Genomic DNA, 72,089 nt, shown 5'->3' with positions numbered 1-72,089 from the left:
TATGCAGAACATATCATACAGAAAACAGGATTGGACTGAGATAAAAGAGGTGTGAAAATTTGAAGGAGAAAGATCAATAATTTAAGATATGCAGACAATACCATACTACTAGCAGAAACCAGTAATGATTTGAAACGAATGCTGATGAAAGTTAAAGAGGAAAGCACAAAAGCAGGACTACAGCTGAATGTTAAAAAGACTAAAGAAATGACAACAGAAGATTTATGTAACTTTAAAGTTGACCACGATGACATTGAACTTGTCAAGGTTTATCAATACCTCGTCACAGTTATTAACCAAAATGGAGACAATAGAGAAGGCGGCTAGGACTGGCGATGGTAGTCATGAGAGAACTAGAAAAGGTCCTCAAATGCAAAGATGTATCACTGAACACCAAAGTCAGGATCATTCAGGCCATAGTATTCCCGATTTCTATGTATGGATGGGAAAGTTGGACAGTGAAAAAAGTGGATAAGAGAAAAATCAACTCATTTGAAATGTGGTGTTGGATGAGAGCTTTGTGCATACCATGGACTGCAAAAAAGACAAATAATAGGTTGTTAGAACAAATTAAACCAGAACTGTCACTTGAAGCTAAAATGATGAAACTGAGGTTATCATACTTTGGACACATCATGAGAAGACCTGATTCACTAGAGAAGACAATAATGCTGGGAAAAACAGCAGGGAGTAGAAAAAGAGGAAGGCCAAGCAAGAGAAGGATTGATTCCATAAAGGAAGCCATAGACCTGAACCTACAAGATCTGAACAGGGTGGTTCACGACAGATGCTCTTGGAGGTCACAGATTCATAGGGTCGCCATAAGTCGTAATCGACTTGGAGGCACATAACAACAAGAAGAGCATGGGATATAGTGGCTAACTCATCTCTGACTACAAGGGATGGAGCTGGTGAACCAGACTGGGCTGGAAACAGGCACTCCTAGTCATCATGGTTTCCTGAGCTTCCAGTGACAGTGTTGGATCCAGGAGTACCCCCAAGCTACTAACCTGCTCCTTCCCATCCAAAACAGGCCATCTCCTTACCTCCCAGACTCAAGAACTCAAAAGACATAATACCTCTCCCTTTTCAGGATGCAGCTTCTGTTTATTGGCCCACATCTGGTCTATCACTGCCTCCAAGCACGTCCAGCACCTCAACTGCCTCTCCCATTTCAGATGAAACTGAGAGGTAGAGCTGGGGGTCATCTACGTATTGCTGGCACCTCACTCCAGATCTCCTGATGACAGCTCCCAGTGGCTTCATATAGATGTTAAATAGCATGGAGACAAGATGGAAGCCTGTGGAACACCACAGGACAGTTCCCATGGTGCCGTACAATGATCCCCCATAACTACTTTCTAGAAACAGACTGTAGAGCCCACATTCATCTGCAAAGTGAAGCCAAAGAGCAACTCCTTCCCTACACACCCTCCTAGTGGGTGTTAAAATCAGCATTGTGGGCTCTCTTGGTACTTCCATTGCCCCTTGGCCCTCAGCAAACAGGCCAACTGCACTGCCTCTCTGGGAGGGGGGTGCTGAGCACCTAGCAAGACCCATAACACATAGATCTCAATAGGACAAGCAGGAGGCACAATTTCCTCTGCTCATTCCCAACCAATGATTGCCTTCAAATCCCAGAATTGTGGCATCAATGCGATGCTTTAGTTGACAGCTAAAGTAAAATGGGGTCCGAGGAAACCATGAATATCCAGCCTTCAGGCAGAGATGCTAAGTGCCCACCTATTCCACAAACTATTTTTAGCCCTTTGTGGCTTTCTTGGCCTTAAATGAAGTTGACGTGATGACTGCCTGATGGGGAAAGATTCCAGGGCTTGAATTTCAGGTGTATATTAGCCAATCATCCTCACCTTGTCCCGGGACCCTGACAGTGGAGGCTGCTGCGCCTGCTGTTGCTGCTGCTGCCACCGATTCCCTCTTGTGTGGATGATGGATTAATAAAAGGTGGCAGCATGTCACAAGCAATGTCTGCAGTGTGGGAACCACCACAAAAAGAGTGCAAAAAAAGGCCCCTGTAAGTGAGGAGAGCCAGTCTGGAGAGGAAGGCAAGCAGCTGCAGTAGACAGCAGTCCAACTCTTTCAGATATTTGCTGCCTAAATCATTTAGGGCTTTAAACACTAATGTGATCACCTTGAATTGAGCCTGGAAATGAACTAGCTACCAGAGCAGCAGTTTTATGAGCTCTAAATGGAACTCCAGGCAGTAATCTTAACTGCTGCATTTTGGACCAGCTGAAGTTTCCAAATTGTCTTCAAGGGCAGTCCAACATAAACTATGTTGCAATAGTCGGTGTTGGAGGTCACTGGCCCCATAGAGCCAAGAGGGAAGGGCAAAGCTGTCAACTTTGGTTCCTCCCAGTTTCTCATTGTTTCCAGTCTCAGTTTCAGTTCCCCTCATTTTCACATCAGTCTGCCAGTTTTTTTATAAAGTCTTCACGAAAAATTCATTAGCATTTTAATGCAATTTATTTTCTAGACATTTTTATATACAATTTTGCATACTACACACATTTTTACAAAGCATATCTTCCCGAACATAATGCATTTTGTGTGCTATTTTCACTAATATATGGATTTTTATGTACACTTCACCTTAGTATGGGCATTTTTGCACATATTGACTGGAAAACTGCATTGCATGTGGGAATGTCAAAGGATGGCTGCATTTCGGTTCATGTGTTGTTTCAGAAAGTGTGGATTAGATTTCCCTTTGAATGTGGACTGGATTGAATTTCTCCCCCATCCCATGTAACCAATGGGGCTGTCCGTTCCCCTCCCTCAATCTGATCTGTGGCTCAATCCAGCACTTTGGATCGGCCCAAATCCAACCTGGGACAATCTGTTCCTGGTCTGATCAGGATCTGGGCTTCAAATTGTTTAGGCGGACATCCCTAACGTTTTATTAGGGTTTCAAAGACTAATGAAGCATGCAGTCAGGAGGAAAAAGGAGACCCCGTGCTCACTCTTGTTGGGTACTGCTTCACCAGGGCATTCCCTGAAGGATGGCACTGGCACAGAATCATAGAATCATAGAGTTGGAAGGGACCTATAAGGACATCAAGTCCAGCTCAGTGCAGGAACCCAACTTAAAGCATCCCTGACAGGTGGCTGTCCAGCTGCCTCTTGAAGGCCTCCATTGTTGGAGAGCCCACCACCTCCTGAGCTTCCATAGTTGTACCGCTCAAAGCAGAACCTGCAGAGGCTGCCCTGCCTCTCTTTGCACACACACACCCATCCTACGAACATCGGAATGTATCAAGGGCCTGCTGGATCAGTCCAGTGGCCCATCTAGTCCAGCATCCTGTTCTCACAGTGGCCAACCAGATGCCTCCTGGGAGAAGTCCACAAGGGGGACCTGAGCGCAAGAGCATTTTCCCCACTTGCGGCTTTCAGCATCTGATTTTCAGAAGCATAATGACTATGGTGGAAGAACATAGCCATTGTGGCTAGTAGCCATTGATAGCCTTTCCCTCTATGAATTTATCTAATCCTCTTTTACAGCCACCCAAGTTGGTGGCCATCAGTGTCTCCTGTGGTAGCAAATTCTACAGTTTAGCTATGCGTTGCATGAAGAAAGACTTTCTTTTGCCTGTTCTGAATCTTCCAACATTCAGCTCCATTGAATGTCCAGGAGTTCTGGAATTAGGAGAGAGGGAGAAACTTCAGCCCATTATTCCGTGTCCTGCACTCTGGGGTGATTGAGGAGATTTTATTCACTTCTATCATTGGTGATCACTCGTGGCTGAGTAAGATTGTCTTCCAAGATGAGGTCTTTGCTTGGAAGACGCCTGTGCGTGAATTTGTTTTATGTGGGGAGATTGGAGCACGACGATCAACACACAATCTTGACAGAAAAAGGCTTTGATCCAATGGCATGGATACCACGACGATTGGAAGTCCTTTATCTGCTGCAGCCTTCACCCTCCTTCACAGCCGTTGTAACATACACATTGTTATCCTCTGCCTGTTCTGCCGTTGAGGACTTTCTTGGATCGTTCTTTGTCTGGTTCCTCTCCCTTGACCTTACTGCCATGGGTGACCCTGCTGGGAGTACATGACTCCTGATGGCATCGCTCACTGGGTTCATTGGAACATGTAAGCCCACTCACCACTACAAGGTGACCTCTGACTTGCCTTTTCTCTAAGCAAAAAAGCCCTAAATGTTGCAACCTTTCCTCATAAGGTAATTGCTCCATCCCTTTGATCATCCTGGTTGCCCTTTACAGAACCTTTGCGAACTCTACAATATCCTTTTTTAGATGAGGCAACCAGAACTGTAGACTGTATTCCAAATGTGGCCACACTATAGATTTGTACAATATTACGATATCGGCAGTTTTATTTTTGACATCTTTCCTAATGATCCCTAGCATGGATTTTGCCTTTTTCACAACTGCCACACACTGTGTTGATATCTTCTTTGAGCTATCCACTACAATCCCAAAGTCTCATTCCTGGTCAGTCACTGCCAGTTCAGACCCCATAAGTGTACATGTGAAATTAAGTGGGGGGTTTGCTCCAATATGCATCACTTTACACTTGTTTACATTGAATTGCATTTGCTATTTTACCACTCGTTACTCAGGTTGGAGAGGTCCTTTTGGAGCTCTTTGCAATCCTTTTTGTTTTAGCAGCCCTGAACAATTTAGTATCATCAGCAAACTGGGCCAACTCGCTGCTCACTCTTAACTCTAGGTGGCCTGACCACTCCACCTTTTGCCAAGCCTGGATTGCTCTGGGTGGGACGACCCAACCCATGACATTCCCGGGCTGTCTCAGTGTAATTTGGTCAAATCTGGTGTACAGCTCTAATAGCTATTATACATTCAAGGACTTCTCTTTTTGCATGACTGCTGTAATGCACTGTATGGAGGGCTGCCCTTGAAGATGGTCTGGAGGCTGTACCGAGTGCAGAATGCAGCTGCTAGGTTGGTAAGTGGGGTGGCTCAATGGGACCATGTGTCACAGTCCTAAAACTGCTGCACTGGCTGCCAGTGAGGCCTAATTCAATATGTTAATGTTCCCGTATAAAGCTTTAAATGGCTTGGGACCCAAGTATCTACAAGAGTGCCTTCTCCAGTATCAACTATCTTGTATCCAACAATCAGCAGGCAAGGCCTTATTGATGGAGCTCCCACTGAGGACTTCCTGGTTGGTGCTGACCCATAACAGGGCCTTTTCAGTGGTGGCCCCCCATTTGTGGAATGCCTTTCCCAGTGAGGTGTGTCTATCTCAATCACTATTAACTTTCAGGAGCAATTTGAAAACATTCCTGTTTACCCAGGCATTTGATAACCTGAAGATCCCTGATGAAAGAATTTTTTTTTAATATTAACTGTGTTTTAGAATGTTTTAAATTGTCTTTAGAATGCTTTTTTTAAAAATGGTTTTGTTGATATGTTTGCTGCCCTGGACTCCTTTGGGATACAAATTTAATAAATCATCATCATCCCTTTATGAAGTGTTCTAAATCAGAGGCTATCATGACATACTGAGTGCCATAAATTCATGTGTTGTGTGAAGGTAGATTTTGTTTTATCCATCCTGAATCTATCCCTTCTCCAATTCCATTCTGGGAGCTTCACCTGTGCACACAGAATTGGAGTGCTTCAGATGCCGCTGGTCATGAATATGCCATGGGTTGTGGTTGTTTTTCACACGGCTGAATGAGACGACAGAACATCTGGGATCCTGTTGTGAGGCTGTTTCCCAACGCATGACTTTAATTGCGACTAATGCTCTCAAATTGTTGTTTCCACATGGGCTCTGATGAATAAAGATTTAGCAGGCCCGGTGTCACTGGCAAAGATAGCACCTTGTTGGCACTTGAGCATTGTGAAGGGCAGGGCAGACTGCCAGCCTGGAGTGTAGGAAACAGCTTCTTCCCACTTGCAAAATGCAGCCCAGCTGTTTGGGAAAAAAGATGCACTCCTCCTTTCTTTAGGGGCTGTGTCAGGCTGAGGGTCTGGAAACAAAAACACAGGAGATGAGCCAACCGCAGTTCAGCCCTTTTGAAAGTTCCATCCCTTTCAGCAGTAAGGATGGGCATACTGAGCTGTCACCCACCGAGATCAATGGAATGCAGGAACCTGGGTCAGTCACTTTCCAAGGTCTCAGCAGAGAGAGGCCCCCCCATCACCTGCAACCTGCATCCTTGTAACTGGAGGTGCCAGGTGTTGAATCTGCAACTTTCTGCATGCAAAGCATGTGAGCTACGTTTCCTGCCCTTAATTTTGGTGGCCCTAAGTTGTGCTAGCCAGACAGCTATGATGTCCCCCCATGGTTGGGGCAGGATGCCTCTGAATATCAGTTGCTGGGGATCACAAGTAGGAAGAGCTCTGTTGTGCTCATGTCCTGCATGTGGGCTTCCCAGAAGCATCTGGCTGGCCACTGGGAGACCAAGATGCTGGGCTAGAGGGGGCCCTTGGCCTGATTCAGCATGCCTCTTCTTCTTCATTAGATTTATATCCCGCCCTTCCTCCCAATAGGAGCCCAGAGCACCAAACAAAAGTGATAAAAACAGACTTTAAAATAAAATACATCCCTAAAAATATTAAAACAAAAGATGTTTAAAAACATTTTTTTAAAAAAAAGCTTTAAAAACATCTTAAAAAGCAATTCCAACACAGACGCCGACTGGGATAAGTCTCAAAAGGCTTGTTGAAAGAGGAACGTCTTCAGTAGGTGCCAAAAAGATAACAGAGATGGCTCCTGTCTAATATTTAAAGGGAGGGAATTCCACAGGGTAGGTGCCGCCACACTAAAGGTCCACTTCCTATGTTGTGTGGAACGGACCTCCTGATAAGATGGTATCTGCAGGAGGCCCTCACCTGCAGAGCACAGTGTTCACTCACTATGCATGAATGTGATCTTATTGTGTACCAATCTTATGTTAAGTTGAGGGGCTGGCAAACCCCTCCAGTTATCAGAGAATCCTGAAGCAAAACTTGCTTGAGACTAAGGTACAGCTGGCTTTAGTCCTGTTAGATGGCTGAGAATTTTCCCTGAAAAACACTTAGGAAAGTTTGTTAACATAGTTAATATTTCTAGTGTTTCCTGTTTTCTATATGGAGCCAGTATGACGTAGTGGTTAGAGCATTGGACTGGGACCTGTACAACCAGGGTTCAAATCCCCACTCGGCTATGAAGCTCATGGGGTGACCTTGGGCCAGTCACTGTCTGTCAGCCTAACCTACCTCACAGGGTTGTTGTGAGAATAAAATTGGGAGGGAGAGAACCATGTTTGGATGCGACCTTGAGCTTCTTGGAGGAATGGTGGGATATAAACATAATAAATAAATATTGGCTAGACTTTTTATTTTTGCTTCTGTTAAACTTCTGTTGTCACTCCCTTTCTCTCATTGAACAAGGAGTGAACAAACTATGGGTTGCAGAATCCAGAGTTAAGGAGATGATGAACTGATTGTTAACAAAGCACATTATGGAGGTGATTCCAAATCTCTTGGAGGCCAATTTATAAAAACAAATCAGGAAGCTGGAAGCACAACACTTGGCTATATAAATCATTTGCCTCATTTTGCTTCAATTGCTTTTTTAAAGCCGTGATACATGTGACAAATTGACCTAGGGAAGAGCTAATTCACTCCTCTCGTCAAAGGCCTTAAACCTGAGTGCCGAGTGTTCGAAACGTCCTCCAGTTAGCATTAATAAACTCCAAAGCTGAAGTACCTGGGAAGATCAATCCACTTTTTTTGCTAGTTCTGAAGCCGGTTTATGAGTCAGTAAATAGCAAGACCTTCTCTCTTAAGCCTGCCAAGTAGCCCCAGGCTCAAAATCTCCAAAGGAGTTTGTATCCACAGGTAATCTTTGAAAAGCAAACAGTGGTACAGAGCATGCAAAGAGGATTTACACAACACAAAGTCCTCTGTGCTCGGGCAGAGAAGGGAGGTGAATTAATGAGCAGGCACTGCCAAAGTCGAACAGACATTCAGACTGGAGTAGAAGGAGCAGATCTCTAGCTCTTCAGGGCTTTGGACATGCAAGCTCTGCATTAGAGGGTTGACAAAGGAGATGCCTCATGTGCAATTCCATAAGAAGCTCTGCTGGATCACACCAGGGTGGTCTAGCATTCTGCTTAACAAAGCAGCCAGCTAGGTGCCTCCAGCAAACCCACAATGGTGGTGATTGTCAGAGGCAATATGGATGCCCCTGAATACAAGTTGCTGGAAATTGCTCTTAGGTCCAGCTTGTGGGCTTCCCATAAGCATCTGGTTGGCCACTGTGACAACATGAAGCTGGATTAGATGGACCTTCCCCCCAAGCAATGAATTGTCTCAGAAATGATCCCCAATATTTCCCCTTAGATCAGAGTCAGTGCGAATTCAACCCTCCAGAGGACCTCTTGTTTGTCTGTTTATTTATTTATTTATTTATTGCACTTGTATACCGCCCTTTAGCCGAAGCTCTCTGGGTGGTTTACAGCAATCAAAAACATTAAAACAAATATACAATTTAAAACACATATTTTAAAAACAATTTAAAACACAATTTTAAAATTTAAAACAATATAAAAACAATTTAAAACACATGCTGAAATGCCTGGGAGAAGAGGAAAGTCTTGACCTGGCGCTGAAAAGATAACAGTGTTGTGAATCAGCAACTGATTAAGCACCAGGAAACAGACAGTAGAAATAACTGGACAGTTCTCCCAATGGACAGATGTAGAAAGTGGAGTCCTCCAAGGATTGGGATTGGGACCTGCACATTTTAAAATTTGTTCATAAACAATCTAGAGTTGGGGTGAGCAGTAAGGTGGCTAAGTTTGCTGATGATACTAAATTGTTCAAGGTTGTTAAAACTGGGTGAAGGGGCGGTAAAATGGCAAATGCAGTTCAATGTGAGCAAGTGTAACGCAATGCATGTTGGGGCAAAAAATCTTAATTTCATATATACGCTCATCGGGTCTGAACTGGCAGCGACTGACCAGAAACGAGACCTTGGTGTCATCATGGATAGCTCAATGAAGGTATCAACCCAGGGTGTGGCAGCGGTAAAAAAGGCAAATTCCATGCTAGGGATCATTAGGAAAGGTACTGAAAATAAAACTTTAATATCATAATGGTGTCGTAAAAATCTGTGGTGCAGCTGCTTTTGGAATATTGTGTACAGTTCTGGTCAACTCACCTCAAAAAGGAAATTGTAGAATTGGAAAAAGTTTTTAAAAAGGGCAAGCAGAATGATCAAGGCGATGGAGCAACTCTCCTATGAGGAAAGGTTTCAGCATCTGGGGCTTTTTAGTTTGAAAAAAAGGTGAGTCAGAGGTGACATGACAGAAGTGCATAAAATTATGCATGGTTTGGAAAGAGTGGATGGAGGGATGTTTTTCTCCGTCTCATAACACCAGAACTTGTGGGCCTCCAATGAAGCTGAATGCTGGAAGGTTCAGGACAGGCAAAAGGAAGTTCTTCTTCACTCAGTGCATAGATGAACTCTGGAATTCGCTGCCACAAGAGCCATTGATGGCCACCAGCTTGGATGGCTTTAGAAGAGGATCAGACAAAATCATGGTGGATAATGATATCAAAGGCTACTAACCATGATGGCTATGCTCTGCCTCCACAGTTGGACCAGTTGCTGGAAACTGCAGGAGGGAGACAGTGCTCTTGCGCTCAGGTCCAGCTTGTGGACCTCCCATAGAAATCTTGTTGGCCAGTGTGAGAGCAGGATACTGGAGCAGATGGGCCACTGGCCTGATCCAGCAGGCTGTTCTTATGTTATTACGCCAAATATCATCCATCTTCTCAGAATTGGTCAGAGATATTAGTGCTCTGGAGGAATAATTACATGCAGTTTGAAACACAGTTTCCCTGTCTCTCCCCCACTCCCGAAATGCTTCCCTGAGCAATGTGGAAGCTCTGCAGAAGAATGGCACATAAATATTTTCAATAAATAAAAAAAATACTAAGTAAATTATCTACATTTCCACAGGCTTTCATTTGTTGGCATAAATGCATTTGGGGTGCAGGCCACTGCACATCAGTTCATTCCAAATGGACTCGGAGGTCTCATTCTGTGATCATAACACGCCTTCTTTTCTTCAAAAGCTACAGAGCATCAGCTTCGCTTCCCACTGGCTCTGTACATTGTTTGCTGTGCTGTCCAGAGATGCCCTTTCACCCCTTTCCTATTCTACTGCTCCTTCTTGGCATGGGGGTTTGTTTCTCAAGGTATCGATCGGCCCTCTAGTGCTTTTTTCTTGCTCTGATGCGTCCCCTCTGCTCCAGCTCATTGTATTTCAACACACTGCTCTTAGCTCTCCCCTCTTCAGAATGTCCTTCCCCCTTGCTCCGTGTCTGGCTGGGTCACTTCCCCTCCGGGGCTTTGCCCTAATAATGGGAGATGCTCATAGCCAAAATCTGTGCTCTGCCTGCAGTGAGGTTAAAAGGCACTAGATACAGAATGGAAATGCAGGAAACACACTCTCCCAGGAAGAGAAGCGCCCTGAGGAGTCAGAAACATGTTTTGTTTTTTTTAAAAAAGGCATTTCTGGCAGGCCTGCACAACTTTAGCCCACCAAACTGAACATGCCAGCCCACCAGATGCTCAACAAATCACCTGTTGTGCTACCTTTCTGAAAAACTGCAGTGTGTGTGTGTGTGTGCGCGTGAGTAGCACTTGACAGGCTGCAACGGATGCCTGGATGGGCTACGTTCCACCTGGTGGGCCACAGGTTATGTTGTTGTTGTTGTTGTTATTTCCATTTATAGGCTGCTTACTATCTAAAAGACCTCAAAGCAGAATACAATAGAATACACAAAGTATAATAAAAAAATATCAAATTAATTTACAAAGCAAAATACATAAACAATATCCATATGCACAAACGTAAACACAGTATAAAAGTCAGAATCCACCAAGGGGAGCCCGTAAGCCGCCCTCCCCGCTCTATGAAAGTGTCAGGAAACTGAAATTATGTTGACCATGGAGGAGGGCGACAAGCAGGGACAAGGCTATTGCTCCCCTGGTTATGTTACGCAGTTCCTCATCTGTGAGGATTCCGTTGCTCTTTCGAGAATCGCAGGTACACAGAAGCTGCCATATACATCTAGCGCAGTATTGTTTACACTGACTGACAGCAGCTCTCCAGGATGTCATGCAGGAGCTTTCCGCAACCTTTCCCGGAGACACCAGGGAACCCCAAAGAGTGCCATCCGTCTGGCTGCACAGCAGGGCCTTCAGTCAGAGTACCTGCTGCCCCTCGCCTAGCCTGGGCCTGACCCTCTCCACCTATTGTCTCACCTGTCCCTTCTGCACAGGAAGCCAGGCCTTTCCTGGTGTCTCTCTCTCTGTAGCACCATTTTGTTCCATCTGCCACTTATTGGTCCTCCTGGCTGGCCTTACCAGGAAGTGCTCGAGGCATCTCACAGGCATTGTGTTTTCAGGTCCAGTTCTACAATGCAAGCCGCAGTCTGCTGCCTGCCTCTGCCCACCTCCATGACCATGTTGAGCCCCAGCTATCCCAAGTGCATCACGGAGAGTGGGCAGAGGAGGATGAGACTTTTGAGAGCCTTGAGGGAGGGGGGAGTGTTAGCTGCCCTCCAGTTTCTCTGGACAATCCCCCGGGGTGACTTAGACCCCGCTCCACCTGAAGGCACCTTGCCACCTGCTAGCGCTCCGCCAGAGCCGTTGGGGAGCAATCTCTCTCACGCGCCAACTCCAGCCCCCCAGGACTCCCCGCCTGGACCTTCAAACATTTCCCCACCAACTTCCTCCCCACCTTCTGACGTCAAGCCAGCACCTAGTGAGCCTGTACTGTCCGATGAGCAGTCGGAGGCTCGCCCCCCCCCTCGCCCCACATGAGACAACGTGAGAAGCGGGACAGTCAGAGGGTGGAACCACGCAGGAGTGGGAGATGATGAGCGAAAACCTTCCCTACTTAAGGCGAGGGCCCCCTGATTGAGGTGCTGAGTCAACTTACTCCACACACTGCAGAGAATGCTTAGTTAGCATAGTTAGCATCAGTAGTGAGTCAGCCTAGATAGGTCTATGAAGCACACTGCTTTTGATGTAACTGTGACGAATAAAGCCAGAATTACTGCCAGTCTTGCCTCTGTTTCCTGTGTCGGACTCTGGGCAGGCCAGACCATAAGCATCTTGCATCAAGGTTATTCTTGGTTATGCATCCTCTGGATTCTCCTGTTTATGATACTTTTGATTCATTTATTTAAGACATTTTATATACCACTTAAATCATTCACATTTTGAAGCAAGTGTGAAAACAAGCCATATATAAAAATCAAACAATAACACCAAACATTACCTTAAAATGCCTGCTGGGATGAGAAAGTCTTACTCATGCGCCTGAAGTTCAACAAAGAGAGTGCCTGTCTAAAGTCAGTTGGGAGGGAGTTCCACAGGCTTGGGCATGGCTTCTAGTCCTCATGAGCCACACATCTAAGCCATGGGGGAACACCACCAGAGACTCCTCTAAAGATCTCCAGTGATACAGTCCTCACGGATCCTCACCACAAAAGGAGACAGCGGATAAGTTTTCCTCCCTCTCTCATAACGCTAGAACTCATGGATATCCAATGAAGCTGAATGTTGGACGATTCAATTCAGGCAAAAGAAAGTCCTTCTTCACACAGTGCACAGTTAAACGATGGAATTGGCTCCCAGGAGAGGCAGTGATGGCCACCAACTTGGATGGCTTTTAAAAAAGGATTAGACAAATTCAGGGAGCAGAATAAGGCTACTAGCTCCATAGTCGGAGGCAGGATGCTTCTGAAAACTAGTCCCTGGAAACTGTCAGAGGAGAGGGGATGCTTCCGCTCAGGTCCTGCTTGCTGGCTTCTTCAATAGCAAACACTTCATGGTTTCACATCTCTCCAGAGATGCATAGCCTGGACAGCAGATGGAAGATGGAACCCCACAGAGGTAGCATGAACATTGGGGAACAAAGGCTAAGGTCTGGATCCTATTCTTATGGGAAAATGCCCAGCAACAGCCAGGAATCTGTGCACCAGGCAGCTCTCTCTCGCCTTGGACTGGCCCTTGGTTCTCCCGCCTGCGTGGACAGCTCCCTGGCTTCACTAGCACAATGGAGAATCTGGCCACAGGACTGATGGGAACAGAATGAAAAAACAACGTTAGATGGTGGGTAGAGTTGCCCACTCAGCAACCTTCGTTTTCCTGGGCCCCCTCCCTGCCCCCGCCCCCCACGGACAAGATAATGGCATTATACATCTCACCAACATTACCTGTGCTTGAAAGACATTCTCCATCGCTGACCATGAATATTACATGCAGAAATGCAATTCTGGATCTTCTCCATCCCACCCTCACTTTCAAAGCTTGAAGAAGACTCTGAAGACCAGTAGGGCCCTACTAAGCCTTGCAGAAATAATAATGTGTAGACATTCGCATCTTTGGCACATTTTGACTAGAGAGAAGAACCCTGATCCAAAACCAATGAAAGGCTAAGCATAGGAGTTCAGAGAGTCTCCTAAGCAAGAGGTCATGCTTGGCCTCTGCTGTTTCTCCACCATCCCTGAAAGGTCACCCACTTGCAACTGTGTTATTGCCCAGAAGGGCTGGCTGGATATTAGGGCAAACCTCATCAGCTCAGTTCCCCAGGGGTTTTATAAATGTCAGCTGTTTAGGCTTATATGGGAACATTCAGCAGTGCAGTAAAGCAGTCAGCTGACCTTTTGACAGACAGATAAGTATTACATCCAAAAGGTCAGAGGACATGGTTGCATCATTAGTATGGGAGCAGCCAGGGCGATCAGTCCAGAGGCACTGCTTGAGTTAACACTCCTTGTCCATGCTTAACACATAAGGAGAGGAAGGAAGAAATAGATTGCAGCTTATACTGATGCATGCTGGGATAGAGAAAGAAATGAAGGCTCTTCCTGCAAGAAGGAAAAACAACCCTAACCCAGACTCCAATAACTGCTGGGTATTTCACGAGATTCTCCATTCATGTTTCTATCTCTGGATGCTCTCCCCAAAGACCCAAGACTTTTTTGCACAAGGAAGAGTTTGCTTCACACCTAATTGTTACTTCAGTTGTTTTATAACATGATTTTTTTTCATAGTTCTGTAAACCACCACAGGAATGCCAGCTGGCTGTTGAAGAGCAGGCTATACATTTCAGAAATAATTACTGATAAAATATTATATTTTTATTAGATAATTTTTCTTACTCTTTGGCTTGTAGATGTAAGTATTGCATTGTATTACTGCATTTGTTTTGGGAGTCAGTCATTTGGGGCTTCTGGAAGGGAAATCAGGACACAGACGTTAAAATGGGATTTAAGGATTTCAAAGTATTTGCATCTTCATCACTAAAACTTCATAAGTAATATTACTGGCAATTAACAGTGGCAAGATTAGCTTTGCAAGAGCTTAGCTTGCAGCCCAGACAAAAATTCATTATAAGAGCTGGGCTGCTGTATGTCAATAAAAAGGCACTTTGGCAAGTCTTGCTGACTCCCTTCTCCTTTGATCTGCCGTCCTTTAAACTTCAGCTGCAGAACCCTCAAAGCTGAATCAAACCCTCCATAGCCCTGTGAGCTCCTGGGGCCCACTGTCTGCTTAACGCATGATGCCAAGGTGGATGAGCCTAGAGATTCTGCCATGGGGCCAAGGCATGTGTTCGGTGGCTGATGGGATCTGATGCCAGGTCCGAGTCCTCACTAATGGGATCTGAGGAAGTGCAACGCCTGGCATGGTGCAAGCACAAGCGTTTTCTTTAACTCTCAGTTAATTGCCCTGCCAAACCTCCCATTCTAACATACATGATGATATGGAGAGAGAGAAAGAGAGAGTTCATGGATTTGTATGTAGGGGTAAAATATTCAAGTGCTTCCCTCTCTGATCCCTGATTTCTCTAGCGCTCTCCCAGGCATAAATACTGCATGGATAGCAAGAATATTCCATGAAGTTTTGGCTTTGTTGAAGCAGGAAAAATATCAGGAATTTGACTAAGGATGCCACTCTGGGCCTCCTTTCCTTTCCTACACTGAGCTCAGTAGGACTTTAGAGTAAACATACCTAGGACTGGTTCACATTTTGAATTCCAAAAGAAGGCAGTTGTGTTGGGTCATCTAAACAAAATTCACAATGGCAGTAAAATGACCCCTTTTCACTTCTGGCTTCTTGCAGACAATGCAGAGGCTCCTCAGCATCTGTTTGGAGACCTCCAGTGAGGAAGAGCCCACCCGCCTCTAGGGAATCACCCTTCTCTTATCATCAAGGCATATCTCCTGATCTTCGACTAAAACCTGCTCTCCTGTAACTTCAGCCCATTAGATCTAGCCCTGCCCCTCTGGGGCCGTGGCAGAGGATAATCCTTTGCCCTCCTCAATGGGACAACCCTTCAGGTGTTTGAAGAGGACTGCCATGCCTCCACCTTCCCCGCCCCCAGGCTGAACATACCCAGTGCCTTCACATTTTCCTCATGGTAAGGCCTGATTTGTTTCAATCTTAAGATGATAACAGAGCTCTTGCTGACCAAGTATTATTTATTTCTGAAATGTGTAGCCTGCTCTTCAACAGCCAGCTGGCATTCCTGTGGTGGTTTACAGAACTATGAAAAAAAATCATGTTATAAAACAACTGAAGTAACAATTAGGTGTGAAGCAAACTCTTCCTTGTGCAAAAAAGTCTTGGGTCTTTGGGGAGAGCATCCAGAGATAGAAACATGAATGGAGAATCTCGTGAAATACCCAGCAGTTATTGGAGTCTGGGTTAGGGTTGTTTTTCCTTCTTGCAGGAAGAGCCTTCATTTCTTTCTCTATCCCAGCATGCATCAGTATAAGCTGCAATCTATTTCTTCCTTCCTCTCCTTATGTGTTAAGCATGGACAAGGAGTGTTAACTCAAGCAGTGCCTCTGGACTGATCGCCCTGGCTGCTCCCATACTAATGATGCAACCATGTCCTCTGACCTTTTGGATGTAATACTTATCTGTCTGTCAAAAGGCCAGCTGACTGCTTTACTGCACTGCTGAATGTTCCCATATAAGCCTAAACAGCTGACATTTATAAAACCCCTGGGGAACTGAGCTGATGAGGTTTGCCCTAATATCCAGCCAGCCCTTCTGGGCAATAACACAGTTGCAAGTGGGTGACCTTTCAGGGATGGTGGAGGAACAGCAGAGGCCAAGCATGACCTCTTGCTTAGGAGACTCTCTGAACTCCTATGCTTAGCCTTTCATTGGTTTTGGATCAGGGTTCCTCTCTCTAGTCAAAATGTGCCAAAGATGCGAATGTCTACACATTATTATTTCTGCAAGGCTTAGTAGGGCCCTACTGGTCTTCAGAGTCTTCTTCAAGCTTTGAAAGTGAGGGTGGGATGGAGAAGATCCAGAATTGCATTTCTGCATGTAATATTCATGGTCAGCGATGGAGAATGTCTTTCAAGCACAGGTAATGTTGGTGAGATGTATAATGCCATTATCTTGTCCGTGGGGGGCGGGGGCAGGGAGGGGGCCCAGGAAAACGAAGGTTGCTGAGTGGGCAACTCTACCCACCATCTAACGTTGTTTTTTCATTCTGTTCCCATCAGTCCTGTGGCCAGATTCTCCATTGTGCTAGTGAAGCCAGGGAGCTGTCCACGCAGGCGGGAGAACCAAGGGCCAGTCCAAGGCGAGAGAGAGCTGCCTGGTGCACAGATTCCTGGCTGTTGCTGGGCATTTTCCCATAAGAATAGGATCCAGACCTTAGCCTTTGTTCCCCAATGTTCATGCTACCTCTGTGGGGTTCCATCTTCCATCTGCTGTCCAGGCTATGCATCTCTGGAGAGATGTGAAACCATGAAATGGTTTGCTATTTATCTCTGCTGTAAGTATAGATGAGGCTAGACAGTTTTGCTATTTTTATATGTGACTGTAACTCTCTGTATTTCACCTGGCCCTCAGAGGTGTGGGTTTCAAGGAACTATTTTGCTGCTATTATATTTTATTTAATAAAGCTACTTCTTATTTACCAGTGTGTGTTCATTGCAGGGGAGATTTGGCTCTAAATCCAACACCTTGGCCAATTAGCCATGGACTACTGTATAGTTGGGTGTTTTGCCTAAAGGCTCCAGGACAAGGAGTGCATCCTTGGTTCTTGTCTTTTGGAATCCTTGGCAGGTCTATTTCTGGCACTTTGGGTTTCCCCTTGGCCCGGAGCGGGTGACCAGGATTAAGGGGTGGTGGTAATCTACCTACCTTGCAGGGATGTTGTTGGTTTACTCAGCCCTGGTAAGGGAAAAACTGGTAGAAAGTACTATTAAAGCTAGATTAACTAAGCACATAGAAGAACAAGCCTTGCTGAAGCAGAGCCAGCATGGCTTCTGCAAGGGAAAGTCCTGTCTCAGTAACCTATTAGAATTCTTTGAGAGTGTCAACAAGCATATAGATAGAGGTGATCCAGTGGACATAGTGTACTTAGACTTTCAAAAAGCGTTTGACAAGGTACCTCACCAAAGACTTCTGAGGAAGCTTAGCAGTCATGGAATAAGAGGAGAGGTCCTCTTGTGGATAAGGAATTGGTTAAGAAGCAGAAAGCAGAGGGTAGGAATAAACGGACAGTTCTCCCAATGGAGGGCTGTAGAAAGTGGAGTCCCTCAAGGATCGGTATTGGGACCTGTACTTTTCAACTTGTTCATTAATGACCTAGAATTAGGAGTGAGCAGTGAAGTGGCCAAGTTTGCTGACGACACTAAATTGTTCTGGGTTGTTAAAACAAAAAGGGATTGCGAAGAGCTCCAAAAAGACCTCTCCAAACTGAGTGAATGGGCGGAAAAATGGCAAATGCAATTCAATATAAACAAGTGTAAAATTATGCATATTGGAGCAAAAAATCTGAATTTCACATATACGCTCATGGGGTCTGAACTGGCGGTGACCGACCAGGAGAGAGACCTCGGGGTTGTAGTGGACAGCACGATGAAAATGTCGACCCAGTGTGCGGCAGCTGTGAAAAAGGCAAATTTCATGCTAGCAATAATTAGGAAAGGTATTGAAAATAAAACAGCCGATATCATAATGCCGTTGTATAAATCTATGGTGCGGCCGCATTTGGAATACTGTGTACAGTTCTGGTCGCCTCATCTCAAAAAGGATATTCTAGAGTTGGAAAAGGTTCAGAAGAGGGCAACCAGAATGATCAAGGGGATGGAGCGACTCCCTTATGAGGAAAGGTTGCAGCATTTGGGGCTTTTTAGTTTAGAGAAAAGGCGGGTCAGAGGAGACATGATAGAAGTGTATAAAATTATGCATGGCATTGAGAAAGTGGATAGAGAAAAGTTCTTCTCCCTCTCTCATAATACTAGAACTTGTGGACATTCAAAGAAGCTGAATGTTGGAAGATTCAGGACAGACAAAAGGAAGTACTTCTTTACTCAGTGCATAGTTAAACTATGAAATTTGCTCCCACAAGATGCAGTAATGGCCACCAGCTTGGACGGCTTTAAAAGAAGATTAGACAAATTCATGGAGGACAGGGCTATCAATGGCTACTAGCCATGATGGCTGTGCTCTGCCAGCCTAGTCAGAGGCAGCATGCTTCTGAAAACCAGTTGCCGGAAGCCTCAGGAGGGGAGAGTGTTCTTGCACTCGGGTCCTGCTTGCGGGCTTCCCCCAGGCACCTGGTTGGCCACTGTGAGAACAGGATGCTGGACTAGATGGGCCACTGGCCTGATCCAGCAGGCTCTTCTTATGTTCTTATGAGGCACAGGATGTGCCTTGCCAGGATCAATTGCCCTGGGGTGGGGAATGAGTCCTGGGACTGAACTGGCAGCAGCGGCTCATGATACTTTCCAGTAAAGTTTTCTCCATCATGCTGCAGCCTCCCTGGCTGTCCATGCTTCCTGATCTGAAGAAGCCCCCTGGGTGCAGTTACCTGATGATGTCTTCACCTAGGCTAGGGCTGAATGTGGCCTTCCAGGCACCTCCCTCTGACCCTCGAGACTCTCTCCAGGCTACCTTCCATCACTTGCCACACTGCTCAGCAGCCCAGCCTAAGCATTTTTGCTTGCCTAGAATGTGTCCTTGAACTGACAAGCCCCTTGGCTTGCCTGGACAAAGGATGGAGAGGGATGGTGAGTGGGTGTAGAAATCAGCCTGCCGTTACACAAAGGTAAAAATATACTTTTATTGTTGATTGTATTTGTCACATTTACCTCTGCCCCCACCACACACTGGTCCCTGGAAGGTTGCCCAGAATGGAATGCAGCCCTTGGACTGAAAAATGTCGCCTGCTGCTGTGAGGCAGTGGTTGAGAATCTGCTCTGCATGCAGAAGACCCCTGATTCAGTCCCCAGTGGAATCTCCAGGTAAGGCTGGGAGGGAGAGAGACTCTTGCCTGAAATCCTGGAGCGCTGCTCTAAGCCGGTGTAGGCAGTACCAAGCTGGGTGGCCCAACAGGTCTGACTCAGTGTATGGCACCTTCCTGTGTTCCTATGTGGACACCCAGGAAGGCTGTAGAGTTCTGAACCGCTGGTGAACTGGTTTGCAGAGTGAAAGAAAGGATACTCACAGACAACCCTTGGACATCTTGAAAGGAAGGCAAGCACCAGAAAACCAGGCCAAGTTCAAGGTTCTAGTCGTGGTGTACAAAGCCCTATACGGCTTGGGACCAGGATACCTGAAAGACTGTCTTATCCTTTATATACCCAGCTGATCACTGCGCTCTGCAGGTGAGGGCCTCCTGCAGATACCATCTTATCAGGAGGCTCGTTCCACACAATATAGGAACTGGACCTTTAGTGTGGTGGCACCTACCCTGTGGAATTCCCTCCCCTTGAATATTGGACAGTCACCATCTCTGCTATCTTTTCAGTGCCTACTGAATACCTTCCGCTTTCAACAACCCTTTGAAGTTGAGACCTTATCCCAGTCTGCGTCTGTGTTGGAACTGCTTTTTAATATGTTTTTAAACCTTCTTGTTTTTAAAAATAGATGTTTTTAAACCTTCTTTAAAAAGATGTCTTGAAAGCTTTTTAAAAATATGTCTTGAAAGATGTTTTGTTTTAATGTATTTTAAGGTCTGTTCTATGATATTTTAAAGTGTTTTTAGTGCTTTTGTTTGCTGTCCTGGGCTCCTGCTGGGAGGAAGGGTGGGGTATAAATCAAATAATAAATAATAAAGGACTCTAACCACCTTGTAACACCTGTCTTTTGTTGGGATTTTATAACTGTGTCTTTGACAACTCTATTTTACAGTACTGTGTTTTAAATTTTTTATCAGATTACCTCATGCTGGTCATTGACCATAACAATAAAAACAGATAGATAGATAGATAGATAGATAGATAGATAGATAGATAGATAGATAGATAGATAGATAGATAGATAGATAGATAGATAGATAGATAGATAGATAGATAGATAATAAAACCCAGCACCCCATCTATGTGAATTTTCTCTCCCCTTTGTTAATTGTCAAGCACAATTTATTTTCTCATTAATGGACGGTTAAGGGTTTAACCCTAACCCTAATCCTCCCCTCCCCCAGTCCCCAGCCCTCTTTCCACCCCACTGCTTTGCAACAGATTAAAAGGGGAACTGGTGCTGGTTGTGTTTCCATATTTGGGGGCTCCGAGGCATTTGCATTCTCGGATTAGAAAATTGTGTTCTCCGATCATCTCTACCCTCTTGGGCTCAGAGCTTTATGCTTTTATCAGATGAAGGTATTGCAGTTATTTATTAAGTCCTTGATGGAGCCACAACTAATGCCAGCTTAATAGAACCAGCACCTTTAAAGAAATCTGGTGGGGACTTTGTCACTGATGCAAACTTCCCTGATTAATCAAATAAGACATTGGGATTCATAAAGCAATTGCTGGGAAATGAAATTTTATTTACACCTAAATGTATTTTAAAAAATAAATAAATCCAAGAAACCTCATTTCATGTTATGCGATCTCTCATGTTCTGTCAGCCTCATGTGATCTCAACATTAATTTTCATCTGTTCCAATTAATTTCCAAGCCTGAAATATTTTTTTCATGAATAAATAACATTTGCCATCCCCCAATAGGACATTATCCCAGCGATGCCTCTTCCTCTACTTTCGGTGGCAGCAAATAGAGAAGACTAGCTCCAGAGGGCAGCATGATATAGCTCTGTTGTTATCTAAGAATCACAGGGTTTGAGGGGACCTCTAGGCCAGGAGTGGGGAACCTTTGGCCCTCCAGATATTGATGAACTACAACTCCCATCAGCCCCAGCAAGTATGGCCATTGACCAGGGTTGATGGGAATTGTAGTTTCAGCATCATCTGGAGGGCTAAATAGTCCCCACTCGTGCCCCAAACCATCAGGGGCAACCCCAGCTTCCCCCATTCAATGAAGAAAACCGAGAACTACAGCATTCCTAGCTGATTCCTGTACAGCCTCTGCTCTATGACCCAATGCCCCTCTTGGCAATTGGCAGGGCCGGTATTCTCATGAGGTGAAATGGGTCAATGGCCTGAAGCAGAGCACACTGGGGCATGGAGAATTAGTGCCCCTTGTGCTCCTGCTTGCCTCACCACTGGTTTGACCACTGCTGTCCTCTCTGTTGGCAAGGAGTTCCACAGGACAAAGCCTGCCACACTAAAGTTTGTTCCCTAGTAAAGGCTGCTGAACTTCAGGGTCACGTGGGGCCACCAAAAGTGCCACATCAGAACACCTCAGCGTAAGGAACTGGGTGGTCCTGGAGGTATTTTGAGCAGGTGCCAGAGCTGAAACGTATTTTTAAGTTAACCCAGAGGGGAGGGTGAGGCGAGGACAGGAGGCAGGTGGTGGTGGAAGAGTCGCCTACCTTGGGACCATTGTATTTAGATGTTTTAATTGTTTTATTGATTGTGTGTTTGGCACCCTGGGCTCTTTTGGGAGGAAGGACAGGATATAAGTTTAGTAAATAAAATAAAATAAATAAGTTTGCCCAAATGTCCAGTTGAAATCTACTTTCCTATATTATATGCTCATTAGTCTTAAAAGTGGCTGCTAGCCATCATGGCTATGCTCTGCCTCCACCATCAGAGACAGTATTCTTCTGAATATCAGTTTCTGGAAACCACAGAAGGGGAGAGTGCTCTTGCACCCAGGTCCTTCCTGTGGGCTTTCCGTTGAGGCATCTGGCTAGCCACTGTGAGGAGGCTGGACTCGATGGGCCCCCTTTGGCCTGTTCCAGCAGGTTCTTATGTTCTTATGAACAAGTCTGACCCTCTGAGGCAGCAGAGAACTGGTTGGCCCCAATTCTCAATGACTTGATGTGATGGTCCTTCACGAGTGTTATCAAGTGGCCTCTGAGACTTCCCTTAGGCAAAAACATACCCAGTTCCTTCAGTCTTTCTACATACCATCTCTGTTGTTGTCCTCTGAACCCATTCATAGAATCATAGAATCATAGAGTTGGAAGGGGCCTTGTAGGCCACCGAGTCCAACCCCCTGCTCACAGCAGGAAATCCACAGCTAGAGCATCTCCCGCAGATAGCTGTCCAGCCTCTGCTTGAAGATGTCCAGCGAAGGGGATCCCACCACCTCCCTAGGCAGTCGGTTCCATTGCCGAACTGCCCTTACTGTCAAGAAGTTCCTTCTAATGTCCAATCTGAATCTACGCTCCTGCAACTTAAAACCATTAGACCTAGTCCTACCCTCTGGGGCAGCAGAGAACAAATCTGTACCCTCCTCTATGTGACAGCCCTTCAAGTACTTAAACAGTGCAATCATATCACTCCTCAGCCTTCTCTTCACCAGACTGAACATGCCAAGTTCCTTCAACCTTTCCTCATAAGACTTGTTCTCCATACCGGCTATCATCCTCTTCGCCCTCTTCTGAACCCGCTCTAACTTGTCTATATCTTTCTTAAAATGAGGCGCCCAGAACTGAACGCAGTATTCCAGATGAGGCCTGACTAATGCAGAATATAGTGGGACTATTACTTCCCTCGACCTGGAAACTATAGCTCTGTTTATGCAGCCCAAAACTGCGTTTGCCTTTTTTGCCGCAGCATCACACTGCTGGGTCATGTTCAACTTGCGATCCACTACAATTCCAAGGTCCTTCTCACACGCACTACTGCTAAGCCGGGTATTTCCCATCCTGTACCCGTGCACTTTGTTTTCCAAATTGGCTATATCCTTCTCAAAAGTGTGATGCCCAGAATTGGACACAGGACTCCAGATGAGGTCGAACTACTAGTGTGGAATAAAGTGGAACTGTTACTTGTCTTGACCTGGAAACAATGGTTCTATTAATGGTGCCTAAAATTGCCTATTCGTGTTCATCTTGTGATCAACCACAATCCTGAAGTTATTTTCCCATGCCTATGTGTGTGCATTTGAGAGAACATGGAAGTGTCAGAGCCGTTGACACCAAATGAGTTTTGTCTAGAGGGAGTTTTCCTTATGCTGCAAGATGTGAGAATTAGTGGTCACTTTTGAGTCAAATTAATGATGTACAAGATTCCATCTAAAGAAGGATGAAATTGAAAAGCAGATACATAGATGCATCTGCATCCCACCTTGGTGCCTGGCTAGAGTCAAATTTGGACGCAACACTCCTGCACAGCAGACTCTAATGTCCCTCCAAGCACCTGTTGTACAAATTAAAACCACAGCAAAACTTGTTGGGAAGTCCTGTCCAAAGTCTCTAGGATTAGGACCCTGCTGTGCACAGTGGTAACAAATCCAGAGACTAAATGGCTGCAAGCACTGTAGCTTCAAGTAAAGCTGGAAAGTAAAATTCAAGTGGGGAAAGGAAGGAGGAGAGGACAGATGGGCCTGATTCTATACCCCTAACCATTTTGTCTGGCCTATATTTTACCTGCTGGACCTTTTGGGCCTTGAGAACCAGAAAGTACCCTATGGGGAGCTACTAAAAGGCTGCCTGATATTTGGGAAAAGGAACAGTGGAAGGAGTGGATCCCTTTCTGCTTTTTCTTTTCTTTTCTGGCCCGCTTGCATTGGCTGCCTGTATGTTTCCGAGGTCGATTCAAAGTGCTGGCTTTAACCTATAAAGCCTTACATGGCATAGGACCACAATACCTGATGGAACACCTCTCCCAACACGAACCCACCCATACACTCCGCTTAACATCAAAGGCCTTCCTCCGGGTGCCTACTGCGAGGAAAGCTAAGAGGCTGGCAACAAGGGAGAGGGCCTTCTCAGTGGTGGCCCCCAAATTATGGAATGATCTTTCTGATGAGGCGCGCCTAGCGCCAACACGGTTATCTTTTCGGCGCCAGGTCAAGACGTTCCTCTTCTCCCAGCCATTTTAGCATGTGTTTTTAAAGTGCTTTTAAAAATAAATAAATAGTGTTTTTAAATTGTTTTTTGTGTTTCAAAATTTGTTGTTGTGCCCAAGGCAAGTGGATTTGTGTCCCAGATAGGGGAATGTCCATAGCTCAATGGCAGAGCATCTGCTTTGCATGCAGAAGGCCCCAAGTTCAATATCTGGCATCAATGGGTAGGGCTAGGAGAGATCCTTGTCTGAAACCTCAGAGGGTCACTGTCAATTCGTGTAGACGATACTGAGCTACACTTAAAAGGCAGTTCCCTATGTTGCTATTTGGAAAGGGCTGTAGCTCAGGGAATTTTGTCAACCCCAATGTGACTGGAGCATGTGTGTTCCCACAATTCCTGGATAGGAAGCTGTCTTATAACATCAGAACAGTGGTCCACCTAGTTCTGTATTGCCAACACTGGCAGGAAGCGGCAGGCAGGCATTCCCAGCTGCACCTGGAGATGTCATCAGGGCTGGCCCATTGGCACAAGCAGTTGCGGTGGCCATTTCACTCTGATTGCTTGTTGCAGTGGTGAAAAATCTCAGAGTTCTCAATTTCACAACTGATTTTGGCTTGTGAGCAGCTTGTGGGTTTTCCAGACTGTAGCCTGCTGTGGTTTGCTGTTGTTATGCTGGTCGAAGGGGTGTTATGAAGGAGAGTGGATCCAATGCAAATGGCCTGTCTAGCCATAACTATTCAGCTTCCTGTCCCTGCATAATCGTAGGCTTATTTTGATTCAATTAACGGACACACAATTCTCAGCATGGCTAATCGAGAATAGACTCATCATTCCACATGAGGATTCTTTGAAAGAACAAGGGCGACGCTTCTTTTCTACCCTATAGATTTTGTGGCTCAAACTGTAAAGTCCTCTAAGAGCTCAAACTAAGTGTTTTTATGAATACCCGTCAATTGGCTTGTGTCTGACGATGACAATAGACATCTAGGCCAGCTCAGAGTCTGGAGGAACTTCACAATAGGCAAAGATTTTCAGAATAATATCCCTTTCACGACCAGCTAGGGTGTTACTCTGGCCTCGGCCCTTATCTGAGATGTCGTGAGTGTAATTGCTTCTTTGTAGAAAAGTATTCAATTAAATTCACAAAATGTCAAGATCTTTTATGTTTCTATGCACTATTCAGCAGGGGCTTCCCAGGACTTTTACTTCTCGGCTTCTTAAGAACGCCTCCAAAATAGCATTATCTCTTCCTTGCCTCAGTGACAGCCTCTTATGAGAAGTGGAAACGTCAGTGGCTCCCCTGGAGAAAGCATTCAGTGGGAAGTTTGTCCTCATGCCGCTAAACACCCAACGAAACACTTTGTGATCTGGCCATTCAGTGCCATATCCTGGCTCGCATAAATATTTGAAGGACCACCGGGCCCCACACTGTGGACAACCTTTGTTGGTGCTGTGTGTGGGTAAGAATAGAGCTGTAGGGAAGGAAGCCTGCCTTCAAATGTCACCTAGGCCACAGATTCCTAGCAGGCCTTAGGCAAGGCATTATCCTCTCAGTCTCAGCTTAGATTTCTTCAGGCATTGAGAGTGAACGCATGAAGAGGACAAAGGGGCTGTGCATTAAATCCATTCTTCTTCATCATCCTTTGTGCACTGACCATGAAGGACTGGCAGGGACTTCTAAGCATATTCAGCTGAATGTGGCAAGGAGCCTGTCCTGTGAATTATCAGGGTTCCTTATCATGAGAATACTAGAAGCTGCCTGAATAGTCAGGCTGTTGCTCCATCTAGGTCAATATTGGCTACACTGACCGGAAGCAGCTCTCAGAAGTTCCCTTCACACTCAGTGCAAGAAGGACAGTGTGGCACAGATAGGAGAGAGGCATTGGGGCCCAGCACCTATCCCCAGCACCCGTTCCTAAGTGGTGCTTCAGTGCCCAAATATGGCTTTTGTGATCCACCAGACTGAATGCTGCTTGCCCCACCGGCTTTCAATGGCAAAGCAAGAGTGTCATTCTCTGGGTTTGGTTCAGGCCCATGGAAGCCACCATCACCTCATCCTTGGTGAGAGCTTTTCTGCTTCGTCAGTGAGTTTCCCTCTTTTCCTGTTTTCTGTTAAGGCCACACCCCTTTCTTTCATGCAGCTATTAAAGAGTACTGTTGCCTTGTCAGGGTCTAGTAGGGATGGCTGAGAATTTCCATTCAGTTCACATTTCAAGCCGAATTTATGAAATTTGCACTTTCCGAAACAATATGAGAACTGAAACACAGCTGTCCTTTGAAATCCGCACTTATTTGGATTTTGTGATACAGTTCGCCAGCCAATGTTTGCAGAAACACATATATTAGGGGAAAGTGTGCATAAATATGAATATCTGAGTGAAAACAACATACAAAAATGCATTATGTGATGAGAAATTGTTTGGAAAAATGTATACATTAGTCAAAACTGCCTACAAAAATGTGTTTATTAGGATAAATCCACACTAAAATGCTGGAGAATTTTCATGAGGATGTATATTTTTTTAAAAATCACCAATTGCTGCAGAAATGTGGAGAATTCAATTTAAGGTTGGAAAAATGTGAAAGAGAGAGAGCCAAAATGGAGACATCTTTCCATCTTCAGGGTCAAGAGCTGACTTGCTTGCTTGCCCTCTTCCTTGCCCCCCTCCTGTACGTGGGGTCGTGGTGACGCATTGCCACAATCCCGCTCCCTCCTTGGCACCTCCTTTCTCCAGCCCTCTGTCATCACCACCTCCCTCTTCCCCCATCCCTGCAGTTCCGGCCCTGCTTGCTTTGCCTCACTTCCTTAGTCGACCTTCCAGCCAGCCCAGTCTCCCAGAACGCCAGCCTTAGGCCTTGTCCACACCCTTAAGCACTGGGGAGTTTCCTCACACCCTTCTCTTATTTGTCCCAGTTTGCCTCCGTTCCCCATTTATTTTCCCTTTTCCTTCCACCCTCCCAGCTCTTCCTGAAGGTTCCTCTTCTCCAGTTGTAAGGAGGTATGTGTAGTTTGGGGTTCCCTACACTTTGCTTCATACTGATGGAGTGAGGTGCAGGAGCCTAAGTTGCAGTGAACTCTGGGAAAACAGCCCCTTTGATGAACATTTGGGTGTCTGTGACTTGGGAGGGAGTAAAAACAGGCTTGGACGAGCTGAGGAATTTAGGGAATTGATAGTGCCAGAGGATGACTTTTTCAACCAGTACATGGTGCCCTCCTGGAGTCAATAAGATAAGGATTAGCTGTCTCCAAAACAGGAACTTATATCACATGCCTCATCAAGCCAGAAAGTATATCTTTAAGAGGCATCTAGTAAACAGATCCAAAGCCTCTCTATTTTAAAGAAGTCTTTTAATGCCCTTTTCTGTCATGTATACACTCCTCTTCCCTGACCCTATACAACCCTTACGAACCTAAAAGCATATTTAAACTGGATGTTTGCCCAGAAAAAGCAGCATCCTGTGGCCCCAATGGCCTCCCAAGGCTTCATGTCACTCTTTAGGAACCCCAACTCACTGTGCGGCCTCTCAGACCAAGGAAAGGTGAGATCTTTTGTGCCTGACTGTAGGTTATTTTGAAGGGGAGAACTTAACTCTGGCTATGCACACGAATCTCATCCCTGTCTTTGAGTCTCAATAAACAGTCTCAGGAAATCTCCACTGCTTTCTCTCTCTTTCGTTCTGGTTTGAGTCTATGTGCTGCAAATCTTGGGTGTTAGCAGGTTTAAAGTCTCTCTCTCTTTCTCGATGCTTTCAGCGCTTTAGCGTGTGACCGTGTTAGTTAGAATGTTTCCTGTGTCAATAGATGTAAATGAATTGCTGTATTTTTAAAAGCATGCAGGTTTTAATTCCAGGAAAAGTTTCCATGATGCTCTTGGGGATCTGTTTTGATCTCTAGTGGGTAAACACGCATTGGGGGTTCAGACGTACACATGTGACACAGTCTATTGCCAACTGCAGGGCCAGTTCCAAAGGGCGGCCAGGTTGGGCACTGGCCCAAGGGCCCCGCAGCTACAGGAGCCCCTGGGGGGGGCTGAGGGGCCCTCCGCTCCCCTTCCGTGATCCGTGGCACGAGCTGCACCGCGGATAGCAAGACAAGAGCTTCCGAGTCACCCACCACTGCCGCCCGCCACCCGCCACCATCCCCCCGCTTCACCTACCTTTCTCTGCTGTTGTTTGTGGCTGCGCGCACTGCACGTGCAGGGTTGCCATCAGCCAAGATGGCGGCAGAGGCTTCAGTCCCTTACGGAAACCTTGGCCGCCATTTTGATTGATGGCAACCCTGCGCACGCAGTGTGCGGAGCCACAAAGAACAGCAGAGAAAGGTAGGTGAAGCGGGGGGATGGTGGCGGGTGGCTCGGAAGCTCTTGTCTTGCAATCCACGGCGCAGCTCATGCCACGGATCGTGGAAGGGGAGCAGAGGGGCCCGGGGCAGGCTGATGCACAAGGGCCCCGGCATTTCTGGAGCCGGCTCTGCCTGCAGCAGACAAAGTGTACATGCGTGAAAAGGCTTCCTTGCACAGGTGCAATGTTTGAGTAAGTCTGTGAACTGTGAGTTCAATTCTCCTGAGGCAGCTGCTTCCTGGAACTAGCTACCCTGGTCTCCTCTGCCATGCCAGGAAAGCAATTAGGAGACGTTTCACTTTAAAAAATAAATTAATACCTACAAACATCACTTTTCATAAGGAACCTCTTGGCAGCATGTCACATAGGAATTATGCGTCTCTCCAAACTACAGGTGCTAGAACAAACTGTACAAGCACACAGTCTCTGTCCTACAGAAAGGCCCTGGGCCAGCCAGTGAACACTGCTTCTGATGGCTCTACCAGCAAATCACCCACATCGCATTTTGGCAGTACATACGTTTGCATGAGAAAAGTTAAATAAGGTGAATTATTTATAATGATTATTTATAATGATCAGTTGGGTGGGGGTCTAGAACTGTTGCAACTAAGGCTGTAGCCACATTATACTCTTCAAACCATTTTGAAATGGAGCCCCCTTGAAAGGATTGAAAGGATCTCTTTTTCAACTTTTTTAACAAACCAGGGAAGACCTGCCCCCCAGACACACACGCGCACACAAGATCCCAGCTCCCCACTGCCTGGGCTAAGTGAGTAAGGTCTCATTAGACTTCCTGGGCCTTGGAGAGCCAGCTCCCTCACCTCTGCTTCTTCTCAGGTCCTGCCCTGGACTCGGCTAGGCTGCTGCACAGTCCAGGCCCTAAAGCCTAGGCACACCCACCAGATGCCCTGATAGCACCCACCACCTCCAGCGGCTGGCTGCCTTGCCTTCCTCCAACTGCAGACCCTGAGGCTTGCCAACTCCCTCCCCCCCCACCAGCACTTGTGCTCTCTTCATTCACCGTGTTCGCTTTCCCTTGGGGTGACTTTGCCCTGCCCCCTCTCTGGATGCCTACATTGTATTTCTGAAAACTCAGCTGAAGTTTCAAGTTACTGCAATGCTAGAAATTTGGGGAGGCAGAATTATCATTTGGGGCAATGCCCTCATTCCCCCCCCCCACTGCTACACTGCTGCATTTCTCCCTCATTGTCAGGAATGTGCAAGGGAAAAGAAAAGTTCATTTCCATTATTAAAACGTTCATTTATTCTATTGTTCATTCATTAGAATCACGTTTTCATGATTCACGGTTTTGTTTCCCATTGATTTCAATGGAAAATCCAACTGCTCTTCAGCTGCCTGCAAGTTTAGGATTTTCTATCCTATTGACTCCCAGTGAGTCCCCCAGTCAACAGAGCATTGCCAGTCTTCTCTGTGGCAAAGTCCAGCTCGAGGGTATGCCCAGTCACACCCAATATTATTAACAGTCAGGTAATGCTTGACTCAGAGAGCCCGTGCAGTGTAGTGGTTGAGGTGTTGGACTACGACCTGGGAGAGCAGGGTTTGAATCCTTACACAGCCGTGAAGCTCACTGGGTGACCTTGGGCCAGTCCCTGCCTCTCAGCCTCATGAAAACCCTATTCGTAGGGTTGCCATAAGTTGGGATCACCTTGCAGTACATTGACAGTTTATCCTATTGGCATGAAGTGTCAGGCATTTGGCATCCCCTCTGTGGGGTCAGGCTTGCTATTTCAGACAGGGGAAAGCGCTCCTATTTTATAGACAATTAAAGCAGCAGATGACCTCAGAGAGAGAAGGATAACAGTCCATAGTCCAGCTTCAGTGTTGCCTACACTCAATGGCAGCAGCTCTCCAAGGGTTTGGGGGGACATTCCCAGCTCTGCCTGGAGCTGCCCAGGACTGAACCTCACAACCTCTGCATGCAAAGCTGATCCTCTGCCACGTTCTACCCATTGAAAGTAATGGGCATTCCCTGCCCTGCATATGAGTGGTTTGCTACAGCGTTCCCGCCACCCAGAACCATAGAGACTGGAGAACCATAGAGCAAGAAACGTGTCACCCCCCCTCCTTCTCCCTTTCCTTCCCGCTGTGAAATGATTTGAAACAAAACCCCCAGCCAGTAGAATGAAATTGACAAAGCTTTCCAGAGGCAGGCGTGAAACCGACCAGAAGCCCCTTTCTTGTTTGTATTTGCGATATTATGCTTAAACGAATGTATGCTTTGCTGCCTTTATGGATATTTAAGGAGATACACACGCTGACAATTGCACTTATTTCTCCAAAAAAGCAAGAAACGTGTCACCCACCCCTCCTTCTCCCTTTCCTTCCTGTAGCGAAATGATTTGAAGCAAAACCCCCAGCAAGTAGAATGAAATTGACAAAGCTTTCTGGAGGCTGGCTGAAACCGACCACCCCCCTCCTTCTCCCTTTCCTTCCGCAGCGAGAACTCCTTTACAGCCATATTGTGCTTCGTTGCAAAGGGGTAGAGGAGCATACGTCATTTTTTTGCTGACCAATTGGTTGATAGGGGGAGGTTTTAGAGGCGGAGCTTGGAAAAAGCAAAAAGAATGTAGGGGTCTTACCGCTGCGGGTGCAGGTGCAAAAAAACATTTTTTTTAATCGGGAAAGAGTGAACTAAAAGGCAAAGTGAGGACTATCAGATGACAAACCAAATATGGAAACCGTGGATTATCCCGCTCCGTTTGGATAAGCCCTCAGTTTTAGTTTCCCCGCAGATGAAACAATGGAAACAGAGAATAAAATCAACCAGTTTGATGGCACAGTCTTCTGGGAAGTTCTCTGATGCAAATCCCATCAAAGCAAATGGGAATTGGTACAAAGGCCCTGCGATCCCATTCACACCTGAGTCAGAGGGCATCCCAGCAGAATGTGCTCCCAGAAAGTAGATGTCTTGGAGGGACCGCATGATCAACTCACCATTGAAAATGTGGGACTTGTCTTCAGCCTACCAGTTTTTTCCCCCTCTCTGTGACTGAAGCTGTGCTGTTGAGGATCTCTATAGACCCATGAAATATGCAGCAGGAACATGAGCAATATCAAAGAAAGTGCCTGTGATGCATGGTACATTTTGACACCTCAGTTAACAGCAAATTAGCTCATCGTTTATCTGCTCAAAGCAGAAAGGCTTTCTGTTTGCTTAGATTTCCCTTCCCTGTTCCTCCAGTCTCAGCCTCGTTGCTTTCTTCTCTTCCGCGCAACCACAGCAACAGGGAGGCGGTTTTCTTTTCTTCTTGAGAAGAGAACGCAGGAGAGGCGCTCTTGGCCACAGTGGCTCAGAATGAACCAGACAGGCTGCCTCTGCGCTCCAGATGCTGAAGGCAAAGAACAAGGGAAGGCCAGGAAGGAAATGCACAGTCTGCTAAATGAGTCGTGGCCTGATATTGAATGATGGTCCGACTTAAGAACATAAGAACATAAGAAGAGCCTGCTGGATCAGGCCAGTGGCCCATCTAGTCCAGCATCCTGTTCTCACAGTGGCCAACCAGGTGCCTGGGGGAAGCCCGCAAGCAGGACCCGAGTGCAAGAACACTCTTCCCTCCTGAGGCTTCCGGCAACTGGTTTTCAGAAGCATGCTGCCTCTGACTAGGGTGGCAGAGCACAGCCATCACAGCTAGTAGCCATTGATAGCCCTGTCCTCCATGAATTGGTCTAATCTTCTTTTAAAGCCATCCAAGCTGGTGGCCATTACTGCATCTTGTGGGAGCAAATTCCATAGTTTAACTATGCGCTGAGTAAAGAAGTACTTCCTTTTGTCTGTCCTGAATCTTCCAACATTCAGCTTCTTTGAATGTCCACGAGTTCTAGTATTATGAGAGAGGGAGAAGAACTTTTCTCTATCCACTTTCTCAATGCCATGCATAATTTTATACACTTCTATCATGTCTCCTCTGACCCGCCTTTTCTCTAAACTAAAAAGCCCCAAATGCTGCAACCTTTCCTCATAAGGGAGTCGCTCCATCCCCTGGATCATTCTGGTTGCCCTCTTCTGAACCTTTTCCAACTCTAGTTATCCTTTTTGAGATGAGGCGACCAGAACTGTACACAGTATTCCAAATGCGGCCGCACCATAGATTTATACAATGGCATTATGATATCGGCTGTTTTATTTTCAATACCTTTCCTAATTATCGCTAGCATGGAATTTGCCTTTTTCACAGCTGCCGCACACTGGGTCGACATTTTCATCGTGCTGTCCACTACAACCTCGAGGTCTCTCTCCTGGTTGGTCACCGCCAGTTCAGACCCCATGAGCGTATATGTGAAATTCAGATTTTTTGCTCCAATATGCATAATTTTACACTTGTTTATATTGAATTGCATTTGCCATTTTTCTGCCCATTCACTCAGTTTGGAGAGGTCTTTTTGGAGCTCTTTGCAATCCCTTTTTGTTTTAACAACCCTGAACAATTTAGTGTCATCAGCAAACTTGGCCACTTCACTGCTGACTCCTAATTCTAGGTCATTAATGAACAAGTTGAAAAGTACAGGTCCCAATACCGATCCTTGTGGGACTCCACTTTCTACATCCCTCCATTGGGAGAACTGTCCGTTGATTCCTACTCTCTGCTTTCTGCTTCTTAACCAATTCCTTATCCACAAGAGGACCTCTCCTCTTATTCCATGACTGCTAAGCTTCCTCAGAAGTCTTTGGTGAGGTACCTTGTCAAACGCTTTTTGAAAGTCTAAGTACACTATGTCCACTGGATCACCTCTATCTATATGCTTGTTGACACTCTCAAAGAATTCTAATAGGTTACTGAGACAGGACTTTCCCTTGCAGAAGCCATGCTGGCTCTGCTTCAGCAAGGCTTGTTCTTCTATGTGCTTAGTTAATCTAGCTTTATTAATACTTTCTACCAGTTTTCCAGGGACAGATGTTAAGCTAACTGGCCTGTAATTTCCGGGATCCCCTCTGGATCCCTTTTTGAAGATTGGCGTTACATTTGCCACTTTCCAGTCCTCAGGCACGGAGGAGGACCCGAGGGACAAGTTACATATTTTAGTTAGCAGATCAGCAATTTCACATTTGAGTTCTTTGAGAACTCTCGGGTGGATGCCATCCGGGCCCGGTGATTTGTCAGTTTTTATATTGTCCATTAAGCTTGGAACTTCCTCTCTCATTACCACTATTTGTCTCAGTTCCTCAGAATCCCTTCCTGCAAATGTTAGTTCGGGTTCAGGGATCTGCCCTATATCTTCCACTGTGAAGACAGATGCAAAGAATTCATTTAGCTTCTCTGCAATCTCCTTACATTGTCTACATTGTCTGAAACAAACCAGCAAAGCGATTTAAGGAACGAGACGTAGTTCTGCTAGAGCAGCCATCTTGCAGGCAGAAGGTCCCATGTGCAGCCCTGTAGAGCCGCTGCTCGTAGGTGCAGACAGTGCTGAACTAGATGGACCAGTGTTTGCACTCTGTACAAGGCAGCTTCCTAGGTACATAGGAAGGTAGACATTCAACAGGTTCAGCTTTCTCAGGGGAGCATTGCTCAGCAGTACAGCACATGTTGACACAAAGGATGACACATTGGAAGGCGCCTTCTACTGAGTCAAGCCATTGGCCCATCTAGCAGCTCTCCTGGGATTCAGACAGGGGGTCTCTGCCAGCCCTACTGCCTGAACTTGGGACCTTCTGCATGCAAGGCAGGTGCTGTGCCACTGCGCTGGGGCCCTTCCCAATTATTTGAATCCATCCAGGCTTGATCCCTGGAATCTCTCTGGAAAAGAATCAGACAGCAGGAGGAAGGAGAGATGCCTCTCTGCCGGAGACCCTGGAAAGCTGCTGCCAGTCAGAGCAGGCAATTCTGGGCTAGATGGACAGACAGCGTGTTCTGCTATCAGGCAGCTTCCTCCATTCTCTGTAGATGAGGACTGGAGGGGAAAGTTCAGTGTATTGAATTCCTGTCTCTTTCTTAGCCACACTCCAATTAAAGCCCCCTGGAAAAGTCCTCCTGGGGGCCTTTTTCAGATCAGGAAGTGCAGGCTGTGGGGGAGGCTGCAGGGAGAAGGAGGAATGTTCCCTGAAAACATGCCCACCGCCCTCAGCCACCTCAAATTGGTAAGTTAAGCTGAAAGCGCCATGCTGACCCAACGGTCTAAAGAAATCTTGGAGCACCCAGAAAATGAGGCAGAAGAACGGGGGCCTCTTTGGAGAGAAACCCTTCAGGGAGCTGGAGGGCAGATGCTGGCACAGCGCTAATTTCTGCTGGGAAGAGGACAGGCAACCCAGAGGCAGGAGAAGCAGCTTCTGCATAAGCCACGATGGCTGGTAGCCAGCCGCCTGCCCCTCGAAGCTGTGCTGAGCGCTGAGATCAGCTGAAGCCATGGGTCAGCTCAAGGGGGATTGCAAGGCTCTGTGCTCCGTCCGCCTCTGCTGTTGAATTAAGCACCTTCCCTTGTATTTATGACAAGGAGCGAAATAGGAAAGGTAATTTCATGGGTCTTTGCCCCTTCACCTCTCATTACGTTACACACAAAGACTTAATCAGGAACAAAAGGAGGCCGGCCTGGTGGAGCCGGGCCTGAGGAAGTTAATCTACTGTGACCCACATCCTGCTCAGCTGCAGGCAGAGCTGCTGCCAACAGGACAGCTGGTTGCTGGATCATTTCTGGGATCAAGAACTTTCAGGACTGAAAGCCACAAAGCTGTCTGCTCTGATCCAGAAGGACAGTCAGGAAGGAGCTGATTAATCCCCAATCCCAGATATCGGGGGGGGGGGCTAGGGATGGGCAATCAGGCTATTTCGTGTCCCTGTCACTTTTGCAAGTGCTCACCCATCCGTCCGATTCACCCTCACTCTCCATCAAGCTGTGATTTATTTCTTCTTTTTAAAGAAGTCATCTGTATTTTTCAATAGAACTTGGGGGATTTTCAGTTAAGGAACATAGAAGTGTATAAATTTATGCATGGGCTGGAGAAAGTGGATAGAGAAAAGTTGTTGTTTTTCCTCTGTCATAACTCTAGAACTTGGGGACACCAAATGAGGGTGAATTCCACAAGAGGCAGTGATGGCCACCAGCTTGGATGGCTTCAAAAGATGATTAGACAAATTGATGGAGGACAAGGCTATCAATGGCTACTAGCCATGATGGCTGAGCCCTCTCTCCATGGTCAGAGACAGAATGCCTGCAATACTAATCGGGAATAGTGTGCTTGCACTTATGTCATGTCAAGTCTAGGCTTCCCATAGGCTCTGGCTGGCTACCATGGAAACAGGATGCAGGACTAGATGGGCCACAGGTTCTCCTTATGCTTTTAAACCTATGTTCTCTCAATATGCATATTTTAACATTTTTATTGAATCATAAAGAACATAACAAAACAATTAGGAGATATTTGTTGTTATGTGCCTTCAAGTCAATTACGACTTATGGGGACCCTATGAATCAGCGACCTCCAAGAGCATCTGTAATGAGCCACCCTGTTCAGATCATGTAAGTTCAGGTCTTCCTTTATGGAATCAATCCATCTCTTGTTTGGCCTCCCTCTTTTTCTACTTCCTTCTGTTTTTCCCAGCATTATTGCCTTTTCTAGTGAAACATGTCTTCTCATTATGTGTCCAAAGTATGATATACATCAAAGAATGTTTGTTTTAACTATCACATGACAGATTTTGGTACAATTTATGAGCAAAGACCTGGGGATGGAGCGACTCCCTTACGAGGAAAGGTTGCAGCATTTGGGGCTTTTTAGTTTAGAGAAAAGGCGGGTCACAGGAGACATGATAGAAGGCATCAGCCTGCCCCGGGCCCCTCCGCTCCCCTTCCGCAATCCGTGGCATGAGCTGCACCATGGATTGCAAGACAAGAGCTTCTGAGCCACCCACCACCACCCGCCACCATCTCCCCGCTTCACCTACCTTTCTCTGCTGTTCATTGTGGCTCCGCGCACTGCACGCGCAGGGTTGCCATCAATCAAAATGGCGGCCAAGGTTTCCATAAGGGACTGAAGCCTCTGCTGCCATCTTGGTTGATGGCAACCCCGCGTGTGCAGTGCGCGCAGCCACAAAGAACAGCAGAGAAAGGTAGGTGAAGCGGGGAGATGGTGGCGGGTGGCGGGCGGCGGCGGTGGGTGACTTGGAAGCTCTTGTCTTGCTATCTGCTGTGCGGCTCGTGCCACGGATCGCGGAAGGGGAGCGGAGGGCCCCTCAGGGCCCCCCCAGGGGCTCCTGTAGCTGCGGGGCCCTTGGGCCAGTGCCCAACCTGGCCGCCCTTTGGAACCGGCCCTGGCTGCAGGACTCACCTTTGGCACATCTACAGCTGTGTGTGAAAATTCATTCTCAACTTTGACACCTGTGTTGACATCATACAGAGAAAAACAAACTTTTTTCATAGAATCGTAGAATAATAGAGTTGGAAGGGGCTCAGATTTGACACATGTGCTGACACCATACAGGCATTCAATGCTTCATTAGAGAAAAGCAAACTTAGTAATTTTGGCTTTTGAAAGTAACATATTGGAAGGAATTTCAAGTGAACAGTTCCTCTGCAAGTTTGCAGAGAAATCAGGGCACATTAGACTTTATTCACAGTTCAGATCATTATGGTAGGATGACTTGCATGATATAGATTTACTTCCTAGTCACTGAAATTTAGTTTACATAACTATTTTGCATGCAGCAAATATTGTATTTTAAATTGATTTGGTTTTTGTAAATTTCACAAGTCATAGTTCCCAATTAAGATGCCTAAATTGGGGTTCATTTTTGTCATTACCAAAGAAAATCTTTTCCCTCAGAAACTCCTTTTGTAGTGGCCGATGCTCCAACCCTTCTGCCTCCCTCCCCCCAACTTTTGTCTCTGCCCACACAATGAAAGTTGTCTCACTACACTCCTGGAGAAGTGGGAGAAAGAGGGCTCAGCTTCAGACTCACATACTCTCCTGCTCCCATGAGGAACTTGGCATGCCTGACTTCTTAGTGACTTCTCACGGATGTTTGGTGCTCAGGTATCATTCTTTGGCTTTTAAATGCTGCAGTTCGACATTCAGAGTCTTTGTGTTCTCTGTCAGGCCATGAAAAGGGCCTCCTGCGAGATCAAAGCAACTCGCCTTTGATGGGACGGAGGAAGGTGCCACAGACTGACACAAAGGGAGAGTTTGTCAGTGCCACTGCCAGACTTGCGTTCCAACATCTTCCATTTGTTTGAAGTGTATAATTTGATGTCAACGTGATCTGGGATGGTTCTGCAGGCTAGCAACAGGGGATCAGGAAACCGTAGCTGTGTGGAGCTGAATCTTTAGGTCTGTGCTAACTCACGCACTAATGGTTGGAATGAAGGCCTACACAAGATGGGGAGGTGCACCTCCCTGCTACAAGGACCTTCAGGAGGACAGGATCAGCTGCCTGTTTGGCTCCCAGATCATCTTCAGTTTCAGCCGAGGACCCTGTCAAATGAAGCAGCAACCTTCCCTTCAAGGCAATGTGAAAAACTGGCCCATAACCAGTGACCAAAATGATCTCTAATTAAAACCTCGCTCATTTGTTTATCTTCCTTTAATCCTACTGTTCCTCCAAGGAGCCCTCAATAGCAAATCTTTCTCTTCCCTTGCCCCTCCCATGCGATTGCCTGTGAAGCAGGTTAGTCTGAGAGATTGCGACTGGCCCGCGGATACCCAGCAGAGGAGGGATTTGCGCCCAGGGCTCCCCAGCCCATTCTGACTGAGTGGCCCAGAGATCTAAGTCCAACGCCAACTTCAAAGCTAAATGGCAGCCAGTCTGCCAGCCCTCCCGTGAAGCCCGTCCAGGATTTAATTGTCCAGGCTGCTCAGTCACTGCCTCTCTTCAGCTCTGACTCCAGTGTCAGCTTCAACCCCTTCGATCTCATTATATCTTTGCCATTATAACTCGACACAGCAAGATTTAAGAGCCTGCTCAGCTTCTGCCATATAATGAGGCCAGGGGTTTATATGTCAGGGAGTGGAGAGCCGTGTGGCTCATGATGAACAGGCCTCTTTTGTTATTGCCACATGAATCTTGATTGTCCCATCATAGTCAGAAATTAGCATAGTTGTCCACGGGGAACAGAGCAAAATCCATCTTGTTTTACTGAGACGGGGGACTTTGAAGAAATTGAATTATTTAAAAAAAAGGGAAGAGCTTCCCAGAACAAAGGCCCTGACGAAGCAACCTCTGCCCTGTGATGCATCCTTTCGTTTCATACATTACAGGACCAGATTATATTTTAAACACGGGAGATTCTGTGATAGTTTTGGATCAGGGTTCAGTGCTTCATGCCAGCCTACAGGCAGTCTATCGGCAGTCCAGCTCCCTTTTTATCTTGGCATACATTCATGGGCAGAATTGACAGGGGTTAATGGCCAGGCAGGACACACTTGTGAGAAAACCTGATAGCCCTATTCAAACACTTGGGGACTAAACATGGGGAAGGGACGGGGGGCACATGCAAGCCCCTCTCCAATATCCCCATGCATGCAGGGTTGCCTTCAGGCCTTCCCAAAGGAAGCTCTGAAGATGGATCTTAACATGCTTGGTTGAACCTGCTGAGACCCTTCCCCTGGATCAGGACTGCTCATTGGTTGCAACTTCCAGTGTGCTCAGCCAAAATGCATAAAAGCCCCCTTCAGGCATTTGCACTGGCACAGGCACATGGGGATATTGTGGGTGGGGCTTGCAAGCCCTTCCCCTCCCCACTTTAAGCCTTCATGTGTTTAGGCAAACACCTGGATAGAACTTCTGGGAGCCTGCAATGTGTCCAGCGGATAGTTCAGATTTAGGCCTGGTTCATACAAGCAGTGGCTGAGGTGGCAAAACTGTTTCCATCCTAGTGTGCCACTTCAGAGAGCAGGGAAGGGAGTGACTAGACACTCCTCTGCATGAAAAGCTCCCTACATGTAGAAAACTAGTCACTGCGTGTACAAAATGTGTGTAGGCAGAACACATGGGGAGTGAAGAGAACTGCAACCACTTTCCCTGTCCCAGCCTCTGTGGGCTGATCAGCCCTTTGTGCACCAAGCCAGAGAGTGGCTTGTGTGTCCAGGACTAGCCTAGTCATAGAATCATAGAATAGTAGAGTTGGAAGGGGCTTATAAGGCCATTGAGTCCAACCCCCTGTTCAATGCAGGAATCCAAATCAAAGCATTCCCGACAGATGGCTGTCCAGCTGCCTCTTGAATGCCTCCAGTGTCAGAGAGCCCACTACCTCTCTAGGTCATTGGCTCCATTGTCGTATGGCTCTAACAGTTAGGAGGTTTTTCCTGATGTCCAGGCGAAATCTGGCTTCCTGCAACTTGAGCCCATTATTCCGTGTCCTGCACTCTGGGACGATCGAGAAGAGATCCCAGCCCTCCTCTATGCGACAACCTTTCATGTACTTGAAGAGTGCTATCAGATCTCCCCTCAGTCTTCTCTTCTCCGGGCTAAACCTGCCCAGTTCTTTCAGTCTCTCCTCATAGGGCTCTGTTTCCTGTCCTCTGATCATCCTTGTTGCCCTCCTCTGAACCTGTTCCAGTTTGTCTGCATCCTTCTTGAAGTGCGGAGACCAGAACTGGACGCAGTATTCAAGATGAGGCCTAACCAGTGCTGAATAGTCTTCTCCCTAATAAGCTCTTTGTGCCAGTGGGGGGGGGGGGTTATTTATTTTTAAGAGGAAGCATTCAGCTCTTCAAGCCCTTACCTGAAGCCACACAATAATCATAAAAGGAGGAGGACTTGCTGTTTCTGTTATTACTGCTACCCGTAAAAGTAATAACAGCGCATGGACATTTTTCTAAGTGCTGCAAGATTAAAGATGAGAGCTCCTGCCTGCAGGTATCCAGTCTAATGGCTATGACACACAAGGGGGGGAAATAGTGAAGCGGACGGAGAACAAGCGACTTTGGGCACTTCGTCAAGTTATCTCAACTGTTGGTGGGACCAGCTGAAAGCGCTGCTGAGGGGCAGTGCGCATCCTGACTGCTGGCAGCCCCAACTGGGCTGACGGGGGGGGCAGTGCTCTCTTGCCCCTCCCTCTCTTGAGGAGCCGTCTTAAATTTGCATTTTGGGTGAACTAGGCCATAGGCAGCCCCCTTCCCCCCCTCAAAGATATTAATAGCAAGCTGACTGAGGTGTAGCAGTCGATTGAGGCCATTTCTGCAAGACCTGGAACACTTTCCCAGAACCACCATTGATGCCCTGCTGGAGATGCAATGGCGGCTGGAGGTGATGAAGTGGCCAAGTCCACCTTGCCCACAGCTCCAGCTGAGCAGCAGTCCTAAGCCTCTGAGTGGCCACCTAGAGCCCAAGACCCCCAAACCAGGGCCCCCCTAGGCAGTACCTTCTGAGCCCCAAGTCCCATTATGCCAGGTGCCTCCTTCTCCCCAGGCTGGCTCCCTTGTTGAGAGACCACACCAGGCAGGAAGTGCCAAAGTGTCAGGTGTCAGGCCTGGGAGGGGGTGTTTGTGTGTAAGTTGCTGTCTGGCAGGATACAAGTTGTTTGGAGCTTGGGTTTTGCAGTGGTTAAAGTGTTGGACTACGACCCGGGAGACCAGGGTTCGAATCCCCATAAAGCCATGAAGCTCCCTGGGTGACCTTGGGCCAGTCACTGCCTCTCAACCTCAGAGGGAGGCAATGGTGAACCCCCTCTGAATACCGCTTACCATGACAACCCTATTCATAGGGTCGCCATAGGTCGGAATCGACTTGAAGGCAGGCCATTTCCATTTTTTTGTACAAGCAAGTTCCTCCCCAACCCCTGCTGACCTGTCCACAATACTGAAAGTCTTACAGCCAACCTTTTTGCTTCTTTTGAACTCTAGACCTGTATTGGCTGCCCATGGATATTATGCTACTTTGCCCTCTGTTATTAATCTGTATTCTTGCTATCATGACAGCTGGACCCCCCCACCTCCAGGGCCACTGGTGGGCTCTGCTGACTTAGAACAGGGCAGGAGGCAGCCAGTCCATGTTGGCACTGAAGCAGCCCTCAGATAATATATGTGTGCCCAACTGACCTGACTCTTGGCAGCTCCTTATAACTTTCTCCTGCATGGTGGCGGCGGCGGGGAAGGAGAACCACCCTGCAATGAATTCATTAGTATTCACAATGTGCATCGACCTCATAGCCTCTTAAAGATCTCAGAGCATTAACAAATTATTGTAATATTGTTGCTCACGTAATGTGTTTTAAATAGCTGGGAGTTGAAATAGGATCTCTTTAAACGAGGAGAGCGGCCTTTGGTGTAAATACAGGCACTGACCCCCTTCAGCAGGTTGCCTATTAGTGCCCTTCATTGCTTTTATTGCTTTCCCTTTCATAGCATCCTTCTTGGAAGACTTCCAATTAATAATGATTTTTTTTTTTAATGAGGAAAAGCATCCTGAGGCTGAAGTGATGACCTGATGCTACATGAAGGTAGGAGACACGAAGTCATGCTCCATAACAGCCTTTCCCAACATGGTGGTCTCCAGATATTTTGGACTACAACTCCCATCAGCCCCGGTCAGCATGGCCATCCCAGCTGGGGGGAGAGATGGGGGAGGAATTCCATTCAGTTCCCCTTTAAGGGCAAACCTGTCTTATTTGCTCATACTGAAACAATTTGCAAACCAAAACACTGCCGTCCTTCCCGATGCACACTGCTCCAGCGCACTTCCCAGCCGGATAATAATGTGTGCCAAAATGCGTGTGCTGAGGTAAATTGTGCACAGAAATAATGTATCAGTGAAAATAACATACAGAAATGCATCATATTAGGGCAAATTGCTTTACACAAATGTGTGAATTAGGGAAAATTGCATAGAAAAATGTTAGGAGAATTCAGTCTAAAATACTGATGAATTTTCATGAGGACTTAAAACAAATTGGCAAACTGATGTAGAAATGTAGAAAACTGAAATCAAGAGTGGGAATACGAGAAATCGAGAGAGACTGAAACAGGCAGATCTGCTCTTCCCTAGCAAAGGTTCCAGGTGATGTCGTGCAAAATATCTGGAGGGTGGCAAGTCAGGGAAAGGTGGTCTAGAGAGGCTGCCTGCCATGCAGCCAGAACAAGACACTCCCACGGGAAGTGGAGACACGGACAGGAGAAGCAGGAAGGAAGAAGAGATCTTTGCATGCAGTGCCTGGCTGTCATTTGCAGTTCTGGCTCTGGGATTTAGGGGAACTTTGTACAACGCATGTTCAGCATGCCCTGGCATGGGAACCAGCGCCATGGGCTCCATCCTGCTGACCTTTCCCTTACTCTCTCTTTCAGGGGGACAGCACCATAGACCTGCTTTCCTGGTCAGAAAGGAAAGTCTGAAATCCACTCATTATTTCTAACCCTATTTAAAGGGGAAATAATGGGGGGGGGTGTCTATTGCTTTTTTCTTTTTTTTTGGTAAAAAAACGTGCTGGTACTCATAGCAAGCTAATAGTGCTGTGGGTGCGAGCACCCCACAGTTGCAATGTTGTTGTTGTTGTTATGTGCCTTCAAGTCGGTTACGACTTATGGCGACCCTATGAATCAGCGACCTCGAAGAGCATCTGTCGTGAACCGCCCTGAAAAAGGCGGATAAGAGAAAAATCCACTCATTTGAAATGTGGTGTTGGAGGAGAGCTTTGCGGATACCATGGACTGCAAAAAAGACCAATAATTGGGTGTTAGAACAAATTAAACCAGAACTATCATTATTTATTTATTTATTTATTTATTTATTTATTTATTTATTTATTTATTTATTTATTTATTTATTGTACTTATATACTGCCCCATAGCCGAAGCTCTCTGGCCGGTTTACAGTAAAGCTAAAATGATGAAACTGAGATTATCATACTTTGGACTCATAATGAGAAGACATGATTCCCTAGAAAAGACCATAATGCTGCGAAAAACAGAAGGGAATAGAAAAAGTGGAAGGCCAAACAAGAGATGGATTGATTCCATACAGGAAGCCACACACCTGAACTTACAAGATCTGAACAGGGTGGTTCACGACAGATGCTCTTGGAGGTCACTGATTCACAGGGTCGTCATAAGTCATAGTCGACTTGGAGGCACATAACAGCAACAATGCTCCTCATTCACTTAGTTTGTTGATTTTATCATGTTTTCATAATGTTGGGAGCCACCTTGTCCAAAAAGGCAGCATCGAAATGGTTTTATAAATAAATAAATACACAATGTCTCCTGGAGATGGGCAGAGCAATCCAACTGCCAGGCAGCCAGCGGAGGGAGGGCTGACAGAGGAAGAGCTGGTGGAAAGCTCCACAGGGTCCTCCTCCGGCTTGGTATTCACTGATCCAGCTGAACGCTGGTTCTGTTGGGAGCCACGCGCATGAGCTAGCCGGAAAGTGCTGGCTCTGGCAAACAGGCCTCCTCGGGAGTAAGTGCTCCCCGTCGGCCTGAATGGGAAATAAATTGTTTTCCTCTGCGCTGTTTGGCTGGCCTGGCCTTCTCCAGCGGACCCACGGCGGTGCCAGGAGGCTCTTAGTGGGGCCACATTCCTGCCACGGTGGAGGGCTGCTACCAGCCGGGGCTGGCAGAAGCAGCACAGCCAGGGATCCACAGCATCCAGTTCGCCCCAGCTCAGCAGGACGGGGAGTTGGTTTGTGCCCAAAACCCGGGAAACAGAAGTTGCTCGACCCACACTGCCATACTGACATGTTTGTAAATCACCTTGAGACGTTTGTAAAAGGTGATTCATACATTATTTGCCATTATCATCAACATCCTTCTTCAAGGCATTTGTGAGGTTCCGGTTGTCAGCCACTATGGAAGCCATCCTAAAACCTCACGTCCAGTTTTGCAACATTTTGATACCCCAGGATTCGTTTGAAGAAGAAAACTGCCAGTAATCTGTGAAAATCAAATTATTCCCCCTTCCACCTCTTATTGCCTTCCAGAGGTTCAATCCCAACTCTTCTTCATTGGACTGCCATTTTTGGAAGCTCACTGGCAGCTGACAGTAATTCAGAGTGCCAAGCCACAAATTGACAGATGCGAACCCACAGATCATGGCAGCTGGAATGACGAGTGGCGGAAAGAAGAGTGCAGAACTGGAGTATTTGGCAATGGTGAAAGCTGTTGAAAGCTGACTGGCCTGATTAGCTGACGAAGGGTTTACTAGGGTTCATGGGCCATCAGGCCCCCAAGTGGCAAAGACAATGAGCATCAAGAGGAAGGTGCAGAAAATGGGGAGGGATTGTTTGATTTCAGCAGCAGCTCGAGTATGGTGGTGGCGGTGGCAGTAACTGCAGTTGCTTGGAGCCGTTGCTGCAGCCAAAAGAAGGTGTTAAGAACTCACTTCTGTTCAACAAAGAGGAAAAGGTGGCAGAGGGGAAACCTTCCATGCAAAGAAGGAGTGGGAGCCAGAAGGGTACAAGGGGGGAAAAAGAGGAAAAGCATTCTCTCCATAATTCAGGGTCAGGGTGCACGGCCTTTTGGGTTGATCTGCAGGTATAATTAGTGGCTTCTGTTTGTGGAAGGGATTGCTTGATTTCTCTTGTACAAGATCTCTGCATGCTAAAGGATGTTCCTGCATCATGCAGAAGGCGCTCTCTGGTTCTCAGCCAAGGTCTGGATTGCCTGAAATGAAAGGATACAGGAGCCTAAGCTGGATTTAGACAACGAAACTGGATGTTAAGTTAAAAAAGAATCACACAAAGCACAGCTCCCACCTGCCATGAAAGGGTTGTTAGAGTCCATAAGGATCTGGCTTCCTTGAAGATTCTGAGCAGCTGCTGCAGGCAAAATCATAGAATCATAGAGTTGGAAGGGGCCTATAAGGCCATCTAGTCCAACCCCCTGTGCAATGCAGGAATCCAAATCAAAGAATTCCCAACAGATGGCTGTCCAGCTGCCTCTTGAAGGCCTCCAGTGTTGGAGAGCCCACCACCTCTCTAGGTAATTGTAAATGCATCATCTTGGTTTGGTCCAGCAAGGCCACCCTTTATGTTGCAACCCTATATCCACTTACGGGATAGTAAGCACCGCACAATTCAATAAGAATAATTTCTGAGTAGACATTTACTTAGAAGTCTTGCCAAATATGCAAATACAGACTGCAATCTTTTATGCTTGAATAGCTGGGAATCTGGAGGGGCACTGAATTTAAAAATGGAAAGAGGACAAGTTGCCCATATTCATTTGCAAAAATTAAAAGAATGAATGAAAGAAAAGACATTTATACTTCCTTAATTTGACTGTTTAAATAATATTCCCTGTTGTTTTTACTGCTGTGTTCAGATATTATTTCCGAACAAGACTACCTTAAAGTTGTCATTAGCAAGGCTTATGCAAGAATTTGCTAAAGGCATCTCTCAAAACCAACATTTTAGCACTCAAAATGTGCCTTTTGACAAATCTCTGCATTTCAAATAATGTTCATTTTGTGCAAAACTCCCCTTGAGGTCTTGGAACACAGCAATCTGTGATCACAACAAGCAGTTCAGACAATGCATTTACCATGTGGAGTGTAGAAATGAAGGTGGAAAAAACAGCATCATGTAGTGTGTGTGTGTGTGCATGTGTGTATGGTGGGGTGCAGCCACAAAGCTGCCCGCCTGGCACTAGCATTGCTGCTGCTTACATGGACATACCAGGTGGTGGAGGCACTACAGGCGTGGGGTTGGTCCCACTGGTCATAGAATCATAGAATCACAGAATAGTAGAGTTGGAAGGGGCCTATAAGGCCATCTAGTCCAACCCCCTGCTCAATGCAGGAATCCAAATCAAAGCATTGCCGACAGATGGCTGTCCAGCTGCCTCTTGAATGCCTCCAGTGTCAGAGAGCCCCCTACCTCTCTAGGTCATTGGTTCCATTGTTATATGGCTCTAACAGTTAGGAGGCTTTTCCTGATGTCCAGTCATAATTCAGCTATGGAATTTGCTCCCACAAGAGGCAGTGATGGCCACCAGCCATCTGAGCCTTATTTGGGTCCCACCTGTATTTTGTTCAGTGGCACTTACGGTCTTCACTATATCATAGAATAGTAGAGTTGGAAGGGGCCTATAAGGCCATCGAGTCCAACCCCCTGCTCCATGCAGGAATCCAAATCAAAGCATTCCCAACAGGTGGCTGTCCAGCTGCCTCTTGAAGGCCTCCAGTGTCAGAGACATTGAGTGTCCAGTGGAATGTCTCCGGTATCAGAGCTGCTCAGCCCTGACCTCACTGCACCCTCCCTAAATCCCATCCAGGTAAGCAGCACCAACACCACCACTGGCAGCATGGCTCCATTCCACCACCACTGGCAAAAAAGAGGGGACTAGCCATGACATCTAGCCCCAAGGATCGTACAACAGTGAAGTCTGACAAAGCTGCCTGTGACAGTGGCTGGTTAACATGTTCAAAACAGCAAAGGGGAAGACCCAGTTGCCCCCCATATCTTTCTCCTCCTGCAAATAAGGAAGATGACCCCCCCATCCACCAACCTCCACCCATGCATTTCTTCTCCTCCCACAGATCAATAGTTGTGAATGCACATTTATATGCGCTTATGGGGATGCGCTTATATATATGCATCCGTAGATCCTAAGTGAAAATTAATTTAACTTTATTTTTTTTGGTCAGCTCTGTACTGTACTTGGAGCATATGAATGAAAGGGGAGAATGTAATTAAGAAACACCCTCTCTGCAGCAATAATATCTCAAAGGTGGCAACAGAAAGCCAAGGTGTGAAATCCAAGATCATTTTCCGGTTGTTATATCTTAAATTGCAGCCAGCTTCATGAGAGGAAGCGTGCCTTGCCTCTCTCCCCACACCGATCACTATAAATGGCACAAGTTCCATCTCATTATCACTTAAGGAATTAGAAATTCAAGGTCACAAAGAACAAAGTAGCTGCTGTGACCCTCTGTGGAATTGGCTTATTAAGCCATCTAAGTGTGCTTGTAATCTTCCGTCTTTTCTTTTTTTCCAATTAGGTTCCGAGATTAAGGCCATAAACTGTAGATTAGTGGTTAAGGTTGTAAAATCTAGACTAGTGGAACAGAGGCCCAACATCTTTCACAGGAAGCGGGTAAAAGACGCAGGCATGATGGTTGCAGCTGGTGGTTTTTCCACCTCTCTTTTTCTCTCTTCCTCTCACCTCAACATCTCAATGTTCCATAAAGGACCAAGAAAAGCTCACTTCTGCACAACAACTCTTTGGCAGAGTTCTTCCAGACATGTCAGAGACTCTCCAGCAGATATGGGGGAGAAATCTGATTCAGCTCACATTTTAGGAGAACCTATCAAACCAGCACTTTCCAAAACTGTACGTGAAACAAAACACAGCCAACTTTCAAAAGTTGTAGTTCTCCAAATTTTGCAATGCCTGACCACTGTTGTCCACACACTGGTAACCTCCAGGCTGGATTACTGTAATGCGCTCTATGTTGGGCTGCCCTTGAGGTTGGTCTGGAGGTTGCAGCTGGTGCAAAATGCGGCGGCGAGACTGCTCACTGGGGCAGGGTATCGCCAACATGTCACCCGCTGCTGAAATAATTGCACTGGCTGCCCATTTGCTACTGGGCCATCCACTTGCTGGATCGACACCTTGTAGTGGTGAGTGGGCTTGTGTGTTCCAGTAAACCCTGTGAGTGCTGCTGTCAGGAGTGATGTACTCCCTGCAGGGTCACCCATGGTGGTAAGGTCAAGGTAGAGGAACGAGACAAAGAACGATCCAAGAATGTCCTCAATGGCAGAACAGGCGGAGGATAACAATATGTACGTTACAATGGCTGTGAAGGTGGATGAAGGCTGCAGCAGATAAAAGACTTCTAATCGTCGTGCTATCCATGCCATTGGATCAAAGCCTTTTTCTGTCAAGTTTGTGTGTTGATCATCGTGCACCGATCTCCCCACATAAAACAAATTCACGCACAGGCGTCTTCCAACCAAATTATCTTGGAAGACAATCTTACTCAGCCATGAATGATCGCCAATGGACAATGGCTGCTGAGCCAAGTTCAAGGTTTTAGTCTTGGTGTACAAAGCCCTGTACAGCTTGGGACCAGGATACCTGAAAGACCGTCTTACCCCTTACATACCCAGTCAATCACTGCGCTCTGCAGGTGAGAGCCTCCTGCAGATACCATCTTCTCAGGAGGTTCGTTCTGCACAATATAGGGAACGGACCTTTAGTGTGGCAGCACCTACCCTGTGAAATTCCCTCCCCTTGAATATTAGGCAGGCGCCATCTCTGCTATCTTTTCAGCGCCTTTTGAAGATTTTCCTCTTTCAACAAGCCTTTTAAGTTGAGACTTATCCCAGTCTGCATCTCTGTTAGAATTGCTTGTTAATATGTTTTTTTAAAATGTTTTTAACCCTTTTTTAAAAAATGTTTTTAATGTTTTGTTTTAATGTATTTTAAAGTCTGTTTTTATGATGTTTTAAAGTGTTTTTAGCGCTTCTGTTTGCCACCCTGGGCTCCTGCTGGGAGGAAGGGCGGGATATAAATCAAATAATTAATAAATAAATAAATAAATAAATAAATAAATAAATAAATAAATAAATAAATGCAGTTCTCTAGGCAAGCAGCGTGTATAAAAATGCACATACTTGGGCAAACTACTGTATATGGATACATGTAAAGTATTCACTAATAGGCAAAAAACCCTACAGAACTTACCTATAGCCAACAGATATTTCTGTCAAACTTTAAAAAGCAGGGAATTGGACAGTTATAGTGCACCACAGGAGCAGGAAAAATGCAAACACAATTTGGGTTGGTCTTTCACAGTCCAATCCACTTCCTGTGTAGTTTGATAACATGTGCCTCTGAGCATATGGTGAGTGGTGGCAACACCTGCAATTAGGACTGCATCTCCAAAGATGAAGAATTATATTTTTGTATGTTTGTTGGTGTTCTTCTTACTTTGCTTCTTTCCTGTGTTATTAGTATCTAACCTAGAAAATCTAACCTAGAAAATCATATTTCTCTCGTTATTCATCCTAGAAATCTATGTCAAATTTATTTTCATTAATTTCAAAACTTTTTTATTGGTCAATATCATATGATGGTGAAGACAGCGTTTTGTGTTTCAGACTGGAGGTTATGTTCTATATCTATTTTGGGTGCATTAACAGTTGAATCTGAAACTGCACTTTGATGTAAAATCCAACTGATTATTTTATTTATTTATTTATTTATTTATACCCCAGCCTTCCTCCCAGTAGGAGCCCATATTGATTACACTATGTTGCTACTTAACCAATGTCTCTAGCTGTTGGAAAAAACAAACTTGGCCTGCCCAAGATGTATGTGTTCAGTCTGCTATACTTAAAGCACTCTCCTTAAGGAAGAGTGGGCATGGTCAATTAAAAACATAGAGCACCGCTAGAAATTTGCTAGAATATATTTCACCTCCCACTTTCCCACAAGTGATTCATTTTTGTCTGGCCTTTTTCCTGGTTGTGGTCAGCCTCAGAGCCAAAATCAGTATGTGCCTGGAGGAGACCCAGCCCTGGTCACACTCTGGGAAAAGTGAGGTACAAATATTTTAAATAAATGAAATTATGTTGAGAGGGGTGATCTGCTGCATCAAAGAGGCTAGATCACAGATTAAAAGGTGGCATGGACTGTGCCATTGGGTAAGGAGCTAGACTAGGTTCCCGACTGGTTCTGAGACTGATGCTGTTGATCTGCGGACTGCTGAACTCAAGGTGTGATGCAGGATCCCACTGAAACAGCTCCCATAGCACCATGGCTTGTAGAACTGGAGCCAGAATCCTCATGCTATAGGGAAGGGGGAGGCAGCCAATTCAGTTTGCACTTAAAGCTGAATTTATCAAATTTGCACTTTCCAAAGTAATGTGAGAGCCAAAGCATACCTATCCTTTAAACCTTGCACTTATCCAAATTTTGCGGTGCCGTTCTCCAACCAATGTTTACAATATTAGGGGAAAGTGTGCATAAAAAGGAATATATTCATGAAAATAACATACAAAATTAGGTGGAAAAATTTGCAAATCTGTACTTTAGTCAGAACTGCATACAAAATATGTTTATTAAAAGAAATTCACAGTGAAATGCTGAAGAATTTTCATGAGGATTTTTCTTTGCTGCAGATGTATGGAGAACTGCATTCAAGAGAGAACCAAAAATGACTGATCCTTCTATCTCTGCTTACAACTCAGTTCTCTGCTTGCCTTTTTGAACATATGCCATGATAGTACCTCACTGGAACCTTCTCTTCCTGGTGCTTCCTACATCACTGTGCCAGCCCAACAGTGCATCAGAAGAAAGGCCATGCAGCACAGGAGAAGTGCTTGTCGTAGACAGGCTAGAGGGTTGGCTCTTGTAAGGATTCTAGCTCTCCAAAAGCAGAGCCTAGGACAGACAAACTGGAGGCAGAGGTTTTCTGTTCGTGTCCAGAAAACTTGCTTTGTTGGAGCAAGGTTTATCTCTTATTTCTTCTTACTTTGTTATAATTCTGGGGCTTTCTCTCATGTGTTTGTTGATGATTTGTAGCATGAGAAGACATGATTCACTAGAAAAGACAATAATGCTTGGAAAAACAGAAGGAAGTAGAAAAAGAGGTAGGCCAAACAAGAGATGGATTGATTCCATAAACGAAGCCACAACTTACAAGATCTGAACAGGGTGGCTCATGACAGATGCCATTGGAAGTCGCTGATTCATAGGGTTGCCATAAGTCGCAGTCGACTTGGAGGCACATAACAACAACAACTTTTACAAAATTAATGAAAATGTGAGTTGTAGTTAAAAACATCAAGTTGGTGAAAGCTGTTCTGTGAGCACTGGCTGCACAAACTTGGATGGAATAGTAACAGCAGAGACTGTTCCCATCCTGTTTCAGAGACTGGGGTGGAAGTTTGTGGAAGGAAAGGGGGTCAGCTGGTTGACTTCTACATGCTGGCATGAGATGGTTGGTTTTTTTTACCCTGGCTACAGGTAAGAGGTTTCATAGCAAATCATTTTCTGCCAGGTTTTGTTCAATTCCTCTCATTGACTGTGTCAAATGGGACTCTTTAATTATACATATGTTATTCTTATTTTTTTCCTGTGCAATTAGATTTATGTCTTCTGGGGTGGTTCTTTTTCTTTTTTCTTTTAAACCTGCTGGCTAGTTTAGTCCTCAGGAAAATTGTAGTTATGTACCTGGTTGCAGGCTCTTGGGTGACCCAGGGGTTTGTCTTGAGTTGTGCATAGATCTTGAGTTGTTTCATCATTTGTATAAATAAACATCATGATGTCTCCTCTCTATTTTAGATTTCCATTTATCCTGAAATTCCAGGGCTTTTTTTTTGGCCATAGCTGAGCTTTCAGATTAATTGCAGATGATCTATATTGATCCACCGTGACTAGAAATGTATTTACGGCACTTCCTAGAAGGCTTCAGAGTGAAAATGGCCCCCGGACTGTGGAACAGTCTCCCCGATGAGGTGTGCCTGGCGCCGACGCTGCTATCTTTTTGGCGCCAGGTGAAAACCTTTTTATACTCCCAGGCATTTTAAAGTGTATTTTAAACAGCATTTCCGTATTTTGGATGTTGTTTGGTTCGTTATTGTTTTTTTATTATTATTGTATTTATTGTATTTATATATTGTGCTTGTTTTTATCTTTTTGTACACCGCCCAGAGAGCCTTCGGGCTTAGGGCGGTATATAAATTAAACTAAATAAAATAAAATAAATAAAATAAGGTGGGTGTGCACGCACCGACCCTATACCTGAGCCTTTAATTCCAGCCATTCCTATTCTATTGACCACTTGAAGGACTGGAAATGAATCCTAAATCCAAAGCAATGCATATTTCTGTGGCCAGCACATGGTGATTTCCTCTCTTTTGGTGAGAGTCCTCTGCAAAACTACAGTACCTTTCTCTTCAAGGGTTGTGTGCTTTTTATTCTGCAAATATTGATCTGTTGTTGATAAGGCTGAAAACGACTTACAGCAAAGATCCAAAGTGCTATTGTATTTATTTTGAAAAGAGGCATTGACAGAAATTGGTCGGACTCCAGAGGTTGTTATGGGTTTTGTTTTCAGCTTCTGCTGCTGATCTGCATTGAGTGTTTCCACACTCAAGAGTCTGCCTAGATGTTTAATGATGCCTCAAAGACCTTCTGGGCAAAGCTGTTCCTGAAACAGTAGCACCACACCCTTTCATATCATTAATTTTATTTATTCCAAGGATTTCGGTCTTGATTTTAAATTTTAAATAAAATATGCAAAACAGCTCACAGTGAAAAATTAAAACGCTGAAACACATTTAAAACAAACAAAAAAGCAGCTAAAAAAAGAAAGGAAGGAAAAGCAACTGAGTGGAAACACAGTCAAGGCTCTGATGACATTAAAACAAACATTTGCGAAATCGTGGAGGATGGCTGAAGTGCCGGATGACTGCAGGAGGGCTCATGTCGCCCCTATCTTCATAAAGGGCAAGAAGGAGGAACCGGGAACCACAGACCAGTCAGCCTGACATCGATCCCTGGGAAAATTCTAGAGCAGATTATAAAGTGGTCGATCTGGAAGCACCTTGAAAACAAGGCAGTGATTACAAGAAGCCTAATCTTACCTCACTTTCTCATCAGGTAACCTCCCTGGTAGACTGTGGGAATGCTGTGGACATAATATATCTCGACTTCAGCAAAGCTTTTGACAAAGTGCCCCATGATATTCTGATTAGCAAGCTAGTTAAATGTGGGCTGGATGGGACAAATATCAGGTGGATCCACAGTTGGCTCCAGAATCGTACTCAAAGAGTGCTTATCAATGGTTCCTTCTCAAACTGGGGGGAGGTAACAAGTGGGGTACCGCAGGGCTCGGTCCTGGGCTCTTCAACATTTTTATTAATGACTTGGATGAGGAGATGAAGGGAATGCTTATCAAATTTGCAGAAGATACAGAATTTGGAGGGATAGCTAATACCTTGGAAGACAGAAACAAAATTCAAAGTGATCTTGATAGGCTGGAGCATTGGGCTGAAAACAACAGAATGAAATTTAACAGGGATGTGTGAAGTTCTACACCTAGGAAAAAGAAACGGAATGCACAGTTTTAAAATGGGGGACACTTGACTCAGCAATACTACATGCAAGAAGGATCTTGAGATTGCTGTTGATCACAAGTTGAACGTGAGCTAACATTATAATATGGCTGCAAAAAAGGTAAGTGCTACTTTAGGCTGCATTAACAGAAGTATAGTTTACCCTCTATTCAGCACTGGTTAGGCCTCATCTTGAGTACTGCGTCCAGTTCTGGTCTCCACACTTCAAGAAGGATGCAGACAAACTGGAACAGGTTCAGAGGAGGGCAACAATGATCAGAGGACTGGAAACAAAGCCCTATGAGGAGAGACTGAAAGAACTGGGCATGTTTAGCCTGGAGAAGAGAAGACTGAGTGGAGATATGATAGCACTCTTCAAGTACATGAAAGGTTGTCACATAGAGGAGGGCCAGGATCTCTTCTTGATCATCCCAGAGTACAGGACACGGAATAATGGACTTAAGTTGCAGGAAGCCAGACTTTGACTGAAACTTCCTAAGAGTGGTATTGCAATGGAACCAATTACCTAGGGAGGTGGTGGGCTCTCAATCCTGGAGGCCTTCAAGAGGCAGCTGGACAGGCACATGTCAGGGATGCTTTGATTTGGGTTCCTGCGTTGAGCAGGGGTTGGACTCGATGGTCTTGTAGGCCCCTTCCAACTCTGCTGTTCTATGATTCTATATGCCACCCTGCGCTTCCTGGAGGAAAAGTGGGATATAAATGTAATACGTAAATAAATATGTACTGTATGTTATTTTCACTAACATATTCATTGTTGTGCACATTTCCCCCTAATATATGCATTTTTGTTAACACTGGAGAACTGCATCACAAAAATTGGGTAAGTGCAAATTTTGAAGGATGTCTGTGTGTCAGTCCTTGTATTATTTTGCAAAGTGCCAATCTGACAGATTTGGATTTACATGTGAACCAAACTAGTTTCTCCCCCACCCTTATGTGGAAGGAGGCAATCCGTCAGATACGTTGGCTCCAAGCTGTAGAGGGCTTTAAGGGTAAAAGCCAGCACTTTGAATTGTGTCAGTGGAACTCTTCTAGCTGCTCATAACAAGCTTACAACATAAGAAGGTTTAGGCGGTGCATATTAAGTCTCCTTGCACTGACCTCCATGCATGTTCCAGTCAAGCTGAAGTCAATGGGACTTACATATGAGGAGATGCTGTCCGAGATCTAGGGGCCAGGGGCAACAGATTGTCTTCAAGTCGATCCTGACTTATGGCGACCCTATGAATAGGGTGTTCATGGTAAGCAGTATTCAGAGGGGGTTTCCCATTACCTCCCTCTGAGGCTAGTCCTCCCCAGCTGGCTAGGGCCTGCTCAGCTTGCCACAGCTGCACAAGCCAGCCCCTTCCTTGTCCGCAACTGCCAGCTGGGGGGCAACTGGGCTCCTTGGGACTCTGCAGCTTGCCCACGGCTGCACAGGTGGCAGGGCACGTAACCCCTGAGCCACTCCCTGTGGGGCTGATCTTTAGCTGGCCCTTGACACCCAAGTGGGGATTTGAGCGCACAGACTTTGGACTCCCAGCCAGGCTCTCCTCCCCACTGTGCTATACCAGTGACAGGGGCCAGGGAAGGGAGCTTGAAATCTTCTGCTCCCTTCAACTCTTCAGCTGTAAAACTCCAATATCTCTACAACTTTAAGCTTAAAAACTGTAGCAGCATTTTAAAAACACACACAAAGAAAACCGTCCCAAAATAAGAGTGATATTGGCAGGACCAGGTGGGAGAAGGAAAAAGGAATGTGTTCCTGGGAGAAAATGTGTGTGTGTGTTTGGAGCACATATTTGCCCATCAGGGGAGAAAGCAGGACATCCCGTACAGTGAAGCAAACCAGCAGCAGTTTCCCTTCTTGGCCTCTTCCTTCTCAACCCCCTCAAGTCCTTCCATTAGATTCCCCCAAAGAATGGTGTGACTCTGTAATCTGACCCGTTAAAGATTTCAGCAAACCCATAACATCTTAGAATCATAGAAGAGTTGGAAGGGGCCTGTAAGGCCATCGAGTCCAACCCCCTTGTATAAAAAGATTCATATTTAGAACTTCAAAAAAAATCCAAGCAGAAGCCTTGCCAGAGAAATCCTTCTAAATGAAAAAGACCAAATGGAGAAACTGCAGGGGGAAGGGGGGGTCACTGGTGGAATGCAACGTTACCCAGTTAGCCCCTCACCTTGCTAACAGTCAGGGGAATCCTTATTTTTTTTAAAAAAAAGTCAATAGTGGCACAGGGCCCTGATGAGGATTGGCATCCAGGGTGGGGGTGTGGGACGGGCTTCAACCATTTCCTGCCTGTTGCTGCAGTCTCAAACCCCTGCCTCTTTTTGCGCCGGAGGGAATGAGCCCCCCCCCACCTTTTAAATGTTGCAAATTATCTGTGTTTTGATTTGTATTCTGCCTGTGAAGAATATTCCTTAAAAAGTGAGTTATATTTTTATAAAGCTCCTATTCATGCTAATGGAAATTTATCTTCTCAAACAATTAATAGGCATGTGGCCCCTAATCCAGGGGGTTGCGGGGGGGGGGGTAAGGCCTCCTTCTGTCCTGTTGGCATCCCAATCTGGAATGGAAGTCCTGGCCTTGCTATTTACTCTTTTTGGCTGTTTTTGAAGCAAAAAACAAATTATTCTTAATTTATTTATAAAGGAATATACCACCCTCTCGCAAAACATCAGCGATCTAACAACTTTTAAAAACAATGTCGTATAACCATTCAAGTGACTGGCTATGCACTGAAAGACAGTCAAGGAATACAGAGAACGGCCTACCTGGTAGTTCTGCTACTTTCTAAGGTTCAGGAGGCAGTGGCCTATGAGAGGGCCTTCTCTGTGGTGGCCCCATGATGTGTTGTGCACCTCTCCCCACAGAGGTTGCTCATTATGCTTAGAAATGAGGGATATGATATATCTGCAGCTGTATTTGCTGTGGTCCATAGATAGTGTCTGAACCCTGGAATATTTTACTAATTTTTACAACTTTTTTTGTATATTTAAAGAATGATTGACAGATGGGCAATGATCTATCATTTGGGAACTTAGGGGTTCTGATCTAGATCCAGATTGGTATTAACATTTAGAGGGTTAAATGTGCCAGAATGAAAGTGTTTCTGTACAGTAGGGCCCCACTCATACAGCGGGTTACATTCCAGACCCCCACCTAAAAGTGAAACCCGCTGAAAAACGGAACTCCGTCGATAAAATGGCACCCGACGCCCGAAAAACGCCACAAAAGCAGAACAAGCACCGTATGAGTGGGGCCTTACTCTGATTGAAAATCACCGTATTAGCGGAATGCCCAAAAGCAGGCTGCCCAAAAGCAGGGCCCTGCTGTATTTCTCAGACTGTCCAGGAGTTTTGTGTGACTACAGACACCTGAGGTAGCTAAAATAATGTGTCCACTTGTTATAATGACTTCACTGGATATTTGAGAGTAAAAAAACATATTTGAAAAGTTTTATTATCTAGCTATACTACATGAGTGCTCTTATGACAGTGGAATAGATGAACTCAATAGGGGGGAAAATGAAGTCATCTAGCACAATGGTTTATAAACACAACCTTACTTTCAGATAAATGCAGAAAAGGATTCAGCAGCAGCAGAAGCCTGGATGCACAATATGGGTGCAGATTCAATGCATGTGATGGAGCATCGCCCTGAGTTCAGAGGGTTATTGCATTCATAACTAGGCTACCCCTAGAGATAAATGTAAAGAACTCTCCCCTGCAATGGAGAAAGCCATCCCTTAATCCCACTGGGAAAACTGGCCATCCACCCACCCTCTAATCTTAGGGCTTCTCCGCTATAACTAATGACTTTAATGAGAGTGAATATGACTTATTCTGAATCCTATTAAGCACCTGGCTGATAAAAGTGTTGCTTTTGCAAAAAATATACTTTTGATGGCTAGTGAAATAAATTCTTTTGCTAACTGCAGGGATAAAAGACACTACTTTAGCAATAAAAATTAGCAGGCCCACTGTGCATGGATAAAACATATTAACTGGGGAAGCCTGTGGTGAAACAATAAACTGAGGATCAAATGGGTTTTTAAAAGCAAAGTCTGATGGAGCTTCTGAAAGGGGTTGTGGAACTGAAAAGCCAAGGAAGGGGAACAAAGGTAAAAAATAGTACGGTTCTGTCTCTTGTGTACGTGGGAAGCGTTGTTCACGCACTAGGACAAAATGTGGTTATCTTTGGCTTGCTGAGATTTGCATCCAACTGTGATGTCCTGGAAAGAAAACCTTGTGCTTCTCACAGAGAAACCTAGGCTGTTTCTTCCATAATATGATTTATTATATGCTTGCTAAATTATTGTTTTTATTTGTCTTATTTGAATTTATTGATCCTTTTAATAAACTGACTTCTCTCCCCTGCCCCAATGTTTTGCATTTTGATATGTCAAATGTTTGTTGTAAGCTGCGTTAGGCAAAGCTTGCTGTGGAAAGATAACATATAGATAAGCTCAATCAATCAATCAATCAGTGTTGAGGTTACATGTTCTGAGATTGTCGATGGTTTTTGTTGTTGCTGCTGCTGCTGACTTTGACATTGACACACTTTGTAAAGGCTTGATTACACAGCCCAACAAAAAAAAATTTTTTTTTAGTTGCCAAGGATGTTTGAATGACTTTAGGGTAGTTTGGGGGTGCTAAATATGACATTTGTTTTGCCAAATTGACTCTAGTTTTTGAGATAATGGATACCCCTCAAATGACGATTGTACCCCAATACGACCTGTAGCTGCTGACATATGCAGCAGGGTTTGGTTTGTCTTTTTACTCTTGAACATTGTTTTGCAAGTTTATCCATTGCATATAATATCATATTGATACTTTTTTTTTTTTGAAGAGGAATATGAGTTCGTCACGAAGAGGCTGCTTAAACAATCCTAATGCATTCTGCTACAGTAGGGCCCCGCTTATACGGCGGGTTCCGTTCTGGACCCCCACCGTAAAGTAGAAAACACCATAAAGTGGACTTTAATGGGGCGCATCACGCAAAAATGCTGCAAAATGCCGCAAAAGCGGCTTTAAAATTGAAAATGAAAGCCGCCACATTAGCGGAGCGCCGGGAAGCGGAGCGCCGGGAAGCGGGGCCCTACTGTACATTTGTGGTGAATACACTGTGCAAAAACAAAGAAAAAACATCACTGACTTTGTAAAACAAGCATATCTTGCTTATTTTGGAATGAAGCTTGGAGATCAAGATAAGTCTTGGGCTCCCCATAAGGTTTGCAAAACCTGTGTAGAGTGCCTACGACAGTGGAAAAATGGAGAAAGGAAACGTTTAAATTTTGGTGTGCCTATGGCGTGGAGAGAGCCGCAAAACTATCACGATGATTGTTATTTTTGTGTTGTGAATGTGAAAGGCTTCAATCACTACAAGAAACATAAGTGGGAGTATCCTGATTTGGACTCAGCAAGGCGACCTGTGCCATACAGCGAAGACGTTCCCATACCAGTGTTTACCTCACTGCCTGACCTTCCATTGTCAGATGTCGAAGAAATGCTGGACGTGGAGTGTTGCACAGGTGGTAGCCCTGGAAGTGGATATGAAGAAAGCTTTTCAACACCTGAGCAGTTCTCCCCAAAAGAACTCAATGATCTGATATGAGACCTCAGTCTGTCAAAGCAAGCATCTCAACTTTTAGCATCCAGGCTAATGGAAAAGAACTGTCTACAGCCGGAAGCTAACATAACAGCTTATCGGACAAGAGAGGAGGGACTTCTTCCATACTTCAGCCAAGATGAAGAACTTGTATACTGCAATAACATTCCTGGACTTCTTCTCCAAATGGGACTACCGGAATATTGACCAGAAGATTGGCAGCTTTTTATAAACAGCTCCACCAGAAGCTTGAAATGTGTTTTATTGCACAATGGTAACTGCTATGCATCTCTTCCAATTGCTCACTCAACAAAACTTAAAGAAGAATATGAAAATATCAAAATGGTCTTGCAGAAGCTCTGCTATCATGAGCACCAGTGGTCTATTTGTGTTGATCTAAAGATGGTGAACTTCTTGCTTGGGCAGCAAAGTGGATACACGAAGTACCCTTGTTTCATCTGCTTGTGGGATAGTAGGGCAAAGCGAGATCATTGGGAAAAAGTGACATGGCCTTCAAGGGAACACATGACTGTAGGTGCAGCAATCATCATTAACAAGCCATTGGTTGACAGAGAAAAATCATTCTCCCACCACTCCATATTAAGCTTGGACTGATGAACCAATTTGTTAATGCCTTTAGTGAAATTCAAATCATTGATGAGTTTACGAATTTTAGGACCATCAAAGTTTCCTGCTTTTAGTTGTTCCATAGTCAGATGGTGATTACTTCAAATAGATTTGTAGATCGTTCCTTGGACTGACTATGGAAAAACTAAAAGCAGGAATCTTTGATGGTCCTAAAATTTGTAAACTCATCAATGATTTGAATTTCACTAAATTTATGAATGATGTTGAAGCTTCTGCCTGGTGCAGTTATGTCTCAGTTGTCAAGAACTTCTTGGGTAACCACAAAGCAGACAATTATGAAGAATTGGTGCAAACCATGCTCGCTAACTTTAAACATTTGGGTACTAATATGAGCATAAAGGTACACTATCTCCAAAGCCACTTAGACAGATTTCCGGATAATCTTGGTGATTTTAGTGAGGAACAAGGGGAGAGGTTCCATCTGGATATAAACGTGATGGAGGAAAGGTATCAAGGCAGATGGGACAGACACATGATGGCAGACTACTGCTGGAGCCTCCAACGTGATTGTCCTGATGCCCCACATAAAAGAAAATCGTACACACAGCATTTTTCTATGCATTAATTGTGATTATCTGAATCAGCTTACTTTGTTTTAATGTTATTGTACTGAATACAATGCCATTAGGTATTTCATGTGTTTACTTTTGTATGATTTGAGACAGTTTCCATGTCATTTGTGGGTAGGCTATGCCTGACCATTACATTTTTTGAATTTGTTATGTTTTTCAATGGGGGCATCCATTATCTCAAAAATTAGAGCCAATCTAGCAAAACCGATGCCATGTTCGGAATCAGCAACACAAAGTTACCCTAAAATCGATCAAACATCATTGGCAATAAAATTAGTGTTGACCAGTGTTATTAATTAAAAAGATGCCCAATTGTTGGATGCTTCCCTGGTAAAAATGGAACAGAAAGTAACAAAGTGAAAGAACGGGCTGGATTCACAATGGGCTACCGGTACCATTTTTAAAAAAATAGTCTGCTTTCTTCTCTCTGCCTGAAGATACTTCAGTAGGCAAGGACTCTCTTTCTCAGAGCAAGTAAGTAACAATGCTGGGATGAAGTCTGAAGATGAGCCCCCTTCTCCAGCCCCTAACTAGGGTTGCCAGGTCAGAAGGAACCCAAACCGTGAGATTTCTGGGGCAGCCCCTAGTGATGTCATGGGGATGGGCCCTGGTGATGTCATTAAGCATGATACATTAAGCATCAACCATACTTGCTTGAAACATACCATTCAAACAAAAAAAATTATCTGATTGGAAATTAAGATAGAAATCTTAGCTAAATAAGGGTGTTCCCAGGTTCACCTGAAGTGACAGCAGGAGCCAGGATAGGGAACATTTAATCTAGCCTGCTTGCTTCTGGCAAGAAGAGTTTAAGTGCCCTCAGGCCAGGCCATTCACCAGGAGGCCATTGTAGGAAGAAAGAGCCTAGTGTTGTGGAGATGTTAGATGGGAGCACTCGGCAGTAAAGACGGATGCTCCCAGAGGCTGCAATTCTAAACACATTTACTAAGGGACTAAACCCCATAGAACTCAATGGAGGGTGGGGAGTTTGGGGGGTTAGCAGGTGGAGGAGAGGAAACTAGTCCCATTGTTCCACTGGAACCCCGCTGGTGCAGCACTGGATACAACCCATGGAGTTCTGATTAATGCAACGGTTGTTTAATACATCCCTATTTTCCAGTGTCGCTGGCTGTAAAAGGGGAAAATACATAGTAGATAAAGGAGCCTCATAGGCTGGATGCAGCGGCAGGCTTTTTCTGGCACCAAGGGGCTCCTGCTCATGTTGGGTGCCCTAAGGTCTCACCTCCTCACAAGGTCTCCCCTCCTCACCAGGTTTCAGCTGGGTGCAACCTCTGGCTCTGGGCCCAAATGTCTCCTCCTTCCCCTGCTCATCCTAGGCAGGCACTGTAATGCACCAAGATGCATAAGGAAAAATCCATTCTAATGTTCTTGTTTATTCAGGAGGTATTCTGCAGACACAGGTCATTCATCTCCCAGAAAGTATTTCTTCAGAGTCAGGAAACAGAAATGTGCCAAGATCTTAACAGAACCGCAACCTTTATTCCAACTGCAACACAACACATTGAATTTAATTAGTTGTGCTAGCACTATGTTTACTGAGAATTTCCATTTTGCAAAGTGCTTTATCTTCTTCAGTTCCTGAGACGTATGTTTTCAGAACACGCCCTATTCATGTGATTAAAAGGTGTCCTGATTTTTTTTAATATTGTATTTTAGATTTCATAACCCACCCTAGAACCTACTGGTGAAGAGCAGGCTAATAATAATGATGATGGTGATGACGATGACGTAATCACCCTCACAACAACCCTGCAGGTATTCATGGATGAGGCTGATTCTCTAGATCCACTACAATCTGGTTTCAGACCCAGTTTCAGAACCGAATCAGCCTTAGCTGCCCTGATAGATAACCTTTATCGTGAGAGAGGCAGGAGTGTGACGCTGCTTCTTCTGCTCAGTCTCTTAGTGGCTTTTGACCATGGTGTCCTCCATGGAGTGCATATTGGAGGCACCATATGGTGGTGGTTCCACTGTTACCTTCAGGGATATGTTCAGATATAGCACTGGGTGACTGCTTCTCAGCCCCCTGGCACTTGTGCTATGGGGTCCTGCAGGGTACTATCCTCTCCCCAGTGCTATTTAACATCTTCATGAAGCTGTCGGGAATGGTCATTAGAAGGTTTGGAGCAACCTGTCATCAGTACCCTGGTGATACACAGCTCTATTTTTCCATAACATCTGAACCTGGAGAGGTTGTGAAAGCTCTGGATTGGTGTCTGTATGCAGTGGTGGACTGGATGAGGGCCACTAAACTGTGTTTGTATCTTGGAAAGTCAGAGGCTCTTTGGGTGGATGGTCTCCATGTCTGGGAGATAGGCAAATTACCTCCTCTGGATGGATCACACTCCCATTGAAGGAGCAGGTGCACACCTTGAGGGTATTCCTGGATTCATATTTGTTACCAGAGGCCTAAGTGTCTTCTGTGGCTAGGAGTGTCTTTTACCAGTTCTGTCTGGTTCATCGTCTATAGCTGTTTATGGACAGGGATAGCCTGACTGCTATAGCCCATGTGTTGGTAACCTTGGAGCTGGATTACTGCAACACACTCCACATGGGACTGCCTTTGAGCTAGGTCCAGAAGCTCTAGCTGGTGTCAAATGCGGCGGCCAGACTGTTGATGGGGGCATGTGGCCAACAGCCTGTGACATCATTGTTAAAACATCTGCACTGGTTGCCAATTTACAACTGAGCCAGATTTCAGGTCCTTTTGTTAACGTACAAACACCTGAACAGCTTAGGCCCAGAGTACCTTAGGGACTGCCCGAACCCTGATATCCCAGCTTGATCACTGAGATCATCTGCAGAAATGTCATTGGTTGTCCCAAAATCAGTGGGGCTCATTTGACATTGACATGAAATGTGCCCTGGGTCCAGGGTGGGGCAAATTGGTGTACCGCCCCCCCCCAATCTATGATTCTCTCCCTCCAGGGTTGTTGGTTGTTGTTGTTAATTGTCTTTTTAATTTGTGACAGTGACAGACTCCATTTACAGAATGATAGCTTATTTTAAGAACAGGAGAAATTTAAGAATAGGACTCTAAAAAATTCAGCGAATAAGGCAGGGCGAGTACACCACAAAAGCCTCATCTGTTAGAGTCCCCAAAGTACTGCTCACTCAAGACTTTCCCTGACTGAGGGTGGATTTTTCATGAGCACTGTCATCCTACAATTACTTCAGTGGTCCTGGAAAAAATAGCCTGTATACTAGTAACATGACCTTTTAAAAGTGAAATATTAGAACTCTGTATTATGGGCTAGAGTTAGACTCCACTCCTTGGACTTTCCTTTGCTCTCCTTTTCAGTTTCAGTTGTGTTCTCTACCCAGCCAGCAATAAAGAAGCAAGTTTGTTTGCCTGCAGTAAGAAGAGTTTGTTTATTCTGCACTTATTATAATGAGCAGAACAGAACTGAGTGCTTATTGCTAGAGGGTGAAATTAAGATATAACGTAAAGTGATCTGAAAAAATATCTAGCCTAAGTTACCCTTTACTATTTTGAAGTACTCATTATACTCACAGTCATAATGGCTATTTTTCTTCTTTATCTTGAGTATTTCATGGCAAAGAATGAAAACAGCTCGAGAGGAATAGAACACGGCTGTGCACATGTGCACCTAGGCTGTAACTCAGGCCTAATTTCTCAATTTTCCCCATGTGTGTAGCTCAACATGAGGCGTTTTCAGGGTTTCTGTGCAGAAAAATAACCCAGCAACTAGTAAAAAAAAAACAATTTGCTTTCCACAATTAGTTTCCAATTGCTTAGTCCTTTATATAGCAACCAGTTAAAAGGTTTTCCCTTGATTGTCCAACAGGAAGGAAAATCTAAAGGTCAGGAACAAGACCAGAAGGAGTGACTCTCAAGGAGGAGTTAATAAACACACCCTAAAGTATTCATTTATCCTCTGCCCTTTCCTAAACTTCTAGTATGGACAAATTTGTTTTTCAGGTGGAATCTAAAACTAAAAATAATAATAATAATTAATTAATTTTATTTCGAGGCCGCCTATCTGGCCGCACAAGCAGCCACTCTAGGCGGCGTACAAGATCAAGTAAAATGCAACATACAAACTACATAAAAACCCAAGAAGTACAATATAAAACGAAACCGAACCCCCATAGCTAAAACCAATGGCACCCAAAAGAAAACAAAACAAAAGACAAAACCCCAGGCCAGCTCAGCCTGCCAGGCAGCAGTCCCACTGGGAAGGTTGGTGGAGGTGATGTTCCAACAGCAGCAGCAACAGCAGGCTCTCCTTCCCTGGGTGGCGATGTTCTCCTTGTTCCTGCAGGCACTGGGTCTCCCAGGTCACCTCAGCCAGACGGCTTATGTATGCCTCCCAAGAGGGACAGGTGATGGAAATTAGTCGCAGCTGGCTGAGTGCCTGGGACCTGGTCCTGCAGGAGGCACGTCTGCCAGGCAGCAGTCCCACTGGGAAGGGTGGTGGAGGTGGTGTTCCAGCAGCAGCAGCAACAGCAGGCTCTCCTTCCCTGGGTCGCAATGTTCTCCTTCTTCCTGCAGGCACTGGGTCTCCCAGGCCACCTCAGCCAGCCGGCTTATGTATCCCTCCAAAGAGGGACAGGTGATGGAAATTAGTCACAGCTGGCTGGGTACCTGGGACCTGGTCCTGCAGGAGGCACGTCTGCCAGGCAGCAGTCCCACTGGGAAGGGTGGTGGAGGTGGTGTTCCAGCAGCAGCAGCAACAGCAGGCTCTCCTTCCCTGGGTGGCGATGTTCTCCTTCTTCCTGCAGGCACTGGGTCTCCCAGGCCACCTCAGCCAGCCGGCTTATGTATCCCTCCCAAGAGGGACAGGTGATGGAAATTAGTCACAGCTGGCTGGGTGCCTGGGACCTGGTCCTGCAGGAGGCACGTCTGCCAGGCAGCAGTCCCACTGGGAAGGGTGGTGGAGGTGGTGTTCCAACAGCAGCAGCAACAACAGGCTCTCCTTCCCTGGGTGGCGATGTTCTCCTTCTTCCTGCAGGCACTGGGTCTCCCAGGCCACCTCAGCCAGCCGGCTTATGTATCCCTCCCAAGAGGGACAGGTGATGGAAATTAGTCACAGCTGGCTGGGTGCCTGGGACCTGGTCCTGCAGGAGGCACATCTGCCAGGCAGCAGTTCCACTGGGAAGGGTGGTGCAGGTGATGTTCGAACAGCAGCAGCAACAGCAGGCTCTCCTTCCCTGGGTGGCGATGTTCTCTTCTTCCTGCCGGCACTGGGTCTCCCAGGCCACCTCAGCCAGCCGGCTTATGTATCCCTCCAAAGAGGGACAGGTGATGGAAATTAGTCACAGCTGGCTGGGTGCCTGGGACCTGGTCCTGCAGGAGGCACGTCTGCCAGGCAGCAGTCCCACTGGGAAGGGGGGTGGAGGTGATGTTCCAACAGCAGCAGCAACAGCAGGCTCTCCTTCCCTGGGTCGCAATGTTCTCCTTCTTCCTGCAGGCACTGGGTCTCCCAGGCCACCTCAGCCAGCCGGCTTATGTATCCCTCCAAAGAGGGACAGGTGATGGGAATTAGTCACAGCTGGCTGGGTGCCTGGGACCTGGTCCTGCAGGAGGCATGTCTGCCAGGCAGCAGTCCCACTGGGAAGTGTGGTGGAGGTGGTGTTCCAACAGCAGCAGCAACAGCAGGCTCTCCTTCCCTGGGTGGCGATGTTCTCCTTCTTCCTGCAGCCACTGGGTCTCCCAGGCCACCTCAACCAGCCGGCTTATGTATCCCTCCAAAGAGGAACAGGTGATGGAAATTAGTCACAGCTGGCTGGGTGCCTGGGACCTGGTCCTGCAGGAGGCACGTCTGCCAGGCAGCAGTCCCACTGGGAAGGGTGGTGGAGGTGGTGTTCCAACAGCAGCAGCAACAGCAGGCTCTCCTTCCCTGGGTGGCGATGTTCTCCTTCTTCCTGCAGGCACTGGGTCTCCCAGGCCACCTCAGCCAGCTGGCTTATGTATCCCTCCAAAGAGGGACAGGTGATGGAAATTAGTCACAGCTGGCTGGGTGCCTGGGACCTGGTCCTGCAGGAGGCACGTCTGCCAGGCAGCAGTCCCGCTGGGAAGGGTGGTGGAGGTGGTGTTCCAACAGCAGCAGCAACAGCAGGCTCTCCTTCCCTGGGTGGCGATGTTCTCCTTCTTCCTGCAGGCACTGGGTCTCCCAGGCCACCTCAGCCAGCCGGCTTATGTATCCCTCCAAAGAGGGACAGGTGATGGGAATCAGTCACAGCTGGCTGGGTACCTGGGACCTGGTCCTGCAGGAGGCACGTCTGCCAGGCAGCAGTCCCACTGGGAAGGGTGGTGGAGGTGATGTTCCAACAGCAGCAGCAACAGCAGGCTCTCCTTCCCTGGGTGGCGAAGTTCTCCTTCTTCCTGCAGGCACTGGGTCTCCCAGGCCACCTCAGCCAGCCGGCTTATGTATCCCTCCAAAGAGGGACAGGTGATGGAAATTAGTCACAGCTGGCTGGGTACCTGGGACCTGGTCCTGCAGGAGACACGTCTGCCAGGCAGCAGTCCCACTGGGAAGGGTGGTGGAGGTGGTGTTCCAACAGCAGCAGCAACAGCAGGCTCTCCTTCCCTGGGTGGCGATGTTCTCCTTCTTCCTGCAGCCACTGGGTCTCCCAGGCCACCTCAGCCAGCCGGCTTATGTATCCCTCCCAAGAGGGACAGGTGATGGAAATTAGTCACAGCTGGCTGGGTGCCTGGGACCTGGTCCTGCAGGAGGCACGTCTGCCAGGCAGCAGTCCCACTGGGAAGGGTGGTGGAGGTGATGTTCCAACAGCAGCAGCAACAGCAGGCTCTCCTTCCCTGGGTGGCGATGTTCTCCTTCTTCCTGCAGGCACTGGGTCTCCCAGGCCACCTCAGCTAGCCAGCTTATGTATCTCTCCAAAGAGGGACAGGTGATGGGAATTAGTCACAGCTGGCTGGGTGCCTGGGACCTGGTCCTGCAGGAGGCACGTCTGCCAGGCAGCAGTCCCACTGGGAAGGTTGGTGGAGGTGATGTTCCAACAGCAGCAGCAACAGCAGGCTCTCCTTCCCTGGGTGGCGATGTTCTCCTTCTTCCTGCAGGCACTGGGTCTCCCAGGCCACCTCAGCCAGCCGGCTTATGTATCCCTCCAAAGAGGGACAGGTGATGGAAATTAGTCACAGCTGGCTGGGTACCTGGGACCTGGTCCTGCAGGAGGCACATCTGCCAGGCAGCAGTCCCACTGGGAAGGTTGGTGGAGGTGGTGTTCCAACAGCAGCAGCAACAGCAGGCTCTCTTTCCCTGGGTGGCGATGTTTTCCTTCTTCCTGCAGGCACTGGGTCTCCCAGGCCACCTCAGCCAGCCGGCTTATGTATCCCTCCAAAGAGGGACAGGTGATGGGAATTAGTCACAGCTGGCTGGGTGCCTGGGACCTGGTCCTGCAGGAGGCACGTCTGCCAGGCAGCAGTCCCACTGGGAAGGGTGGTGGAGGTGGTGTTCCAGCAGCAGCAGCAGCAACAGGCTCTCCTTCCCTGGGTGGCGATGTTCTCCTTCTTCCTGCAGGAACTGGGTCTCCCAGGCCACCTCAGCCAGCCGGCTTATGTATCCCTCCAAAGAGGGACAGGTGATAGAAATCAGTCACAGCTGGCTGGGTGCCTGGGACCTGGTCCTGCAGGAGGCACGTCTGCCAGGCAGCAGTCCCACTGGGAAGGGTGGTGGAGGTGGTGTTCCAGCAGCAGCAGCAGCAACAGGCTCTCCTTCCCTGGGTGGCGATGTTCTCCTTCTTCCTGCAGGCACTGGGTCTCCCAGGCCAGCTCAGCCAGCCGGCTTATGTATCCCTCCAAAGAGGGACAGGTGATGGAAATCAGTCACAGCTGGCTGGGTGCCTGGGACCTGGTCCTGCAGGAGGCACGTCTGCCAGGCAGCAGTCCCACTGGGAAGGGTGGTGGAGGTGATGTTCCAACAGCAGCAGCAACAACAGGCTCTCCTTCCCTGGGTGGCGATGTTCTCCTTCTTCCTGCAGGCACTGGGTCTCCCAGGCCAACTCAGCCAGCCGGCTTATGCATCCCTACAAAGAGGGACAGGTGATGGGAATTAGTCACAGCTGACTGGGTGCCTGGGACCTGGTCCTGCAGGAGACACGTCTGCCAGGCAGCAGTCCCACTGGGAAGGGTGGTGGAGGTGATGTTCCAACAGCAGCAGCAACAGCAGGCTCTCCTTCCCTGGGTGGCGATGTTCTCCTTCTTCCTGCAGCCACTGGGTCTCCCAGGCCACCTCAGCCAGCCGGCTTATGTATCCCTCCAAAGAGGGACAGGTGATGGAAATTAGTCACAGCTGGCTGGGTGCCTGGGACCTGGTCCTGCAGGAGGCACGTCTGCCAGGCAGCAGTCCCACTGGGAAGGGTGGTGGAGGTAGTGTTCCAACAGCAGCAGCAGCAACAGGCTCTCCTTCCCTGGGTGGCGATGTTCTCTTCTTCCTGCAGGCACTGGGTGTCCCAGGCCACCTCAGCCAGCCGGCTTATGTATCCCTCCAAAGAGGGACAGGTGATGGAAATCAGTCACAGCTGGCTGGGTGCCTGGGACCTGGTCCTGCAGGAGACACGTCTGCCAGGCAGCAGTCCCACTGGGAAGGGTGGTGGAGTTGGTGTTCCAACAGCAGCAGCAACAGCAGGCTCTCCTTCCCTGGGTGGCGATGTTCTCCTTCTTCCTGCAGCCACTGGGTCTCCCAGGCCACCTCAGCCAGCCGGCTTATGTATCCCTCCAAAGAGGGACAGGTGATGGAAATTAGTCACAGCTGGCTGGGTACCTGGGACCTGGTGCTGCAGGAGACACGTCTGCCAGGCAGCAGTCCCACTGGGAAGGGTGGTGGAGGTGGTGTTCCAACAGCAGCAGCAACAGCAGGCTCTCCTTCCCTGGGTGGCGATGTTCTCTTCTTCCTGCAGGCACTGGGTCTCCCAGGCCACCTCAGCCAGCCGGCTTATGTATCCCTCCAAAGAGGGACAGGTGATGGAAATTAGTCACAGCTGGCTGGGTACCTGGGACCTGGTGCTGCAGGAGACACGTCTGCCAGGCAGCAGTCCCACTGGGAAGGGTGGTGGAGGTGGTGTTCCAACAGCAGCAGCAGCAACAGGCTCTCCTTCCCTGGGTGGCGATGTTCTCTTCTTCCTGCAGGCACTGGGTCTCCCAGGCCACCTCAGCCAGCCGCCTTATGTATCCCTCCAAAGAGGGACAGGTGATGGAAATCAGTCACAGCTGGCTGGGTGCCTGGGACCTGGTCCTGCAGGAGACACGTCTGCCAGGCAGCAGTCCCACTGGGAAGGGTGGTGGAGTTGGTGTTCCAACAGCAGCAGCAACAGCAGGCTCTCCTTCCCTGGGTGGCGATGTTCTCCTTCTTCCTGCCGGCACTGGGTCTCCCAGGCCACCTCAGCCAGCCGGCTTATGTATCCCTCCAAAGAGGGACAGGTGATGGAAATTAGTCACAGCTGGCTGGGTACCTGGGACCTGGTGCTGCAGGAGACACGTCTGCCAGGCAGCAGTCCCACTGGGAAGGGTGGTGGAGGTGGTGTTCCAACAGCAGCAGCAACAGCAGGCTCTCCTTCCCTGGGTGGCGATGTTCTCCTTCTTCCTGCAGCCACTGGGTCTCCCAGGCCACCTCAACCAGCCGGCTTATGTATCCCTCCAAAGAGGGACAGGTGATGGAAATTAGTCACAGCTGGCTGGGTGCCTGGGACCTGGTCCTGCAGGAGGCACGTCTGCCAGGCAGCAGTCCCACTGGGAAGGGTGGTGGAGGTGGTGTTCCAACAGCAGCAGCAACAGCAGGCTCTCCTTCCCTGGGTGGCGATGTTCTCCTTCTTCCTGCAGGCACTGGGTCTCCCAGGCCACCTCAGCCAGCCGGCTTATGTATCCCTCCAAAGAGGGACAGGTGATGGAAATTAGTCACAGCTGGCTGGGTGCCTGGGACCTGGTCCTGCAGGAGGCACGTCTGCCAGGCAGCAGTCCCGCTGGGAAGGGTGGTGGAGGTGGTGTTCCAACAGCAGCAGCAACAGCAGGCTCTCCTTCCCTGGGTGGCCATGTTCTCCTTCTTCCTGCAGGCACTGGGTCTCCCAGGCCACCTCAGCCAGCCGGCTTATGTATCCCTCCAAAGAGGGACAGGTGATGGGAATCAGTCACAGCTTTCTGGGTACCTGGGACCTGGTCCTGCAGGAGGCACGTCTGCCAGGCAGCAGTCCCACTGGGAAGGGTGGTGGAGGTGATGTTCCAACAGCAGCAGCAACAGCAGGCTCTCCTTCCCTGGGTGGCGAAGTTCTCCTTCTTCCTGCAGGCACTGGGTCTCCCAGGCCACCTCAGCCAGCCGGCTTATGTATCCCTCCAAAGAGGGACAGGTGATGGAAATTAGTCACAGCTGGCTGGGTACCTGGGACCTGGTCCTGCAGGAGACACGTCTGCCAGGCAGCAGTCCCACTGGGAAGGGTGGTGGAGGTGGTGTTCCAACAGCAGCAGCAACAGCAGGCTCTCCTTCCCTGGGTGGCGATGTTCTCCTTCTTCCTGCAGCCACTGGGTCTCCCAGGCCACCTCAGCCAGCCGGCTTATGTATCCCTCCCAAGAGGGACAGGTGATGGAAATTAGTCACAGCTGGCTGGGTGCCTGGGACCTGGTCCTGCAGGAGGCACGTCTGCCAGGCAGCAGTCCCACTGGGAAGGGTGGTGGAGGTGATGTTCCAACAGCAGCAGCAACAGCAGGCTCTCCTTCCCTGGGTGGCGATGTTCTCCTTCTTCCTGCAGGCACTGGGTCTCCCAGGCCACCTCAGCTAGCCAGCTTATGTATCTCTCCAAAGAGGGACAGGTGATGGGAATTAGTCACAGCTGGCTGGCTGCCTGGGACCTGCTCCTGCAGGAGGCACGTCTGCCAGGCAGCAGTCCCACTGGGAAGGTTGGTGGAGGTGATGTTCCAACAGCAGCAGCAACAGCAGGCTCTCCTTCCCTGGGTGGCGATGTTCTCCTTCTTCCTGCAGGCACTGGGTCTCCCAGGCCACCTCAGCCAGCCGGCTTATGTATCCCTCCAAAGAGGGACAGGTGATGGAAATTAGTCACAGCTGGCTGGGTACCTGGGACCTGGTCCTGCAGGAGGCACATCTGCCAGGCAGCAGTCCCACTGGGAAGGTTGGTGGAGGTGGTGTTCCAACAGCAGCAGCAACAGCAGGCTCTCCTTCCCTGGGTGGCGATGTTTTCCTTCTTCCTGCAGGCACTGGGTCTCCCAGGCCACCTCAGCCAGCCGGCTTATGTATCCCTCCAAAGAGGGACAGGTGATGGGAATTAGTCACAGCTGGCTGGGTGCCTGGGACCTGGTCCTGCAGGAGGCACGTCTGCCAGGCAGCAGTCCCACTGGGAAGGGTGGTGGAGGTGGTGTTCCAGCAGCAGCAGCAGCAACAGGCTCTCCTTCCCTGGGTGGCGATGTTCTCCTTCTTCCTGCAGGCACTGGGTCTCCCAGGCCACCTCAGCCAGCCGGCTTATGTATCCCTCCAAAGAGGGACAGGTGATGGAAATCAGTCACAGCTGGCTGGGTGCCTGGGACCTGGTCCTGCAGGAGGCACGTCTACCAGGCAGCAGTCCCACTGGGAAGGGTGGTGGAGGTGATGTTCCAACAGCAGCAGCAACAACAGGCTCTCCTTCCCTGGGTGGCGATGTTCTCCTTCTTCCTGCAGGCACTGGGTCTCCCAGGCCACCTCAGCCAGCCGGCTTATGCATCCCTACAAAGAGGGACAGGTGATGGGAATTAGTCACAGCTGACTGGGTGCCT

Source organism: Rhineura floridana, chromosome 2 (genome assembly GCF_030035675.1).
Source record: "Rhineura floridana isolate rRhiFlo1 chromosome 2, rRhiFlo1.hap2, whole genome shotgun sequence".
Classification (NCBI taxonomy): domain Eukaryota; kingdom Metazoa; phylum Chordata; class Lepidosauria; order Squamata; family Rhineuridae; genus Rhineura; species Rhineura floridana.
This window is presented reverse-complemented; position numbering follows the sequence as displayed.